The sequence below is a fragment of the Eumetopias jubatus genome, unplaced genomic scaffold (assembly GCF_037043125.1).
Source record: "Eumetopias jubatus isolate StellerSeaLion01/CBP00866 unplaced genomic scaffold, mEumJub1_p1.0 scaffold_2, whole genome shotgun sequence".
Taxonomy (NCBI): Eukaryota; Metazoa; Chordata; class Mammalia; order Carnivora; family Otariidae; genus Eumetopias; species Eumetopias jubatus.
In genome coordinates, this window is record NW_028274808.1 from 37,333,339 (window position 1) to 37,405,427 (window position 72,089).

At 37.5% G+C, this 72,089-nt stretch overlaps 2 long non-coding RNA genes across 2 annotated transcripts; both read left to right on the forward strand.

Moving 5' to 3' along the window:
• The first annotated feature begins 5,282 nt into the window (after positions 1–5,282).
• LOC148164817 (uncharacterized) lies at positions 5,283–37,202 on the forward strand. The gene is made up of 3 exons (XR_015767810.1): positions 5,283–5,528; positions 35,917–35,989; positions 36,841–37,202. It is a non-coding gene; the product is annotated as an uncharacterized LOC148164817 (long non-coding RNA).
• Positions 37,203–49,567: 12,365 nt separating this feature from the next.
• LOC148164818 (uncharacterized) lies at positions 49,568–53,288 on the forward strand. Its single transcript, XR_015767761.1, has 4 exons — positions 49,568–49,785; positions 50,585–50,817; positions 51,111–51,150; positions 53,070–53,288. It is a non-coding gene; the product is annotated as an uncharacterized LOC148164818 (long non-coding RNA).
• Positions 53,289–72,089: the final 18,801 nt, after the last annotated feature.

The window sequence follows — 72,089 nt, forward strand, 5'->3', positions numbered from 1 at the left end:
TTCCTCTTTCTTCTTTTATCAATTTCCTATTATAGTAGAGGAAGATTTAGCATTTTTATTCCATCTTTCTCTCAATCTTGCTCCTCTTATCCTAACATTTATATCACAATTTCCAGCTAAATCTTAATTCAATTTTTAACTTATGACCCTAAAATGTTATTTACTACTAATTCAACCAATGCATTATGATTATGCTTTGTTTCTTATATTTTTATTACCTTTTGGGGAGTGAATAATTCTCTAACATTTTCCACTATTTATCATATATCATATATAATAGACTATATATATAACATATTACAAGATTTCTTCCAACACATCTCTAATGTTCTCTCAAAATTATTTCTATGTGATAAAATGTGCCAGATAATCTAGCTATTTTTTTCTTTAGCCAGCTTGACTCCACACACTCCTCCCCCTGCATACACACACTACACCAGAGTAACCTGTTAATCAAGCAAGGATGTTTATTAAATCTCCTGCTGTAAGAAGAACACCATGAGGAAGAACACCACATTGTCAGTGTCACAATGATATTTTAGGCAAGAAAACTAAGGGGAGAATATTTCTAGGGCTTTGGAATTTCAGCTCAAATGGTTTAAGATTGGGAATTTACTGAGATTAGGTGATGTTAGTGAAAAAATAGGTCAGAACAGGGAGATAATGTTTTTGGAGTGAGTCTTGACATTTAAGTTCTCAAAAAAGAAAAAAAAAAAGAAAAGAAACAAGGGAAGAAGGAAGGAAAGAAAGAAGGAAGGAAGGAAGGAAGGAAGGAAGGAAAAGAGAGAAGGAGAAAAGATAAGAAAGAAATTAAACTTCTCTGCATTTTTTCCTCAGGAATTTGCTGGAGGATGTGCTCCACCAGAAGGAGGTAAAAGGAAGCCCCAGGAAACATTACGATCCAATACCAGACAATAACGAAAAGAAGCCCCAGAATGTCCACCACGCTGCAAGCTCAGAGAACTGTCAACCAGACAGGAGAAAGAGGAAGGAGGGCTCTAGGAGGGCAGTCTAAAGAAATAAAGGAAAAAGGGGAGGAAGACAAGAAGAAAAGAGAGAAGGAAGAGAGTAAGGGACAGAGGATGGGAGAGGGGAGGGAAGGAGGAAATATTGAGGCAATCTATGTCCATCCAGCTTAATTACCAAGACTAAGAACTGAGACCCTATCTGTCCAAATAACTTTGTCCAGGAAGATAATGCAAAAAAAAAAAAAAACAAAGCAAACCCTAATAAGTAATGTCACTGTTTACTTCTGGAAATTCCTGGAAACCAATTTGTCTATGCAAATACTTCTTTTCATCTGGGCAAATAGCTCTTCAGTCAAAAAAAAAAAAAAATAGAAAGAGAGAACCACTAATTTATCAAACATTTATCATTCTGGTGGAGCACATCCTCTAGCAAACTACTGAGGAAAAAAATACAGAGAAGTTTATTTCCCTTCTTATCTTTTCTCCTTCCCTCCCTCTTTTCTTTCTTTCCTTCCTTGTTTCTTTTCTTTTCTGTTTTTTTTTTAACTCAAATGCCAAAAAAATTATTCCATGTTTATGTTTGATTGTTATGTGGGCTGGATATATAATTCTAGAGTAAAACTATATCCTTCAGAATTTTCAAGTCAGTGTTCTATTGTCCTCTAGTTTCCAGTATTGCTTTTGAAAATCCCAATGCCCTTTGGCTTATCTCTTCATAATGATGAGCTCTAGATAGACCTCTTTTCGATCAGTAATCTGTAATATGGGCAATTAGTTAATCTTGTAGACCCTGATCTTTCAGTTCTTGGAAATATTCCTTAATTAATTCTTTATAATTTTCTCTTCTCCATTTTCTCTGTTCATTATTTCTGGAACACTCACTTACCTGATGCGTATTTTTTATCAATTGTCCCTAATTCTTACCTTTCCTTCTCTTATTTTCCATTTCTTGCCTCTTGATTGTTTTCTCAGAGGTTTTGTTGTTGTTTTGTTTTGTTTTGTTTTGTTTTTTTAACAAATGCTTCCTAGCTTTCAAATAATGGTTGGCATCACTATTATTCTGTTATAGATTAATAATCTTTGTAGATTATTTTCTCTTTCTCTTTGTAGATTAATAATCTTATTACTTTATTGAAATTTTAGTAGAAGTTCAAGGAAAGGAGATATAATAGGTTTTCAATTTGACATGCATAACCAGAAGTCTATTTACTACAAAATTTTGTATGTTTTTGTTTTTTCTCTATTTTTTTAAAGTTTAGATTATGATGTAATAAGGTCAAAATTTGCCTATTTTATTGATTTTTAAAATAAGTAAGTTTGAATCTCTCTCCATTTTATTGTTTTTCATTTTTCTAATTCATAATTTATATTAATTACTGAATTTCAGCCCCTTGCCTTCCCTAGAAATATAAAAATAAATTAATCCAACATTTAGAATAGATTCACTATTTTTCCACTTATTCTTGTTTACTAGTGACATATTTAGGACCTTAACGGCTCAGCTGAGCATAGTACTAGTAACTCACCATAAATTTGTATATATAATATCCTCATTATAACTATTTTCTAAAGAGTTTGCAATTGAAGAGTGTTCCTCTCTGACCAGAGATTTAATTAGGACAGTGTTTTAATTTTCAACTCTGGAAAGTTTTCTTTCTTTCTTTTGACATTTCATATTAACTAATATTTCGATGATATTGTATTGCAAAAATGTGTTTTGCATAATTTTTGCTTCTTAAAATTTAATGAGGTCTTTTTCTTGATCTCATAAGTCAGTGAACAATATTGGTTTTTTGACACAATTTCTTGTCCCTTCCCTTACCAATTCCAGCTGTGCGGTCCAGAAGACACTTTTCCAGAATGGCAGTCTGTTATGTTTCCTGCTAAGGGTTTTCCTTTCCCGAAACAAAGAAAATCCATCTCCTCCCCAACTCCTTTTTTATTTTTATTTATTTATTTATTTATTTATGCTCTGAATGTAGATGGTATGCTGATAGCAAGAGCAACCATATTACAACCCTGAAAGAAAGGCTAAGAAAATCACAGAAGAAATCTAGTGAAATCTTGAGATTTGAACCCGCATCGGTTACTTTTTTCATCTAGACTTCTTGTTATGTGAGGAAAAAGAAAAAACAAAAGACAAAAGCAACAAGAAACCCTTTGAGCCTTTATAGGCATATTTTAAGTTACTCGAAATAATTGTATACTAACGTATGATGACTCTTGATAAAGTGTTCCATTGGCACTTTTTTTAAACAGTTATTATCTGAAGTATTCAAAATGTTAACAGAATATTTTTTTCATCCTTTTGGTTTTCATCTTTATCTCAATTTTACTTTGGTTTATGTGTTGACTAGATAGTGCAAGTACCTGGTAGAAAATTCAAAAGGACCATAGCAGTACACCATGAAAAGTAGACCTCTTTTTAACTCTGTCTCCAGCCATGCATTGCACTGTAACAGTTTCTAATTAATATATAAATATTCCTAACTACATAAGAAAATGCATTATACATATAATATTTACAGAATGTTATCAAAATACACACACTGTTCTTTACCTTGCCTGTCAGTTGATCTTCTTTCCAAATGATATCTATTTCATTGTTTTAAAATAGCTACATACTCTTCTATTATATATGTCCATTACATTTTAACCAAAGCCCTATTAAGAGTATGTATGCTTTGTAGCTAGCATATAACTGGAGCTTGATTTTTGACTGTAGAGAGCAAACTAGACTTATAGTTTGAGTTTTGTTTTTGGCTCAAAGTAACAGGAATCTCTGGCTTTAAACATATGAACTTCCTTATCTCATGTATTTGGGAACTTAGGTGGGATAATCAAGGCTCAATTATGTCATCAAGGACCCATGACCTTCAATCTCCCCACTATTCCATCTTAGCAGTGATTTCATCCTAAATTTTATTCTCCTTATAGTTTTAAGATGACCTATAGCAAGACTATAATTTCTTCCCTTTGGTGGGATGGGCCCAACTTAGACCATATGCTTATGCGTGGACTAATAACAGCCCTCTAGGCTGTCCTAGTTGGTGTCTGATGTTTATTCACATTATCCACTAGGGGATAATGTGAATATCTTTAAAATAACTGGGTTCTGTTAGGAAAGAGAGAGTAATAAGTATTAGAAATGCAACCAGATGTCTATTATATTTTTTCAATTTAAAGTACTTTGACTTTAAACAGAAAAGTATGGGGCCACCTGGGTGGCTCATTTGGTTAAACATTGGACTCTTGATTTTGGCTCAGGTCATGATCTCACTGTTGTGAAATCAAGACCCATGTTGGGCTCTGCACTGAACGTGGAGCCTGCTTGAAATTCTCCCTCTCCCTCTGGCTCTCTCTCTCTTTCTTTTTCTCTCAAAAAAAAAAAGAAAGAAAAAAGAGAGAAAGAAAGAATAGAAAACTGTATTAGTTCACATGGTTGACCTTAAAAAAAAAGACAAAAGAGCCAGCTGTTTTACCAGCAAAATGAGTTTATTCAGGAGTTACAGAGAATTGCAACTGGGGACAAGCAAACTATGACAAACCATAGGCAGGTCTGGAGAACAGAGGAGAGGGTCTTGCTTTTATGCAGGAAAGGGTAAAGCTGGGAGGAGATGTTTCAAAGAGTTCAGGTGGTGGCTTCTCATTGGCTGAGTGTGGCAATTTCTCACTGGGTGGGCTAGCTGTAGATCCATTTTTAATGAGGTTTTCTTTATTTTCACAACACTAATTCTCATTCATTTCGTTTCTATCTCACTTTTTTGTTTTTATCCTTCTTATTCTTAGTGCTTTACCATTTAATTAATGAACTATATTGTCATTTTTTTCTATAAATATGAAAGACATATCTTTTCACTATTTTTCTTACTAGTTTCTTTCAAATAAAACATTAATCTATATGGTTCTAATAATATCTGACACTTCATTATATAAATGTTATATAAAAAATTTGTATTATATAAAGAAATTAGCAGGCTTTTACTTTTTCTCATGCTACTAACTTTCTAATTTTTTCCCACAAAGTGGGACTTTAGTCACTATTATTGATTATCTATATTGCATATGTTATATGTGAAGAACTATTATTTTTATATTTGCTTTTGTTATTGCTGCACAATTTAAAAAAATGATTTATGATTAATGCTATGTTGAACTAGTTTTGGTTCCTTTTATGCCACAGACTTTCCATTCATGAGTTCTGGTTTGACTGATCATGTGTTCAGTAAGAATCTATCTGAAACTTGTTTTTCTAGAAGAGTAGCTGGTTCAGCAAAACAACAACCTAACATCAGTTTGGTTCATTTTTTTTCTCTCCCTAGCAGGGGCTTGTACAATAGGTATATTTGCCCAGGATCTTGAATCATTAGTCAAAGATGCGAAGAAGCAAGGACTGTGAGGAACACTTTGTGTTTCCAGAGGCCAGAGAACCAGAGAACTGAGAGTAATGCCCATGGCTGGAAGCAGCTGTGGGACAAGCTGATGGGCCCCGTGTTGCAACTCCCAACCTGTTTCCTGCCTGCTTCATAATCCCAGCTTGTCAGCATTCCCGGTGATTCTGTGAGTGACCTAATATCTCACTAATTTTATATTTTGCTTAAATCATTCCTAGTTGGTGTCTGATGTTTAAAACCAAAGCTTCCTAAAGTGCTCTGCACTGATGGGGCTAAGCTTCCAACCCTCTGCTGTTTTTCTGTTTGCTTTGGCCTCTCAGTGAACCATAATTTTCACATGCTGCTCTTCTGCACTGGAAAATAAATATCTAACACTTTCCCCAGTGGTCTGATAGCCAGTCCTGAACCCCAGCCCTAGGCTCTTTAAATCAAAAGGTTTTAGAGGGATTTTTTGTCCAAGGGTTGCTCTGCATGTTTCCTATGGACATTTATTTTTATGCAGAGAGGTTGCTGGAAGCCAACCTTCACTGAACTACCTCAATTTCTCTCCATCAGCACTCTAGTGTAGAAATTTCTCAGAGATTCTCAGATTTCTCAGGATTCTCAGCAGAATCCTTCACCGGTTACCAACACTCACGTCAGTTTTTTTCCCCTCTATATTTTTATTCCATTGACTGTTTCATTGATGATCCAGATTGTGGACAATTCATCTTACTGTATCATCAGATTTTACTTCTCAGTCATTTAGTTGTGCTACATGAAGTAATGAGTAAAATAACGGTATGTTCCAGTTGCATCAATACCGAGCCTATAGAGGCTTGTACATCCTTTTAGACTGGGACACCTTCTGACGATGAACTCAAACTGCCTTTGCACTTGTTGATAAAAAAAGTATAAAGGGGTGATGTACATGTTGAAATGAAACCTGAACCCTGATTTTAATCCTTAGATTTCAAGATGATACATATTACAATCCTTGAAAATCGGAACCACCACTTTCTGTAGTTCGATGATTTTAACCAATGAATGTATTGTGACTTGCACAATGCTTTCCTCTTTGTTTGGAATTTTGTCTCACTTGCCTTCACTCTGCCCCCAGGAAATCTCTCAACCCCAAGATTCACTCTCCTCCCCATATCTCTACCCTAAGAACTTTTTAGCCTAGCCAATAAGCAATGAAACTCATACCCTCATTCTCCTCAACAAAATGTCACTTTAGAATTGTCTTTGTGGTATTTTCCCTTGCTGCAGTCTCCCGGGACTCTGCTGATTCATATCATCACAGGTTTCTTTATGGATAGAGAAGGCCTTCCATTCACCCCACACAAATACACAATATTTGGGAGCTAGAAAAGAATTTCTCTGTTACTTCAGATCATTTTCATTAATTCAAGATTTAAATTCTCATTTTAATATAAACTCAACGCTTCCTTTTAGTATTAATTTTCTCAGTTTCCTTAAGCCACTGACTGAGTCATAACTCATGCTCTCAATAGTATTCTCTTTGATTCCTTATTGACCTATTTCTGTCATTACTAACAAACACAAAGCTCTCTATTTTTATGGCAAATTTTTTTGCTAATAAATTTCAAGAGTTTCGCTTGTATGTCAACCTAGGAAAGAAAGACAGGAAGCAAAGCCAAGCAGGACAAAAATAAAGAAGGAAAATTGAAAGTCAATATTTCTGTAATCCTAGATGCAAATCCTTTCTTAAATTTTAACAAATTGGCTTCATAGCTTGGTAATTCAGGTAGCATATATGAGAGTACCAAAAAATTTCCTCTCAAAGATCTTCTCCACAGATCCTGTTAATTAAACAAAATGTATAAATGATTCAGTTTTGTATTTAAAAAAAAATATGTTCTTAGCCAATGCTTTTCTTATGCTCCTTATTCCATAGTTCATCATTCTCCTAAGCAATTTACATAATTCCTCAGAATGTGTTTTAGGGAATTTTTTAGTGTCTAGTGTCTTATTTATAATAACAGACAATTTGAAAGATAACTAATTTGTAAGTTGCCCCCTGTTTACCTATAATAAGGCCAGACACAAATCCTCCAAATTCCTATTCTCGGCCTTCTAAAGGGTTACCTGAACTACTTGTTCCCACTGATCAGTCAGAACAAAATGCTTGTGAACCATTTTGATTAAATGCTCTTCTTCTCCTAAGCCCCTGAAATTTGGCTCCCGCTCAGCCTGACCCAGCATACAGCCCCTCCTAAAGGATCCTCCCAGAAAATAGGCTGGCCTTAGGATAAAACATCTGCTGATCTAGGATCCCCATCACGCCACTCTCCTCCCATTAATTTTAGCCTTGTTTTCTCTTCTCTCTTAAAGAAAATTCTTGGGGCACCCAGGTGGCTAAGTTGGTTGAGCATCCAACTCCTGGTTTTGGCTCAGGTCATGATCTCAGGGTCATGATTTCAGGGTCGTGAGATGGAGCCCGGAGTCTGGCTCCATACTTAGCAGGGAGTCTGCTTGAGATTCTCTCCCCTGCTTGCTCTCTCTCTAAAATAAATAAATAAATCTTTAAAAGAAAATTCTTTTGCCTAGTCCTTGAGGTGCTAGTTGATCTTATGCCACAGCATTCTTCCTATTGCAATAAACCCTTTCCCCTGTAGTAGTGTCTCCCCCAACACTTTCTCTCTTGAGACATTCTTTCTGAATGAAGTCTCTCCTTAGTAAGTCTGTTTTTTTTTTTTTTTAATTTGGCAACATGTACTGTGAAACTCCTTTATAACAAGAACTAACATTTAATGGAACCAGCTCTGTTCCCTTGGCCCATCTCTAACAGAGCAGTGTGGGTGGCTAGGAAGGAAGTGAGGCTGGAAATGTAGGGGCCAGGTGGAGAAAAGGTGAAAACCCTAGTTTACAAACCAGGAGGTAGAGACTGGATCTGAACATTTCCAGATTTTCCCCTTCCCCTTATCAATGAAGTGTGTACCAGCTGACCTAGAGATTCCTCAAATTCTTCTTATAATCCTGGGAATTGATCTACAGGAAGTCCCAGGGACCCAGAACTGACTCCAGCAGTATTTAGAGTGGAGCAGACAAGAGCCACGGGATGGCGCCAAACACTACCTGGACAAGGACAGATTGGCGAATAGGGATGGCTCCTGGTACTGCAGCTTTTTAGCTAAACTGCCTCAGTTATTTCATTAACTTCCCAATGATGCTAATCTGCATTTTAATTGTTGGACTTCACTAATCATGTTATGGCCTTTATAAATTATATTTATGAGGTACCTTTTTAATGGAAAATTCAAATAAACATAAATAGGATATCTATTCTCAAACTGTTTATATTAGTTGGAGATCAAGGTATGAACCCATGAAAATAGCTGTGGAGTAACAGGGTAAAATCATGTATTTAGGGCCCAAGTGGGATACAATGCCCCCCCCCCCCCCGCTAGAAGTTGAGCTCCTTTGGGAGCTCCTCTCAGGAAAATCATTTGGATATTTTTGGTCATGCAAATGTGATGCAGAAAGTACAGAGATGGATGCCTGAGGAGCTGTGGCTCACAGAGCTGAATTGCTGGGAAGAATAACAATATAAAGGGTTGCCTTGGTTGTGGTGAAGGCTGTACATTTAGATGAGTTGTTTCGTGAAAACAACTTTTCCGAACATTTTAACAGATCTGCTCTGAGAAATATATTTTACATTCTACGTGTGATCCAGTACTAAACACACAGCTTTTTCACAAAATAATTTCAGTTATTGCACAGATATTTTTGAGAATTTCTATTGCTATTTTGTGTTTTGTTTTAATGCCTATAGTGAACTATTATATTGACTTAAAGCATACCACTGGGTGGTGAAGGACCAACCCAAAACAGACTACTTGCCAAAGGATTATTTTGGCAAAAAATTTGCCAAAGGGTTACTTGCAGAGGATTATTTTGAGCTGAAAGCAGTTAAGAAACTTCAAACACAGGAGGAGCTCTCTGTCCTTCCCCTTTCTGCCTAAAAGCAGGGCATAATTTTTTTTTTTGTAAAGGAAATTTCCATACAACTCATCATCTGAGACTGCATAACAAACCTTACCAATCAACTCTTATTTACCTTATTTACCATATATTTCATGTCATTTTCCCACAATTTACCCCATTCCAGAAGCCCAGACCCTTCTTTTCTTTTGTCTAGTCTCTTCTCCATACATTATCACCCTTTCTTAAAATGATATATAAATCCCATGATTAGCTACTTCTTTAGGGTTTTCAATTATTTTCTGTGAGGACTCCTGTGTGCATAAGAAATAAACTTTTCCTTCTATTAATCTGTCTTTTGTCAGTTTAATTAACAGGCCTCAGTGACTCAACCTAAGAGGGTAGGGGAAAAATTGTTTTCTTTCCCTACAGTTGTAATCTATAATCTTAAAACAGCAGCCTTAGAAGAAATGTTTCATTTCCAACTATAGATTAGAGTACAACTTATTTGTCATCCTTGTGGAGATGTATTTTTGTTCAAGGAGTTTCTCGTGGGAGATCTAGAAATGACTCAAAGATTGCAGGAAGGACATGCAGGCAAAATCTTTACCCTGCACTTCTTGTCCCACCATAGAGTACCCATTTTATGACATTCAACTTGGAATGTGCTCCTGGTGTTATTAAAAATAATCCAGAGCACACTAATGGTTGACTGGCTTCTTCTGCTTAACTTGTCTGTGTAGGTGTAAAGGAAATCTTGTTAATGTGGGAGTCACTGTAGAAGGCATCAACCCCAGAAGAGAAACAATGACCAGGAGAGAAACATTGACTTGAAAGAATGTGGAAAAGCAGTCGGGGCTTTTGGAGAGTGAGAGTAAACTGAGCACATATACACAGAGACTGTGGGCTACAATCTAAGAGTCCACAAGAAGAAGTCTGAACCTGTGCTTGCAGAGAGTAGCCATTTCCAAAAGCATTTTTAGTTTTCTTGGTGACACTTTCTTATTTACCTGAAATTTCCACGAAGTCTTGTAAGAACTTACAAACTGATCTTACTTCTGTGAGGAGAAGTTATTTTAAGGGTCTCTTGCATGCCTGGGATGGGGCAGAGTAGCCTGGAGCAGTGCCTTATCCCCTAAGACCAGAGGGACTGTAACAGTCGTGGATATTAACAAAGGCTGATGGGACCTGCTGGAGCAGTCATCTAATGCAGGTCAGGCCCCTGACTACAAGCCAGTGCCATGGTGGCTTGATAAGAAGCCAACAAGAGGATACCCAAGGCCTTGTTCCTCAGCACAAAAGGAACTCTGGGATATAACTTGGGCAGTGGGTTTCTGTGCTGAAAGGCAGGGCACTTGAATTACTGTAACTTATACAATAAAATTTAATGTTACTGTATAAGCTGGTGAAAAAGCATAAGTTCTATGTTTGTTTGTCTGTTTATTTTTTTCTTGGTGCCAAGTAAATAATGCAGCCATCAGTTGCTCTTTGAGCATAGAGGAGCATAACAGGACCAGCTTACTTCTCAGAATTTGGACTCTGACTACAGTAGGTGCCCTTTGATAGGGCAACATGGAGAAGAAATGCTTCACCAATGGACAGGTGTTGGCCATAATTTCAGAGGCAGGGTCTTATGATGACAAATGTGGTTGCTCAAGTTTACCAGTGCAGGCTGCATAGACTTGAGAACATCTACTACCATCACTATCATCATTAGCTCCGGCTAGTGCTGCAGGTCAGAACTAGAAACACAAACAGTGTAAACTCTCCCTGTCTTTTAGTTTCAGGTACTGAGCTTTGAAAGTAGAATCCAAGTCCCTAATAGATAAGTTTCCAATTTAAGCATTTGCGGTTTCAATTCACAATAGGTTACTAATTGAGCAAGGGGGAAAAAAATCAAGGCTTTCTCATTTTTACCAAAACTCCTAAATACAAAGTAAAGGGGAAAATACCAAAAGATGTACTGAAGATATTTCAAACTCTTTCCTAGTAATGTGGTCCAGATCATTTAGACTAATTTCCCCACTGAGAACAACTAAATGACATATTAAAAGATTTCTTACATCTTATAATTATTTAAGATGTGACACATACAAAGGATTGTCAGGATAAAATCAAAGAGAAAGAAGGAATCTGGAGAAGAGGACAGAAGCCATTTTTTTCCTGTGGAAGCATCTGTCTACCCAGGAACATTTGAATTTTCTACTGGAAAGTTTTATAACCCATGGAGAAGACAACCAAAGCCCAGAAATACCCTAGTTAGGGAGTCCAAGAAGTGACCTTTACATATTAAGTTGGGTCTGCAAAGACCCATCCTCTCAAATTAAGAATGAGCTAAAAATAAACCCACTTCTGCTGACAAACTCTATGGGGTTTCTAGAAAAGTTGCCTTCATCCTAATTAAGGGACAGAGAGGGAATCATGTCCTAGATAAGCTGTAAACCAAAGCTGACCCTTATTCAGATTTGAAACTAAATTCATATCACCTGAGTGACCAAACACAAACAAAGCCAAACATATACACACACAAAAAAACCTTTAGATCTTGAATTTAATTTAAAGTGATTAGAACTAATAGTTTCCTGAGGGGTCCTATGTAGAAATGGACTTTTATCCTTTATCTTAGGCCTTAAAGAACTCTCAGAAGTATTTTTTCAGACAATGTAACTAAGCACATAAGGAAAAAAGAAACCGTGAGCAAGAAGCATCAAAAACAAATATACAATCTGCAAACATTTCTTATGGTAGAAATATCAAACATAAATAAAACATAGATTATAAAAAGGTTATACTATGGGAAAAAAAAAAAAAAGAACTTGCAGTATCTTCCCAGAAAAGGAAGCTATAAAAAGTAATCTAGCATATTAGAAAAAATGCCAAATTGAAATTCTGGAAATGAAGATTAGATTACAATTTGAAATACAACAACTCAATAGATGGATTTATAAGCAAATATAACATAATGAAGAGCAAATAGTGGAAATAAGCCAGAGGAATAATGGAAAATAAGCCAGAGGAAATTGTACAAAAAACAGAATAGAGAAATGAAAAGATGGATCCATAGAAGTTAAGAGATATGAAAGATAAAATGAGAAAACAAAATATATATTTAATTTCAATTCCTTCATAAAGGAGAAAAAAGGGAAAGGCAGCATGTGAAGATGATGACAGAAAAATTTTCAGACATGATAAAAGACATTAAAAAATCCCAATGAATCTCCAGCAAGTAATTTTTAAAATTTTACATCTAAAGACATTATAACAAATGTACAGAACTCTAGAGACAAAACTAAAATCTTAAGCACAGTCAAAGAAATGAGAGATCATCTTCAAAGGCACAACAAAGGTAGATTATCATTGACTTCTCAGCAGCAACAATGAAAGTCAAGAGATAATGAAATGATATCTTTAATTTGCTGAAAGAAAAATACAGTTGACTCTTGAACAACATGGGTTTGAACTGTGCAGATGTATATGATTTTTTTTATACCTAGAGTACTGTAGATGTATTTTCTCTTATGATTTTCTTAATAACATTATCTCTTATCTCACTTTATTATATTAGAATACAGTTTATAGGGGCACCTGGGTGGCTCAGTCGGTTAAGTGTCTGCCTTTGGCTCAGGTCATGATCCCAGGGTCCTGGGATGGAGCCCCATGTTTGGCTCAGTGAGGAGCCTGCTTCTCCCTCTCCCTCTGCCTCTCTCCCTGCTCATGCTCTCTTTCTCTCTGTATCTCTGTGTCTCGAATGAATTAATAAAATCTTTAAAAAGAAAAGATACAGTATATAATACATATACAAAATATGTGTTAGTCAACTGTTTATGTTATCAGTAAGGTTTCAGGTCAACAGTAAGCTATTAGTAGTTAAATTTTGGGAAGTCAAAAGTTACATGTGGATTTTTGACTGTGTAGGGGTCAGTGTCCCTAGCTCCCACATCATTCCAGGGTCAACTATACTGCCAATTGGAAAATCTATGCCCAGAGAATGAACCAATTGAAAGGTTATTTTATTTTCAAATATTATTTATTAACTTTTTTGAGTTTGATTGTGGAAAATGGAAAGGAGGTTTAAATAACTAATACCAGGCATAGAAAGTGGATACAATAGACCAGAGGCCAGCAAACTAGGGCCCACTGGCTTGCTGCCAAGTTTTGTAATTAAAGACTTACTAGAACATAACTGTGTCCATTCATTTATATGTTGCGTATGTTGCTTTCATAAGACAGTGGCAGAACTGGTTAAAAGAGCTGTGACAGAGACCATATGACTCTCAAGCCTAGTATTTTTAATATCTTGCCCTTTAAGAAAAATAAGTAAATTTGGGGCACCTGGGTGGCTCAGTCCTTAAGCATCTGCCTTCAGCTCAGGTCATGGTCCCAGGGTCCTGGGATTGAGTCCCACATCAGGCTCTCTGCTCCACAGGAAGCCTGCTTCTCCCTCTCCCACTTCCCCTGCTTGGGTTCTCTCTCTTGCTGTGTCTTTCCCTGTCAAATAAATAAAATCTTAAAAAAAAAAGAAAAAGAAAAAGAAGCAAATTAAATGCATTACAATGAATCTCACAAAGAAAATGTGCAGAAATAGCAAGAGCCAAAACAATGCATAAAAACCCACTCCTTGATGGAAATTTCAAACTATGCATGTATTATATAAAGCTGCATATATAGGTGGTAAAACTATAAAGAAAATAAATAAAATAGCTATCACAAAAGTCAAAAGAGTCATTTTTGCTGGTGTGAGGAAGGACATTATGATCAGGGAAGAACTCAAGGGTTATGTGTGTGAGAAAAATGTTGTGATAATAGTGATGTTAAATTTCTTGGGTGGCAATTACAGGTAAGTTTGCATTATGATTTTTCATTAAACTAGACACATATGTCTTCTGGATTGTTATGGACTGAATTTTGTTCCCCCAAAATTCATATGTTGAAGCCCTAACACCCGTGAGAGTATACTTGGAGATAGGGCCTTTAAAGAAGTAATTAAAGGGGGCACCTGGGTGGCTCAGTTGGTTAAGCGACTGCCTTCAGCTCAGGTCACGATCCTGGAGGCCCGGGATCGAGTCCCGCATCGGGCTCCCTGCTCGGCGGGGAGTCTGCCTCTCCCTCGGACCCTCCTCCCTCTCGTGCTCTACCATCCCTCATTCTCTCTCTCAAATGAATAAATAAAAATAAAATCTAAAAAAAAAAAAGAAGTAATTAAGGTTACATTAAGTCATAAGGATGAGACCCTAATCCCACAGGACTGGGGTCTCTTCTAAGAGGCCGTGTGAGAATACAGCACCAAGGTGACCATCTGCAAGCCAAGGAGAGAGGTCTTAGGAGAAACTAACCCTGTCCAGGGACTTCCAGCCTCTAGAACTGTGAAAAAAATTAATTTCTGCTGTTTAAACCACCCAGTCTGTGCTATTTTGTTATTACACCCTAGGAGACTAATACATGCACTTTCTTGTTTATAAGTTAAATTTTACAATTTTAAAAATGCAGATTTTTATACAAATTTTATAGGCATTTCACACACACACACACACACACACACACACACACACAAATTTTAGAGTGTCATTTTCTAAATACTATTTTTCTAAACAGAGAAATATTTACCAATAAGCATTGGGAACCCTTGCTTGCTTGGCCCTGGGAGGTGTCCTAGCAATTTGTTCACACAGTCACATGTTTTTGGAAAACTTACAAACCTAATGTAACTGTAATGTAGTAAGATTGACCTACTTCATTCCTTCCCTTGTGTCAGTTGGGTTGCTTTGATGTGTCTGTGACATTTTTGTGATCTGGCTAGTCACAGTTAAATTTAGTTTGGGTTTATGGGACATATTTTTTTGGTTCCCAGTCACTTCTAGGTATAATCAAGTGATTTTTAGTCATCTGTGGGCATAGTTTGTATCATGATAAGGATGTTGGTATCATAATATGGAAGTGCCCACCAGAGGAGTTATGTAGATAGTGAAAGAGAAAAACAGTCTGAGATATATGAACTGCAAGCTACTGTGTGGGATTTTTTTTTTCTTAATCATTTCCTGTACACAGTTATAAGCAGAGGATTCTGTTCCACAGCATCTAGTAAAAAGAGTTGTCTCATGTCAAAAATATATTCATAAGCAGCACATACAATTGTAAAATTGTATTTTTTTTCTTTTTGATGGAAATTTTGCAAAACAGAACTTATCTGAATTCTGGTTTGTAGGGCTTAATCGATAGCAGTACTACAAACAGCATCCACATTTGTAACAGCTCATGTATAGACGCAACTTGAGAAAACATTCTCAAATTTCAGAACAACCCTAATAATTTATATGGCATTACCAACACCAAGGAAGCAGAGAGACTTTTCTAAGCTACCGATAACAAATATGTTTTGACTAATGATGCTAGAGGAAAAATCATTTATCTCTTTATAGAGAATGATATTTTAAAAAAATTTTTATCATATGGAAAGGTAATCAAATAATATGCAGCAAAAATGCAGAAAAAGTCATTATAGAGATGTGTTAAGCTGGATTATATCATATTTGTAACATTACACAAATTTGTACTTTGTGGTGATTTCTTCTCATTCTAAAGAAATACTCATTTTTGTCCTAAGTTTTTCATTCAGAGTGTTGTTTTAAAGAGCATCCTTCTAAATGATATAAGCATTAGCCCCCCAAAAAATCTGGGTCCACTCTAATCTAAACCATCATTCTGCTGCTTTTTCCTTTCTTCACTGATGGATGGTTCCATATTCTCTGTGCTGAGATACATTTTTTTCTGTAGCTCTATTTTGTCTTTACCCAGTAACCCTATTTATGAAATTACTGTTACGCATTGATTGGCTTTGGATTAGTTGGTGTTATCCTTTCCGTGCAAAGAGCTGTTTTCCACACATTGAATCTCAAGGATATGACCTTCAATTATGTCTCCCATGGCAAAGCAGTTCTAAGCTATCAGTAATACCAACCTCCTAAGTCTTTGACTTCACACTCTTGTGTTTTAATGGCTTTGGTGTCTTCTTATTCCATAACAAAAGAATCCTCTATGTCCTCATCTGTTTTTACTGCTATTTTAGTTCCCTTGCTACCTCCATCTAATCATCTAAATGAAATAATTTTTCAGTTTTTATTTCTGTCTCTTTTCATCATCTTCTTTACAAATATGTTATTTCCCATATTGAAGTTATTTAAAGGCCTTAATCCCAAGATTCCAGTTAAAAGCTTAGAGGTGGAAACAGGTAAAAAAGTAATCTCAATTTAGACCTGTCAGTCAAACACAATTTAATTTACTTTTCTTTGCATGCTTGAAATAATTTCATGGAAGATAAAGGAATTCTACCTGTTACTAGATGTTCTTACTTGAAAATAATGGGAAGTCTTCAAGATCACCCAGTAATGAAGTTAATCTACCATATACAGACATGCAATCAAACTCAAAAACTTGGCATCTACATTCCTTTCTGGTTTTCTAAGCACTTTGTGCCCAGTGCTGAGTTAGGTGCTACAGTAGATATTAAAGAGATGATAACGTGATCGTTGCTTTTAGCAGGTAATGGTCTAACTAGGGAAAGTGGTATGGACGCACGAAGTAACTAAGACAGGTGAAAGTCAGTATCAAGGTAAGCAGAAAGAAGACAAAGCTACCTCTGAACTGAGGCCTTAGAAATAATTTCAGAGTAATAAATTGGATTGGAAAGGATTTCACAAATAAACTTGAGTAAATAAAATAATAATATGATATACCTGGAGATCAAACTGAACAGTACTGACAACTTACTCACCTTTTCAGGTCCAATTCAAAAAGCACTTATACCCAGAAGCCTCCTTAAGCTCCCTAGTCAGAAGGAATAGCTCCATTTCCTATGTTTTCTTCCTTCCTTCCTTCCTTCCTTCCTTCCTTCCTTCCTTCCTTCCTTCCTTCCTTCCTTCCTTCCTTCCTTTCTTTCTTTCTTTCTTTCTTTCTTTCTTTCTTTCTTTCTTTCTTTCTTTCTTTCTTTCTTTCTTTCTTTCTCTTTCTCTTCTCTCTCTCTCTCTTTCTCTCTTTCATTTTTAGCTCTCTTTGTTTCTCTTGAAACACTTGCCAAACATAAACATATATGTCTATTATACAATGAGGCAGTCTTCTTCACATTGACTATGAACTCCAAAATGGCACAGATTGATTTTCATCTCTGGACTCCATACATAGCATTGCAGTAATAAGGTAAATAGTGAGTACATCAATATTGTGTAGTAAACAGACTCTTTTAATTACATGTGACTGAAACCCAATATAAAAAATTTTAATCTGAACTTGAATGTATTGGTCCATGTAACTGAGAAGTCCAAGAGTGGGTCTGGCTTTAAATATGTCTTGATCATTATGCGCAAACAATATTTGTGTTCTTTCTCCTCAACACTGAAAGGAATATGGTCAATTGCTTTATAGCTCATAATCTCTCTAGAAGACTAGTTTGTCTCTTACAAGTCCATAGCCATCTCATGGAGGGATTCTGATTGGCTCACCTTGGTCAGGTGACCACTCTTAATAGCTTCATGGGAATGAGCAAGATAGTGACTGGTCATGCCTGGCCCCTTGTTCCCACTGTGGCAAAGGATGGGGTGGAAAGGATAGTTCCTAGGACTGAAAAAACCTGCCTGGGTAAGAGCAGTGGGTAGACCACAATAAAAGATGTCTGCTATATAAAGTTATAGTAGGCTAATTGATTTCAGCTACAAATGAAGAGCTTGATATTTGTATGGTAGATAACAAACATGCAATAGTCTCTTAATACTGGGGAAGACCTATTGAAAATAAAATGGTGAAACAATTACAGTGGCTGTAATGAGCACTATGGATTAGCCAGTGAAGACAGAGATATCAGAATACTAATCCAAGTATAAGGATCTGAGAGGTTAGACTGTCCAGCAGTCAATGGAGATGGAGAGATGTCCATTTAGAAAGTGTGATAGAAAGATAATTAAGATTAAGTGACTAAATATATAAGTGATAAGAAGGGAAATAAGCCATGCTGATTTCAAATTTTTACATTTGACAGATATTTGGGAAGAGGGTAGAAGAATATGTTTTGTTTCTAATAAAATACCTTAATTAGATGAATGTTCAGATATCTCAAAGTATATGTTCTTTGAGCTGCTTGCAAGACAGAATTTCAGCTTGAGTAAAAGGTGAGAGGACAGAATAGAGGAGACATTATTGGTATTAATTCGGTAGTTGAAGCCAGGGTATTGAATGAAGGCACTTTCTGACAGAAGTTCAGGAGTATGAAAATTGAAAATTGTGGTTGGATTTCACCTGAGGGAGAAAAGTCCTGTAAAATATATGTATTTCTGTTCTATTGATCTTTGTGTCTCTCCTTTTGGCTGTAACACATTGTTTTGATAATTGTAGCTTTAAAGTAAGTCAGGGAGTGTGAGTTCTATAACATCATTCTCTTTAAAAATTGTTTTAGTGGGAGTGCCTGGGTGGCTCAGTTGGTTAAGCGACTGCCTTCGGCTCAGGTCATGATCCTGGAGTCCCGGGATCGAGTCCCACATCGGGCTCCCTGCTCAGCAGGGAGTCTGCTTCTCCCTCTGACCCTCTTCCCTCTCATGCTCTCTATCTCTCATTCTCTCTCAAATAAATAAATAAAATCTTAAAAAAAATTGTTTTAGTTATTCTAAACATGGGCTTTCTATGGGTTTTCCATGTGAATTTTAGATTCAGCTTTTTAATTTCTACAAAACGAAAGCCTGCTTGAACTTTGGAATTGTATTGAATCTATAAATAAGTTAGGAGGGAATTGACATATTAGCAATATTCAGTCTTCTAACCTATTAGCACAGTATAGCTCTCCATTAATTTAGGTGTTTTGTTTTGTTTTGTTTTTTTGTATTTCTCTCATCAGGGCTGTGTAGTTTTTAATCTACAAAATCTATCACATATTTTGTTACATTTATCCTTAACTCTCTCATATTTTGGTGCAATTGTAAATGACAGCATTAAAATTTCAATTTCTAATTGTTTATTGCTAATATATAGAAATACAATTGATTTTTGTATATTGTCTTTGTATCTTAAATTCTTACTAAACCCAATTATTAGTTATAACAGTTTTATTGAAGATTCTTTGCCCTTGTAATTTTGTACGGAGATAATTATGCCATCTGTGAATAAAGACATTTTTACTTCTCCAACTATATATGCCTTTCTTTTCTTTCTTTTTTTGCTTTATTACACAGGCTAGGTCCTCTATTACAAGTTGAAAAAGGATAGTGAGAATGAATATTCTCACCTCATTTCTGATCTCAAGAGTAAACATCCAGTCTTTAATCATTAAGTATGGAAGATACTTGTAAACTTTTCACGATGTTCTGGTTTTTGTTTGTTTTTTAGATTTTATTTATTTATTTATTTGACACACAGAGAGAAAGCACAAGCAGGGAGAGCTACAGACAGAGGAAAGACTCCCATTGAGCAGTGGAGTGGGAGTCTCAGCATCTCCTGCTGAGCAGGAAGACTGATGCAGGGCTTGATCCCAGACCCTGGTATCATGACCTGAACCAAAGGCAGACACTTAACTGACTGGAGCCACCCAGGTGCCCCTTCATGATGCTCTTTATAAAGTTGAGGATATATTGTTAAAATCGCATATGTAATTTAAAATTTTCTTGTAGCCACATCAAAAAAAAAACAGAAATGAGCAAAATTATTTTTTAAAATACATTTTATATAAGATAAAAACAGAGAGGGAGGCAAACCATAGGAGACTCTTAACTCTAGGAAACAAACTGAAGGTTGCTGGAGGGGAGGTGGGTGGGGGGATGGGATAACTGGGTGATGGGCATAAAGGAGGATATGTGATATAATGAGCACTGGGTGTTACATGCAACTGATAAATCACTAAATTCTACCCCTGAAACTAATAGTACACTATATATTAACTAAACTGAATTTAAATAAAAAATTTAAAAAATACATTTTATTTAATCCACATAGTATTGGTTCAGCATCCAATCAACATGCACATAATCATATATTTTGTACTCATCTTTTTTTTCACACTAAGTCTTTGAAATCTGGTGATTACTTTATACTTGTCACACAGCTTTGGACAGGCACAGTTCAAGCAGACAATAGACACACATGGTCATTGGTCACCATATTGTATAGTGTAGGCCTATAGTTTTCTTTTCTTGAATGTCTTTGTCTCATTTTGGTACCAGGGTAATGTTGGCCTCATAGATAAATTGAAAAATGCTCCCTCCTCATCTATTTTTCTGGAAGAATTTCTGTAGAATTGGTATTATTTCATCCATAAATGTTTTATAAAAGTTGCCTATTAAGCCACCCAGGCCTGTAATTTCTTTGTTGGAAAGTATTCAATCTCTTTAATAAATATCGGACTTTCCAGTTATCTATTTCTCCTCTAGTGAGCTTCGTTAGGAATTCAAGGAATTTTTTCATTTCATATAAGTATCAACAAATTTGTTGGCAATATTTGTTCATCACGTTCCCATATTTTTTTTAATATCTGTAGAACTTATAATAATGTCCCTTTTTTTCTTATATTGGTGATTTGTGTCTTCTCCCCTTTTCTTTTGATCTATCTAGCTAATGCTTGATCAGTTGTTGTTTTTATTTGTTTCATTTTTTTCTTTTTTAAGGATTTATTTATTTACTTGAAAGAGAGTGAGAGCTTGAGGGGGGGTGGTAATGCGGGAGGGACAGAGGAAAAGGGAGAGAGAGAATCTTAAGCAGACTCCACACTGAGCACAGAGCCTCATGTGGGGCTTGATCTCACGACCCTGAGATCACTACCTGAGCTGAAGCTAAGAGTCCAACTGCACCACCCAGGCACCTCTAATGCTTAATCAATTGAATTGCTCTTTTCAAAGTATCAGCTTTTGGTTGATTGATTCCCTCCATTGTTTTTCTGTTTTCAATTTTAATAATTTTTGCCCCATGATTTCTTTTCTCCTGTTTGCTTTGTCTTTAATTCTCTACTCCCTTCCCACACCCTCCCTGTTTCTTACAGTAGGAGCTTTGATCATTGATTTGAACTGTTTCTTCTCTTCTAAAAAAAAAAAACTTTAAAGCTATAAATTTCCCCCTAAGCACTGCTTTAGCTGTATCCCACAAATTTTGATATGGATAATACTGTGTTTTCATTTTTATACCATTCAAAATATTTTCCAGTATTGCTTGTGAGTTCCTCTCTGACACATGTGATAATTAGTAATGTGTAGTTTTATTTTCAAATAGTGGTGTTTTCCAGATATCTTTCTGCTATTGATTTCTATCTGTTGTGTCAGAGAGCATACTCTGTATGATTTCAGTTATTATGAATTTATTAAGGTTATTAACTGCCTTAGTGAATATTCCACATGCACTTGAAAAGAATGTGTATTTTGCTGCTGTTGAGTCCATGGACTTATTTATCAATGTCACTTAGCTCATGTTGGTTTTATAGGGTTGTTCAGGTCTTCTTTATTTATACTTACTGATTTTTTTTGTCTACTCATTACATCAGTTATTGAGAAAAATGTTGAATTCTCTAACTATAATTGTGAATTTTTCTATTCTTTCCTTTCAATTCTATCAGTTTTTGTTTCATATATTTTGCAGCTTTTTTGTTAGGTTGCTACCACTTAAAACTGGCATGTCATCTTGGTGAATTGACCCCTTTATCAGTATAAAGTGTTGGTCAAAATGCTATAAAATTCATAAACTTTTAGGTAGTTTGTATAATAAAATCAATTATATACTGACCCCAAAGTTGATTTATTTCAGGGATTATTTATTTCTCATGCATGATTTAGTGGATGAGTTTATTGATTACAAAAGCAAAACATTTTTTAAAAGCTGCTGGAATTTTAGATCACTTATATATTTAAAATATATGAAACTTAATTTTAACAGGCATAAGTATAAAATTCAAACTTAGAATTCAGACGTGGGAAATGGACAAGTTATGTTCTCGTTATACTCCTCAGTGGCCTATAGAACCTTGTACTTATCTCCCAATTCTCTGTTTGCTGATTTCTCTCTTATTATACATAATCTGGGGCAATGAGTCTGAATCTCTAGTGTCCAGCCCAATAGATCAGAAGGCACTTAATAAGGTGTAACTTCATCAGGCTTTCTTCACTTTGCAAAAGATTTTCATTTTCAATACTGAGCTATCTTAAGATATCTCTTTGAGTCTTATGCTACAGAGTAACAACCATCCTGGTTGGTTTGTCCACGTTTCGGCATTGTCTACCTCCTCCAAACCCCTCAGTTCTGGGATCATTGGTCACCCTATAGCTTCTCAGGTTGCATCTGAATGTTAAAAATGGAAACAAAATGATGTGACTCAAGAAATACTTGTTAAGTTATAAGGCTGATGCTGGTTAAAATTATGCAAATGATAATAATTGAGTCAGGAAGTTCATTAACATGTTTTTTTTAACTGGGACGTAGAGGTCTTCAAAAATTACAATTTGGGGCACCTGGGTGGCTCAGTTGGTTAAGCGACTGCCTTCGGCTCAGGTCATGATCCTGGAGTCCCAGGATGGAGTCCCACATCGGGCTCCCTGCTCAGCGGGGAGTCTGCTTCTCCCTCTGACCCTCTTCCCTCTCGTGCTGTCTGTCTCTCATTCCCTCTCTCTCAAATAAATAAATAAAATCTTTAAAAAAATTACAATTTGAATAAATGATGATTATAAACTTCATTTTTATTTTCCTGTGGAAACTTGTCTCTCCTTTGTGAAAATAGTGTTTTCTATGACTTGTTTTGGTTGACTTTTGATTCACAGGATGTAGAAAAAGCAAAATTGAATTTTAAAATGCTGTTTCTCCTTGGCTTTACACCCAACCAGGTGAAAAGTGGAACACAAAGTTAAGAAGCCAGTTGGGTGTCTGATTAATGCCATACAGCACATATTTGACAGATTTGTTTCCATTATGTGTTAACCACTTCCAAGAGAAAATAGGCTTAATTTTGTTGGAGCAAACTGATAGAATAAGCTGTTTTCTTTGACAGTGATTATTCATGACCTTACTTTCCCTTCTATAAACCTCAATTTCAGTACTTTCCTTTGTTTTTCAGCAAAGTGTTTTTTTTTAAATATTGTAACAGGAATTATGCAAATGTAAATCACATCAGATCAGAATTTTTCCTTAACAGCAAGAACAATGTTCTTGCTAGCAAGATAAGTGTTGATGTCTTTAATTATCCTTTACTACATAGCAGCCTGAGAACAAAGTATCAGGCTGCAAATAGAAACAATCAACTAGACCAGATACGTTGAGGACTAGATTATTAATTCAATTCATGGAGGAAAAAGCAGTTAATTACCTTATAAAACCAACTTTGTCGGTCCCTTATGATTTCAGATGTATTTGAGATATGTAAGCTGATATAATCATCATCTGTATCTTTCACAAAACTACTAGATTCCAACAAAGGTATGGCTCTGGCATAATTGAGAAACAATTCCAAGATGGAGAAGTCAGAAGTTGCTGCTGTAGAGAGAGACACTAAGAACACAAATGAAGAATGACTGAATTTTCACAGCCATTTGTTTTTTTCTCCTTCTCATTTTTAAACCAAAAGATAGATGATAAATAATAATGCTCAGTTTCAAAATGTTTAAGGAGTTAATTGAAATATGCTTATTAAGTCCTAATTTCTTCATGAGCATGTCAGTTTAAGAGGGTTTAGAAATCAAAGGAAAATCAGGTATTAAGAAAGCTCTATGTTCAGGCATCTTGCCCACCTTTCCACTGTAATAGGTATTGTATTCTCTTTTTTCAGGTACAAATGAAGAGATTTTACAGACTCTTCAAAAATAGCCAAAGATATTTCCTTTTTCCTAAAATTACTGACAGCAATAGTTAATATATATTGAGTGCTTGGTATATGCAAGATTAAACATGCCTATGAGGGACTTACTATTATTAAACCAAATTTTTAAATTAAAAAAAATGTCTTAGAGACTGTACAAGGACCCATAACTAGTAAATGGAAGAACCAGTTGGAAGCTCAGGGTGCCTGAACAAAGCCAGTGTGTTCTACCAAGCCCTCTCCACAAGGAAGGACTTCACATGCATGTACGGAAAACTGTGTGTCTACATTTTATGCTCACATGGATCCCAAAATTGGGATATTCATTCAATTTATGAGCAGACTTCTGGGTTTATTTTTAAGTCTTAACATTATCCCTAAATATTTAGTATTAAATTGTTGTGTCTTATGCATGAGATAAATTTATACCAAATTTCCAGCTTAGAAAACAGACACAGGAAATACACAAGTTATATTTTCCCTGTATTCCTCTATGTCCCATAGCATTCATCACACATAATTAACCAGTCTTTCACAAAACATGTGTAGGCAGTTTATTATGAAATGAAGGACTTTGAGATAGTGACCATCAAAAACCAAATGGCTATAGACAACCATTTGCCATTGATACCTAATACATCCTAACCTATAGATCATGAGCTGCACTCCTTATTTTGTATCCAATCTCACTAGCTACTGTACTGATTCTTCACAGAACTTACTGCCTTACATGCACTGTTGCTTCTTCTGGATTTATTTATAGGCACATAACATCCCTGCAGTCATTTCAGTTAAGTAGTATCTATAAAAAATAAGTTGTGTTGAATTGCTCCAGTAAACCTCAGCTACCTTGTGATAGAACTTTTGGCTTCATAGGTTGGTCAAATTAATGACTTAAGAAAATTATTTGAATATGTGTTACTTTTGAAGATACTCTCTTCTCTAAATCTTATCTAGGATGATCTGAGGAGGCTTAAGGTAGGATCACACACCTGCAGATAAGACTTGAGGTTTAGTCTATAAAGAATATAATCTGTGCCTCAATGTTTTCATTTCCTTAACTCTTACTGTAAATGGTGTGGGTAGTTATTTACTTAATGCTTGGCAAAATCTGAATTAAGATCAACATCCAAACAAACATCAGACATATAGGAGAGACAAAAGTAAAGCATTCATTCTAATGGAAAGAAGAAAATCAAACACACAATTATAAATGAAAAAGGAAAGGTATAATGTAGGCCTGCACTCTTCAACATGGTAGCCAGTGGCTGTAGGTGGCTATTGAGTACCTGAAATATGGAGAATTTTCATTAAGATGTGCTATAATATAAAATACATGCTAGATTTAGAAGACTTGATATAAGGAAAAAATTCTAAAATATCTCATAATCAACTTCTCAATAATTTTTGTATTGATTTTATGGTGAAATGATATTTGGGACAATTTTATTGAATGTTTTGAATATTTTTTTAGTGTGACTACTAGAAAAGAGAAAAGAGATCTATTTTTCAACCACAATGACCAGAGGAATCTTAACAGAGGAAAGGCTGGAGAAGGAGACTGTATAAGATTCTAGGAATGTATATAGAAAGGGAAACTCCACTTCTGAGGACCCTACACTGTCTTGGAAAAACATACCTAAGCAAATGATCATTATGTGGCTCATCCCTGTTTAGAATTGGTATGTGGAGCTGTGCAAATAGACTGGTGGAGGAATAAATGATGATGGACAGAGAGTCCTGATAACAGTAATGATAGGAGATATTTGAAGGGGAATATGCCCAACTCGCATAATGCACTTCAGATACTGTGACAGAGTATCTTATTTGTTCATAAAATGTCATTTTCTCTCCAGTTTGGTGTGGTTTCCAAGGTGATAATGTATACTTCCTTACCCCAGTAACTTTGGGTTTGGCCATGTGACTTGCTTCAACCAATCTAACATGTACCAGTTCTGAGTGGGGATTTCAAAATGCATTACCTAGTTCTGCTTGTGCTTTTATAGTACTATCACCCACATGAGATGACCAGACTCCTTCAGCCTGGATTCAGAATGAGAGACACAGAAAACAAATTTGAACCCAAGCCAATCCAGCCTGGTTGAGCCAGAGCCCACACACAAAACATGAATAGGAAAGAAATATGTGTTCCTATAAGCCAGTGGGATTTGAAAGTTATTTGTAAAGCAGCATTATTTCAGCAGAACCTAGCTAACACATATGCATAATATGGTTATCTTCACAATGATTCTATAAGGAAGATACTGCTAGCTACCACACAGAGATTAAATGCCAAAGTCACACAACTAATAAATGTTGGGAACCGGATTTCTGGAATTCGAGAGGTTTTGACTTCAAACTTAGGCTATATTGATACTTGAGGAAAACTACTCTTATTTTACACATAATGAATATGAGAATTTTAGTATTAGTATTATAATTTAATATTATATAGAATACTTTTTTAGAATTTGCATATATGCTTTGTACTGCTGGTTATAGATTCTCCTCAAAGTGTATGTTTCTTAAAACTTGGATCTTTGCCTTATGCCTCTTTGTATTCATCACAATATTGAACTTAGCACTTGGTATATGTACACTGATATGTTTATGTATACTGATAGGAAAAATTTATAGACTGACAGATTGATGTATTGACATTTTTCATGTATTCACTGATCATATAACATGACAGAGGCTATTATCACCAAGCAAATTAGTCTTTGTGTCTATTCTTAAGGGCTCAATAAAAGTAAGAATAACTGTTAGTCCTGAGACCTACTCTCCCTCATGGGTAGGCCTAAGCTTTTGGCTGATGGCTTGTGATTTTGTGTAAGGAAGAGTAACAGACAACAAGGACACAGCAACAGAAAGCTACACTTTTAAAGAAACACAGATTCAGAATCCATTTATCTATAAATTCTAAGTAAATACAGTAAATAATGTGATGAAAAATGAGACTTTCTATATCTGATACCCTGCTTCCTTATAAATTTTGTTTCCAAAACATCAAAATCTTTTATATGAAGAATTATTTTTTTTAAAGATTTTATTCATTCATTTGAGAGAGAGAGAGTGCACAAGAGTGGGTAGGGTCAGAGGGAGAAACACACTCCCCACTGAGCAGGGAGTCCGATGTGGGACTTGATCCTGGGACTCCAGGATCATGACCTGAGCTGAAGGCAGTCACTTAAACAACTGAGCCATCCAGGTGCCCATATGAAGAATTATTTTAAATGTAGTACATTTTTTCTCTTAAAATTAAAGAATTCCCCATTAAAATTTTTGCCAAAATTGAAGTGACAGGTCAACAATCTATATTCCAAAGGAAAACTATTTCCAGATAATTTTCCCTTTATTTTTTAAATTGTGAAAACTGTGTATTTATCTTTACTATTATTCTACAGTTACTGTCTAGTGTCCTTTCATTTTAGTCTGAAGGACTCTCTTTAACATTTCTACTAGCTACAAACTCCCACAGGTTTTCTTTATCTGGGAATGGCTTTATTCCTCCTCCTCCCCCCCCCTTTTTTTTTTTTTTTTTCTTTGAAGGATAGTTTTGCTGGATATAGAATGCTTGATTAAGACTTTTTTTTTTTCTTCTTTTGGCACCTTAACTATATCATGTCTGGCCTTTATGATGAGAAATTGGTTGGTAATCTTATTGAGTAGATAATATTTTTATTGATACACTTCAGACAGATTGTCCTATTAAAAATGTATTAAGATAAAGGAGATAAAAATGAGTTACTGATTAAAAAATCAGTCTTTCATTGGATAGAATTTCTAGGCTAAAAGGAACATTACAGGTCCTTTTTCCAATCATTTCGGCTAACAGTATGTGAATATTTTATTCAAGGACTTTAGTGATATAATAGAAATTTTTAAGATTTTGAATGCAAAATCAGAATCAGTTACATGCCAGGAAGATTGTGTACTATCAGGATTTGATTACTGCTGCTTTGTAGGTTAAGCCTAATTTATTTAAGGGCAGCTAATTAGAGTCTACAAGTCAGAAAAGACCCCTGGTCTTTCTTACCTACCCTGAGCTATAGCAGATATCAATCATGGCATTTTCCTACAGAGGTCATATTCAGCTTTAGAATATTTCTCAAAACATAGTCTTTACCCTCCTATATTATTCCTAAGAGTTTATCTTTAGAGTGAAGAGTGAAAGTTTCTATGACCATCTGAGATCTCTCTATCACTGCTAGCCTCATATACATTTACCCTACTGGTTACTCAAGAGATCAGATTGTGATGTTGGGTTCTGAATCCACCTGATTAGGCCCAAGCCCCCTTCCTTCCTCATTTTATACCTTCATTTACCAAACAACAAGAACTAATTCAAAACAGCACAGAAGTCAATAGAAGAGTTATCATAGATTTTCTATTTACTCCTTTTATTAATCAGTCTCTGCTTACCCTAAGAATGTAAGGGAAATAAAAAAAAAAAAACAAGGAGGCAATATACAGATAGTTAAACTATGTGATTTGACATCATATGCTCTTTCCTATTTGTTTCTTTTGTTTTTATTTCAGGTGTGGTATTTAGTGTAACACCTTTGGTTATAAAAAAAAAAGATATGGCATTTTCATGTCTTCAGGCATCTGTTTGAACTTCAGGAGATGCCATGGGGGACTGACAGCTCCATATTTCCAACTTTAGGCAAGTGTAGACAGAGACAGACCCGAGGCGAGAAATAGGTAAACAGGGGATGTAGAAAAACAGGTGCTGAATTTGTTTTCAACCTAGCCAGCATCAAATGTAAAGAACAAAGATTCCTGACCTGAATGAAGATGTTGGTACCTTCAGTATCTATGATTACAAAGCAGAAAAGGACAGCATAGAGGGTATGATGAGAAGAGGGTGGAAGGAGAGGAATTACACAGAAAATAGTTTTCTTGAATTTCTATCCCACTTTTTTGTTGGTGGGATGCAAAAGGAAGGACATACGACTAAACACAGTATTCAATTTGTTTCCCTAAGATCCCAAACTTTTCTAGAACAACCTTCTATAGGGCTTATTTTCTTTCATAGCTATAAGGTATTTTAGAATTAGTCTGAAGCAATCCATTTGGTTTTTTTGTTTGTTTGTTTTTTGTTTTGTTTTCTTTTTAAGATAAGGACACCAAGGTTACTGAATTAAAAGATTTACCTCAGGTCATGAGACTGCTCACAGGCTCGGCTGGAACTGACTCCCAAGTAGTCCTTCTCACCTGGGACTCATCTGAACCACAGAGAGGATAAAAAACTGTGTGTGACTATTTACTCAGTTCTCTAAGGAATAGTACATAACGAGTATCATTATAGAGTAATAAGAGAGAAGTCAATTCATAACATTCAATGGATGGCTTAGGACATTTAGGGCTTAATTCTCTTGAGGAATTGAAAAAGACTGTAATAGGACACTATCACCATTTGGCTTCCCCCAGTCACAAACTATTTGAGAGCTGATTCACAAATTGTTTGGGGGTTGATCCATAATATGGAAGCCACAGTGTGTTTATAAGAGTTATAAAATTAAAGTATAAACTTTACAGGTTAAGGCTGCTAGAAGATTCCAGACTATAAACACAGGCTGTTTTATCTGTGGCCTTGAGTTGTGATTAATTTTAGATAAGCAGTGGATAATACATTTAAGGAAAATCACCTTTGCTCCACCTTGAAACAGAAGCATAAATTTTGCTTGTGTTCTAGTTTTTGTAATAATAGATTTGCCATAAAATGTCTCCTAAATAGCTCAACACTGGAAAGGCTGGCTAATAAAGCATTTTGTGTGATTATCAGAAAAGACGAAAATGCCACAAAACTGAACAATTACTTGCAAATAATTGTCAGAAACTTTTTTTCCTAAAGGAATTGACTCTTTTCCTAGGTAGGGCATCCAGAACCAAAGGTGTAGGGAAGCAGCTATCTCTCCCTGTCAGGACATGCTGATGACACTCAAGGAACAATCAAAGGTAAACATAATCAGGAACAAGAGGCAGAATTCAGCAGTGGACAGGGCCGAGAAGAAATTCAGGTGCATCACTCTTGTGCCAAAGGATCACTTATTTTTCTCTTAGTTTGTCCATGGATAATTAAGAATTTGCAAGGGGAAGAAATAGTAACACTCACTGAAGTGAATCCATCTTTATGTATGATTCCCTTTTAATGGAGGAGACCATCTTAATTATTCGGATGCCCTCACCAAAGCAAGTTTTTTATTTAATCTCTGTAATAACCACTTATTTTAATTTAAATGGCATCGCGTGTCAAAGGGGAGATCAGATTGTTTTTGAAAATATGCTAGTGTGGGGTTTGATGGAGTCTGAGGCCAGTTAGCATTAAAAATGCTGAGTCACAAAGCAAAGGTGGTATGAGTTGTCTGAAATGAGAAAGCGAAATCAGGATTGAGGATGAGGGGTCCAGAATTGGTCACTGTGGCATAAAAATTATTTTGAGCTGAGGCTATTTGAGTTCCTAAAATTCCTAATCTGCCTGAAGGCAGAGCTTCTCAAAAGGACTCAGTCATCATAAATTGTCTCCTTGAGAACAACTGTAATCTTATCTTCTGCAAGATGTGAAGTGGGCACTGCACCCAAATTAATATTGTCACAGACTATTCTATCTCCCATCTATTCCCCTAAGGGTCTATTTATCTATCTTTCAAAAAAGTCATTTTTTTTTTCTATATGTGCCCTTCTCCCCCTTCTAAAAAAAGTCATTTCACCTTCCAGAAGTGTCTGTATGCACCTCCCCATCTCCTGTTAAGATGGTATAAAAGCCCCAAATTTTAACTGTCTCCTTAACTGTTTCCACATTTTTCTATAAATTCCCATGTACAGGTATGTGAATAAAACTTTTCTCTTGCTAATATGGCTTTTGTCAATTTAACTTGCAATGCCCCCATCAGATAACTTCAGAGGGTATCGAAAAAAATTTTTCCCCCTGATCAAGGGCACAAAATCAGATCATAATTCTGCATAATGTGGTGGCAGTCACTCCTTTGTCAGCTTCTACAATAAAGATGGAGAAAACCATCACTGTGGTCCCCTTGTCAGTTGACTTTACAGTAAGGGGTGATCATGTAGCATTGTCCTGACCAGCGAGATGAAAGGATACATTTTCTGGAATTCTTGGTTTTTGCTTTCCCAATCAAAGTGGCCAAGGCACCTGGGCATCCCCACCCTGTCTCCTCTTTCTCCCTGGAATGTGGATGCAATGTTTGGAGAAGCAACAGCCATCTATTATCCATGAAGGGACACACATGATGACAAAGGCAAATTTCTAAAGATAAAACAAGAAACTAAGAAGAGAGTTTGAGTCTAGGGCCCTGATGACATCACTAAACAGGTAACCAACACTATCAACTGTCTGCTTCAGGACTTTATGTTAGGAGACAAAAATTCATCTCCATATGTTTAAGCCACTAGAGTAGCATATACTGTTAGGTTCAGGCAATGGAAATCCTAACCAACGAAAAGTTAAGACACAAACCGGACCCCAGGGACCAGAATCAGGAAGGATAGGGAGAGTCTGGGGACCTTCAGTAGTTCATTGCTCTTGCTGGTTTCTTCTGTCCCTCCAGTATTTTACCAACTCTGCATCTTTGCTCCCCTTTAGGAGCCTGATATAAGAGAAGGGAATAGCGTTAAGCAAAGTGCAGTGGCTGAGTCTCTCCAGATTCTTCTGACTGCGGCTAGTGACTGGGCAGAGAAAAACATCCTCCTGACCAGTCCTCTCCTTACCTGCTTCAGAAGAGCCTTTGAAATCCTGTAACAGCATGTGAGTAAGTGAAGTGGGTAATTACACTGCTTGCTTTTACTTAGAGCCAAGAGGGCCATTTATACTTCTTATCGGACCTTAAGAGTGGCTCTTCTGCTGAATGCTGGAAGCCTAGAAGGAAAGGAAATTATATGGAAATACATATAAAATATTTCCTCAGGACGACTCTGCAAAGTGTGTGGTAAATAGAAAATAAGCAACCTATATAAAAATACACTTATGCTGTTATTCCCACCCTGGCAAGAAGCAGCTCAGGGGAGAGACTGGCTCCCCACTAGGCATGCAGGTGTACTCCAGGTGACACTTTGTAAGACACTGAAGATTCCTGAATTGTCAACATAATAAAGTGAAATAAAAATTAGAAGTGCTATAGGGGAGGAAAACATTTCCCTTCCTCACTTCTAGTTTCTTTGGCTGATCTGATAATTAAATTGACATAAGACAGACTAACAGGAGAAAACCAAATTTAATTTTGTACATTTGGGAGCCCATAAAAATATGAGACTCAAAGAAGTGACTAAAGCAGGCAGCTTTTCTACCTTTTAGACAAGGAAACAATAAATCTGTGAAGCACTGGCAAATGGGGTTTGGGCTTGGGGTAGCAAATTAGTGAAGTAGTAACAGGTTTTGTTTATACAGCCTTCTTGTCCTTAAATTCCTTATCTCTGGCGGTCCCTCCTGGTTACAGGAAAGGTTAACTTTCACGTGGGAGATTTATTTCCTTCTCTCAGAGGGACAAATGAGGTCAGAGTATCCTTCTTGCACTGGCTGTTTCTTAAGTAACATTAATTCAAAATAATCAATATGCCAAAGTGGCATATTTGGGGTGGTATATTCTGCTCCCCTTCAGTGCACATAATTTCTCACACTCAAATAAAAGAAACACAAAGCCCTTCTTTCTTTAAGTCATAAATCTGTGACTTGAACATACCCTTCTTCCCTCCTCCACCAAAATCTAGGTTTCTCTGTGACTGAAATGCAATATTTGGTTAACTTTCTTTTTTCTTCCCTTCCTTCTCCCTTCCTTTTCTTTCTTTCTTTCTTTTCTTTCTTTCTTTCTTTCTTTCTTTCTTTCTTTCTTTCTTTCTTTCTTTCTTTCTTTCTTTCTTTCTTTCTTTCTTTATTTCTTTCATTGAAGTACAGGTGACATACAACATTATATTGGTTTTAGGTGCACAGTGTAGTGATTTGACAAGTCTACACCTTATGTTATGCTAACCATAAGTGCAGCGACCATCTGTCACCATGCATGATTACAATATCACTGACTATATTCCCTAGGCTGTGCTTTTTATCTTCTTGTGGGTAACTTCTTTTTGTATTCGTGATTGCCTTCTCTGGGTATCCTCTCTTAGGATCACAAGATCCTTGGAGATCTTAGTTAAATTAACATTTATGGAATGCCTACAGTGAACTAGATTAAGGTACTGTATTAATAGCCTTATTAAACTATTGTTAAAGAAACATGACAACAGGCCTAAAATAGGCTTATTCTTTCTTTCTCTTTTTTTTTTAAGATTTTATTTATTTACTTGAGAGAGTGAGCAAGAGAGAGAGAAAGCATGGGGGTAGGTGGTGGGTGAGGAGAGGGAGAAGCAGACTCCCTGCTGAACAGGGAGCCCAATGCTGGGCTTGATCCCGGGACCCTGAGATCATGACCTGAGCCGAAAGCAGCCACTGAACTGACTGAGCCACCCAGGTGCCCCAAAATAGGTTAATTCTAAGCCCCATGTCACCAAACCCAGACTTTAACAATTACAGTTTTGCCTCTCTCAGAAATGGAATCTTAAACCAGTTAAGCAGGAATCACCTGATCAGCACTAATTAGGTTATCTGCCAGGGGTCTGCCATTCCCTAAAGGGAAGTAACCTTGCAGGAACCAACCCACTTTTTTGTCCAGTGTAACTCATGTGTTCCTGCTGCCTTCTGCCTCTAAGTCTTTCATTTGGTATAGGTCCTTGGAGCTTCTATCTGTTAGGTTGGATGTTGCCCAATTCAAATCTATTTGTTTTCAAATAAACTTCAAAATTTTAATATGCTTGAGTTTATCTTTTAACTCTCTATACTGGGCATGGTGTAGTGGAAAGATGTTGGGGGTGTAGTGTATTTGGTGGGAAATGTGGGCTAGGGAGGATGTGAGGCAGGGGATCTGGGTGGGAGAAGAGACAATAGGAGGAAATAGGGTGGAGGAGTGGGTAGAGTGTGTGGGGCAGTGGGTATAAGGACATGTAAGTCAGCAGAAGACACTGCATCTAGCACCACACTGGAACAGGTAGGTGGGATCCCAGTTCTCTGGGGAAAGAGTCATTGATTGAATAGCAAGGAACCTAAAAGAAAGTGTGAAAAGTGAGAATGGGTCAAAAACATACACAAATGTTGGCACTTCCAATTTTACATATTACCCAGGGGAAGGCTTTGTTGAGTTCCATGACTGGAATCCAAAACCCTCTCTCCAAACACTTCCAGCATCTCCCTTCCTCCCTTCTTTCTTTCTTTCTCTTTCTTTCTCTTTTTCTTTCTTTCTTTCTTTCTTTCTTTCTTTCTTTCTTTCTTTCTTTCTTTCTTTCTTTCTTTCTTTCTTTCTTTCTTTCTTTCTTTCTTTCTTTCTTTCTTTCTTTCTTTCTTTCTTTCTTTCTTTCTTTCTTTCTTTCTTTCTTTCTTTCTTTCTTTCTTTCTTTCTTTCTTTCTTTCTTTCTTTCTTTCTTTCTTTCTTTCTTTCTTTCTTTCTTTCTTTTTCTTCCTTTTCTTTCTTTTCTTCTTCTTTCCCCTTCCTTCCTTCCTTCTTTCTGATTTTATTTATTTGAGGGGGAAGGGGTAGAGGGGGAGGGAGAAGAAGGACAAGCAGCACCAATGCAGGGCTTGATCTCAAGACCCTGAGATCACGACCTGAGCTGAAACCATGAGTCGGAAGCTTAACTGACTGAACCACCCAGGTCCCCAAACACCTCCAACATTTTTAAAAGAAAAAAAGAAACAAAAACACAGTAATTTGCCTGGGAGCTCATCACATCAGCGTGGCAGCAACTAACCTAGCCACACTCCCAAAGGGCCATGCTGTTGAAGATATTTAGCTAAGGAAACCAATCACTGTAGAATAGTTTCTGCTCAATGAAAAATAGTCATCATGGGCAAGATCAGTGCTTATGGTGAAAAGGCTTGAAAAATATCTTTACCTAAATTTTACTCCATGCTGACTTCACACTTACCCCACCCCTAAAAAGTTTATGGAAGTAATTTCACTAACACTCTACCAAGGAAACTAAAATTATAATAGACAAATGGCTTTAGAAGAAAAATAAAAGCACAGAGGATTTGAATGAATGGCCCAAATATCTTCCTTTCTGCCTAATGAAATTCTTAATATCAAACCATAAGAAATGCAAATGTAAGGTCTGAAGGGGTTATAGGTCATAGCTGGGGCTACCTGATACTGCTAACTCTGAGGAATTCATAAAACCTTTTATGACCTGAATGGAGCTTGTGAAGCCTTTTGTTTGTACCACCACAACTGTGTTTTGAAATGAATTAACCCTGGAAAGGGTAAGTCGTAGTAGGCGTGGTACTACAAATCTAATCAGGAAAATATTTAACCCTTTCTCCTTGGTAGGGTAGAAAAAATAATTTTTCCTCTACCTTTCTGAGTTCTTGGCAGAGACACAGGTAATAAAAGAGAGATTAATTTTATTACAGGTAATAAAAGACAGATTACTAAGAGAAAAACAAACAGAAGTTTATTAACATTTATACCCCAAGTGCATGAGAGGTTAACCAGGGAAAATGAGTGACTCTCACTGATAACCTAAGCCACCACCTTAAATACCATCTTCAACTAAAGGCAAAAGAAAGAAAAGCATGGGGGAGGGGTGGAGAACGAGTTCTGGGAGGTTATCAGGAAAAGCACAGTAAACAATGGTAAGGGTAGTTATGCAGATTTAAATTGCTGCTTTCTCCACCGATAAAATTCTCTGGAGATTTAGTCATCCTTCTCTTCCCGATAACAGAGAGGGAGACACCCTTACGCCCAGAGATTCCTTTCACAAATACAAATTTCTCTTACAGAAGGATAACTTCTCTTGCCATCAGAGCTTCTCCTGTGTCTGCTGTTTCTCAAAGTCATCCTTAAGCCAAGGAGGTACGTTTTGGAAGGGCATATGCTGCTCCCCTTCAGCCCCAGGATAAAATATGAAGCTATGTTTTGATGTCATGGAAGCAATAATAATTGCAAAGCATGGACGGAATATTTGTACTCCTTCATTTTTGGTGGGGTACAGTAGCACAGTTTTAGGAATCTGGTAAGGACAGAAGTAGGAAGAATGGAACCTTGGATATTTTTCAACATTCCTGTTTTTTCTTAGCTGTTCCCTGATTCTTCAAGAGGTTTGTGCTCTACATTATATGTTAATACATAGAAAAAATCATGTAGAACAAATGTAAGACTTGCAATACAAAAATGATTTACAGAGAAGAAGTACATCTCTAGGAAACCATTTTCTCAGCTTTCCCCAAAGTTTCTGGGAATTTATGAAATGATTTTGCTGATGAACCTTATTTTTAGCTATACCCTATGGCAGTCTCCTTGCAAAAGAAATGGGAATTCTGTTTATGCTACAGAATTTGAAGTTCTGCACAGCAGTCAATAGAAAATAATGGATATCAGTTACACAGCGGGAACTGCTGACTTGATCAGATTTTATAACCCTCTTCTCTGGGGGTCTTTTTAATAAGTCCATGGAGAGTAGTGTCATGTGTTTTATGGGAATGCTCCAACGTTTTATTCTATACATAGAAACAAGTAACTAAAGGCAGTTTGACCGCCTGACAGTAACTCAAATTCCTAAATACATAAAAATTAATGAAAAACAGACACAGAATGTTAGATCTTTTATTAGGTCTGGAAGGAGTTGTTACCGTTGGTTTCTGGGACTTAAAAGGTACTTTGATTTCCTTTTTTTTTTTTTTAATTTTGTTCATCTCTCTACTCAGAGGGAAATTAGGAGACATGCTGCTTTGGACAAGGCCCGACAGTCTTTCCGCCTCCTCTCTGATTTGTCTTCTCCTTGACCACTCCTTGCACTGGAAAGGATCTGACTTCTAATCTGATTTTATCTGTAAATCTCATCTAATTTTCTCTCTGTAAATTGAAGGTAATAAAAGCATCTACTTACAGGTAAGGTTGCCCTAGGATGAAATGAGATACTACATGGAAAGAATTCAGAGCAGTGCCTCCTGCATTGCAAGTTCTTAAAAATGTTGATGAGTCATCAGTTCAAGCCCTGCTGATTCTGTCACCATTTCTGATCAATTTCGAGAATGATCTTAGCAAAAACAACAATTATCAAAGTGTACATTCCTCATTTCTTCATTGTGAAATCCTGAGAAGAGGAGACTTTGCTCTTCTTTTCCATTTCTTTTTATTAAATTTTCAGGTTTCTCTTGGAGTGCTTCTTTAATTTTGCATATATGAGAATTGCCTGGGGACAGGGAGGGTGGTGAAAATGCAGATTATCAAAACCTGTCCCCATTCTCAAGCAGTTTTTTTTCAGTAGACTTGGATGGGGGCCCAGGAATTTGTGTTATTTTTTTTTTTTAAAGATTTTTATTTATTTATTTATTTATTTATTTATTTGAGAGAGAGAATGAGAGATAGAGAGCACGAGAGGGAAGAGGGTCAGAGGGAGAAGCAGACTCCCTGCTGAGCAGGGAGCCCGATGTGGGACTCGATCCTGACACTCCAGGATCATGACCTGAGCCGAAGGCAGTTGCTTAACCAACTGAGCCACCTAGGCGCCCCCCAGGAATTTGTGTTATTAACAACCTCCTCCAACCGCCATTCTCAATCAGGTGATCCACAGAACTCTCTTAAGGAAGCACAGCCTCAGAATCTATAGTTCACCTTTGAACAACCTGGCTTTCAACTGCATAGGTCCACTTATATGCAGATTTTTTACAGTACAGGACTGTAAATTATTTTCTCTTTCTTATGATTTTCTTAATAACATTCTTTCCTCTAGCTTACTTTATTGTAAGAACACAGTATGTAGGACAAAGAACATACAAAATACGTGTTAATCAGCTGTTTATGTTATTGGTAAGGCTTCTGATCAACTGTAGGCTAATAGTTAAGTTTTGGGGGAGTCAAAAGTTACATGCAGATTTTCGACTTCACAGGGTTTGATGCCCATAACCCCCGTGTTGTTCAAGGGTCACCTGTTCTTTAGGGCCTGACAATAGGATCGTTGAATTTATTGAACTGCTACTAAATTTGATTTTCTCAGTTCATTGATGTGTTGAGAACTCTTTGTACTTTCCAAGCTCTTTAAAGAGATTTTAAAAACCTCTACCTTTGCTTGGGTAGTTCTCAACTCTGCCTAGCTTTCCTGGAAGATTCCCAGTGGAATACTCAAACCATCATTTCAGAATCCATGGGTCATCTTCCAAAGTGCTCAGGAGGAGTTAACAGCTTTCCAGGATCTTCCAGTCAGAGCCTTGCCACCTGCTGGGTTTGGATGCTGGAATGACTCAGTCCTGTAGAAAGCACCTGTGTGCTGGAAGTTGACGCTTGGCTCCCACTGCAGGTGTAGACAGGATTGCCGAGTTTCTAGCCATATTTTCCTGTGAAAAGCATAGAAATGACTCAGAAAATACTCCTTCTACACGCTCTCCTTTGTCTCTGTTAAAGTTTTAGCCTCTTTCTATGATAACAGGTTAAAAAAAAAATGCTTAGGTCTCTTGAGTCTTCAGTTTCTGTAGTGTTGGGGAAAATAGTAACTATAACGTATTATCAGTTTTCTTGGTCATAGAGACCATCTGCTACATCTTGAGTTTTTGGTGGAGCCTCTACATTTTTTTTCATAGTAGATATAAAATTGCCTTTTCTTCTCATTCAACTAAAAGTAGAATCAATTAAAAAATCTTGGAGATATGCTGCCTGCTCACAAAATCTAAAACGTGGCATATTACCCTCCTTTCCATATGCATTCAACTCCCCTAAACGTTAAAGGCACTTAGACACTTGCACGACAAGAGAACAACACCGTATGTATTTAAACTACATGAAAAAAAGGAGAGAAATAGCTGCTGTGGTCTTCTCAAAGTTTTATTTTTTGTGCATTTTTTATTTATTCATGTCACCAGACAGATTTCTAAATACAGAAGCAGCCCGTCTCCTATGTGTCATCCTCCCCATGGTATATCTAATTAAACTGCCATCAAAGTCTGTGTTCACTCTATTATGCCAAGGTTACCACTGCAGGTACTACATGTTGACAGTATCTTTCTTTGCCCACTGCCAGGCATTTGGGGAGGAACCGGCAACAGTAATCATTTAGAAATAGATTTTCATGACTATTATTTCCTTATTTTTTTATAATCAGTATTTGCTGATTTTGAAAATATCACTGTCAGCAAAGATAAATGAATAAACACTTGAAAAAAGTAATATATTTAGAGGTGACTGGGTGACTCAGTTGGTTAAGGGGGTCTGCCTCTTGATTTCGGCTCAGGTCATGATCTCAGGGTCATGAAATCGAGCCCCATGTCAGGTTCTGCACTGGGTTTGGAGACTGCTTGGGATTTTCTCTTTCCCTCTCCCATTGCCCCTCCCCTGCTGAAAAAAAATTAAAAAAAATATATTCAGGAAATTTTCTTGTATATAATAGAGTTTGATAGACAGTTAAAATCAACATTTGCATATTTCTCTGGCTTTGGATCAAGTGCCCAGCTTGTGTTCTAAAGGTGTCCATGTCTGAACACCTACCTTTCCAGTCTGTTTGCCTGATGCTAATATATTTACTGTTGTTGACTTCTGAATACGGCAAGTATTTTGTAACCCTAATGTTTTTCTTCATGCTAATTTTCAGTTTTAATTTTTTTAAGTCTAAATCCCACCTATCTTTAGGACTCAGTTTGAAATAAAGTTTATCTTAGACCTCAGCAGGCCAAAGTGATTTCTCCTTCCCCTTGATTCAGCTGACAAGCCCGTATAACCCTTATCATAGATCATCTTGCTTTGTTACTCATCATCTGCTCATCAAAAGCATTTTCTGTGCCACCAACCTGAGGAAGAAGAAAGGTACTCAGTAATTCTGTGCATATACTTTCTCCATGGCAAGGGCTCACTGTCTGCTCCTCAGCCTCTGGGCATTTTACTGGAGAGGGGGCAGAATGCTCTTAACTCTCACAGGGAACAAGCAGGCTGGGTTGGGAGTTTCAGAAGCAGGGCTCCTTATCTGGTCATTCTTTGTAAATTTTCTTTTTCTTTTTTTTTTTTTTTTTTGCCTTCACTGTTACCTCTCTATTACTGCCATACTGGAGCTCTATTTACATTTGCTGCTCTGGGCAAGCAGGCTGTCTGTCCCCATTCTCCACCTACACACCATGCCGCAGACTCTCCTTACTGCTCTGGCACAGCTCCTGGCCCGGCTGGTAGTTCCACACCTTTGGGGATGCAGGGCACACTGGGTTCTGTGGCTCACCTGGGGTCTCTACCAGGTTTGTCCATATCCCTGCTCCTACTTTTCCAGGTAGTAAGGCACTGCTGGGGTCCCGCCCCACTCCTTGCCTTGAGTAACCTGGGTGCCTGCTGCGCTACACTGGGCATGCGGGTTTCTTCCTCTGCCATCATCGCCCTTCCCTTCCCTTCCCTTCTCTTTGCTTTCTTATCTATCTTCATTCCACTACCAGATTTCCTTCCACCTGGACTTGTAGATCCATGCATACGTCTGTAGACGCAGAGATGGACACTCACCCTTTGGGAGGAAGAGGTGTATGGATGAACATCTATCTCAGTAACTAGAGTCCCCACTTTGCTCTCTGTAAGTCCCTGTGCCTGGTGGACTCTAAATAAATAGGAGTTGAGGTCAATCATTTCAAAGCTCTCTCAAAACCCTCACAGCAATTAGAGCTCCTATTTATTCAGCTTCTATTAGGCTGCCATGTTCTTTACTTGAATTATCTCATTAAATACTTAGAGCATTACCATGGGGCAGAGATTCCTTTTTTCTATTTTATATGTAAGGAAACAGACTCAGAAATTAATTAACTTGCCCCAGGCCACACAGTTAATAAGACTCAGAGAAGAGATTCAAACTCAAGTCTTCTGACTCTGTGGTATGTGCTCCATTTCTGTTCTGACAGGCTGTTCCCAGATGAGGAGCAAAATTCCCAGGGAGGTTTAAATGTGTAATTCTCAGTTTATAAGGTCACAGGTTTAGCTCCAGAAGGGTAAAGTCTCAATGTTGGACAGAAGCTACCCAGTTATCTGCACACTTGGACCAAAACTGTTAAAATTTATAAGAAGAAGTGCTTTATTGTTGATTAGCACATTTAATTTTTGTAGAATTACCTGTTTTTGGAAACCTTAAACCACGTTGAGATATTTTCTTCTCGCAGTCCCAGAGCTGTGTTTTCATCCATGGATTTGGCTTTTGACCCAAATACACAGAGTATACCATCCCGTCTAGCAGTTTAAATGGAAATATAACTCTCAGGTAGGTAATTTGTCAGTTGAAGGTTAATGATAGCGAAAATGCTAATGATCAAATGGCAATTAACTGTATCATATTTTTAAACCAAACTCCCTTAAGAAGTATTACTATATAATTCCGATCTAGGAAACCTTCATCATCTGCTAAATCTGTCAGGGAGACCTTCTTTCTTAGCAGCAACATGTTTGTCTTCTATCTTTTCTCTGTTTGATTTCATGCAAGCTTCATAAATCATTTAGCAGCTGCAATTGTTGTCAAAATGTTTTCGTTTTGAATGTAAATATTTATAACTATTGTTTTATTTTCCAAAACAAAGAAAGAGAACTGTATTGAAAACAGCAACTAGGACTGCCAGTGCTTTGAACTCAGCCAGAGACGGAGCCCCCACTGTGGGACCAGGATCCCCCAGAGGCCCTTTCCCATGTTCTTGCTTCTGCTAGGTCAGAAGCTCGAGTACCAAAAAATTGAGTTCAAGGATTCCTCAACCTAACTGAATTGAATGAACTCAGTCCAGACCTGGCTTTGCCCTGGATAGGTGGTCTTCCTGCCAGATGAGCACATGGGCATTTTTTTCAAGGCATTTCGTAGCATTTCAAAGACCTTGAGAATTGATATCATTCCAATTTTTATAAGAGAATATGGTTCATATGGGAAGACAGTTAAACAGGGTCATACTAGACCCTCCTTTCCACTGTCCTCCCAATCTCTCTCTTCTCATTGGGACACTTGTGCCCTATGAGCCAGGCAGGCTGTGGCAGTTGTTGGCTCTCAGCAGCCAGGCACTCTTGTCTTCCTCCTAGGAATCAATGCCCTAAGAAGGATTCATTCATCAGATTTGTCTACAAAGTTTGTTTTCAAAAAGAATCCAACGTGACTTACAATGGAAGTATACAAACTGCAATGATCATAAAATAATGAAAACTTACAAATGGGGAGGAGAAAACTAGATACATGTAGTTCATATAATAGAGATACTGCAGGTGAGCATCAAAGTTTCCGAGCTTCCAGAAGCTCAGAAGGAGAATCACTATGTCGTGCCCAGCATTCATATTGTCACTTTCTAATAGTAAAAGCAACAAGTTTTTTAAAATAAATTTTGAAGCTGAGGAAAGCATAATTCTCCAGATTGTCAAAGTTATTTTTCCTTTTTTTTTTTGCATATTCCATTTCAGTCTTTATTCTTGTGGAAATAGCCTTATATTGCTCCATTCATAGTATTTGTAAAATTTCATGTTTTCCTTCTCCCCTCTTCAACACCCATGTAACTATATGTCAGATGAATTTTGACAGAAACTAGATGACCAGCAATTCAAAAGCAAGCCCCCAGGAGCACCTGGGGTGTTATGTTCAGGCTGTTGCTGGAGCAGAAACAGAGGCAAAGGCAGGGCTTGGCTCTCTGCTTGGAGCAATAGTTGCCAACCTTGAAGGGTCAGTAAGCCCTGTGTAGCTTAGGAAAGCTAGGGAAATTCTCCTTAGAAAATACGCAACCACACAATTACAGATTTCTTTTCATGTAATTTTAGGAAGTTGTAGAGCCTAGATTGAAGATATCTGATACAGAATTAATTGCAGTGGAGCCTGCAAACAGAAATGAGCTTTTCTCAAGGCAAAGCTGGAAAATAATAGGCAAGGCCAGAGATAGCCCTTGGAATAGCAAGTAAGGGGGAGTGTCTCAGAACCTATGTTTTGTGTGTCCGATGTAATGGCTACAGGCAATCTTGAACTGTGGCTCCTAACACTTTGATTTCAGGACCCCTTTTAGGTGCTTTAAAATTTTTGAGAACCCCCCCAGAAGTTTTTTTTTTTTTTTTAATGTAGGCTGTAACTATCGATATTTACCATATTGGAAATTAAAACTGAGAAATTAAAAATATATGTTTTACCCTTTCATTTAACAACAATAATAAATTTATTACATGTTAACATAAATAACATAGTTTTTAAAAAGTCGCTATATTTAAAAAAATAGTGAGAAAATGCCATTGTTTTCCATTTTTGCCAAGCTCTTTAATGCCTGTGTTAACAGAAGACAGCTGGTGTTCATGTCTGCTTCTGCATTCAATCTGTGGTGTTACGTTGCTTTGGTTGAAGAAAATGAAGAAAATCCAGCCTCATGCTGACATATAGATCGAAAAAAGAGGAGTATATTAGCCATCTTTTCAGTTAATTGTGAATATTCTTTGATACTATGCCCAAAACTTGACAAGTGATAGTTTCTTAAAAGAAAGTCCCCGCTGGATACACAAACTGAAATAATCCTATGTATTTTTTTTCCCCATGGTTACATTAAAATCCAACCATCTACCTTTCAGTTTAAATGTTAATTTTACTCTTGAATGCTTTGGACCCCTCATACCCCCTGAGGGAGTCCCTGAGACCCAAGTTCACATAGGTACAGTCCTGAAGCGCTCCTTCTCAGTCTGCACACACTGCTGGGCCAACAAGTTCTCCTTTTGTGGTTTTCTTCCCCTGTTCCAGGCAGCACACTGGCCTTTTCATCCACAGTTAGCTAACAGTTAAATATAGAGTATGTGCAACCACGGAGTGACCGTGATCATGCTCTTGGAATCCATAGAAACTCCAGCACAAGGCTCCAGGGAGAGACGTGTTCTGATATAAAGGAAGAGAAAAGACCAGAAGGCAGAGGAAGGCAGACCCCAGAAGCAACCACACTGGGAAGGACTCTGCCTTAAACGTGTGTGATGGTGCACGCAGTCCTGAGGACTGGGGTGCAGACAACTGGGGTACAGAGGCTGAGGTAAATGTGCTTAAACACAAGCTTTGCCTAATGCTCCACGGAGTTAAGAATGCTTATAACTTTTTTACCTCCCAGTTATTTGCAAAGCAGTTAGGATAATTATTAAAATACTACTACTAGATAAGTGTTTAGCAAAGCTGTTGAATAGACCACGTGTAGATTTTTTCTATCATTAAAATTTCTTATAGTCTAAAACTTTTTTAAATTAGTAATTACATTGATTTCCTTTATTGAAGACAAAGTTAATCCCTATTTTAAACAAACGAATTCAGCACTAGTATTTTCTCTTTCCTAGACTGGAAAGTTCCAATACTGGATTTTCAAATCTGAGTTTATAAAATCTGGAAGGTCTTCATCTCCCTGCACTTAATAATAGTCTCTAATAAAATGTGAGAAAGCTGGAGCCATTCATGCTTATCATTTCTTCGGGAGAGTCTTGCCTTCCGGTCTCAGAAGACCGTCAGGACTGACCTCTCCAGAGACCAAGGCCCAGGTGGACTGGTAATAACCGATGCAAAGTTCGTCTTCCAGATGTGTTCCTTTGCGGCCACAACATTTCATTCCAAGAAATAGACCCTTCTGACCAAGGACTGGGCTCAGCCGAGGTCCCTGGGTTTGCAGTGGCTTTGTTACTTGTTGTAAGATTCTTGTGTAATCTTTGCCAAAGTCTTCAGACACCGAGACATTTATTCGCCTGAAAGTCTGCAAAGAAAAACAACCTGTTCTGCGATTGTAACCTCAGCCAGGTCCGGGGAGCAGACAGCCTTGGCGCACGCGGCACAGGTGGTGCCCTGGCGGGGCGCACCGCGCAATTGCGCCCAAGTGCAGGAGGCAGGGCTCCGTGGCAGAGACCAGGGCAGGCTCGCAGTCCGATTGGTGGGAAAGTGGAACACCCGGTCTCTGAGATTACAGCACCCTGCTCGCAGAGCTTATTATTTCTTTGCTTTTCAAGCAAATGGATACCACTTGCTACTGACACGTTATATCTAAGTACCTTCCGTATCCCTGTTATGCAACTAATTTCCCCAAAGGAAACATAGTTTGAAGTGTCTGGGGCAGCTGGAGGAACGAGGCAAAAAAGCACACTCTGTGTGAAAGCCAAGCTGGCTTCGGTGCAAGCAGCACCCAGGCACGGGGAAAACTTGTGTTTCTTCCAGATGGTTCCAGGCTCCAGGGACACGGTTTTGGTCTCTGTCAAGTTCTGTATTTTCACTGTTAATGACTCCAAGGTGGGTAGGGGTGATGTGTCGGCAAAAACCACGATGATAAGTCCTGTTGAGGCACCTTTTCTGGAAAGATCAGGCAGCTGCCTTCTGCTTCATATGCCGGGCGTATCTGGTTACCTGTGTGCTTCCCCATTCCCCAGGCCCCCGGTGGGGAGGAGCTGGAGTACGCACAGTTCCCAAACACCTTAATGAGAATGCCAGTGTGGGGCCGTCATTACTGTGAACATCTGTGAGCTGTAGAGTTTAATTGAGCTACAGCTAATGTTTATCGTGTGTGGAAAGAGTAGCGGATTAACGGTTGTTTGATTGTCTTTACATGGTTTCTTATTATCTTTCCCTTTCTCTTGTGATGTTTTGGCAGAAGGTACAAAAAGGAACAGAAGCCCCAAGATCAGGCATCTAAGTTATCTAATTTGGGTTTGCAAACAAAGCAGCATGGGAGGTTGTTCTTACAGGCTTCCTTAGGAATATATCATATAAAATTTAGGCGGAGGTGGAAAAGCAGTTAATCAGTGAGGAAATGTTAGCTCCTTCCCCCCATAGCAAAAAAAGATTTTCTAGAAAATTCATCATAATTTCCCAAGTGGTATCAACTTTGCATTCTCATTTCCAAATATGCTTCTCTTGAATAAACTGCTGTCGAGCCAAAGAAATGAATGTACATGAATTTTTTGTATTAAACTAAAGGGCTCCGAATTTTGTTTTAGACAAAAAAGGTAAATTATCTTTTCTTTCTTTTTTGTTCCTTGACAAAGCTGAGTACAAATAAAATTTTCATGATCTTAGCTTCCCTATAGTGGCCATTTCTTTGTTTGCAGAATGCTATATGCCATATCCTGTATTCCATTCTTGACAAATATTCTAAGGCTTAAGTCACAAAACAGGCCCTTTTCTTTTCTTTTTTCTTTCTTTTCTCCTTCCTTCCTTCCTTCCTTCTTTCCTTCCTTTCTTCCGCTTTTCTTTTTTCTTTCTTTTCTCAGTGTGACTTGAATCTGGAGGCAATTTCCAAGTTGTTTTTCAGTAAGAACATTCCATGTGTCGAAATTTTAATTCCATTTTCATAAGAAATTTGGGTGCATGTAAGTATTCCAACTTTAGACTTCAGGCTCTTCTTTTGTGCTATAAACCTGTGCTCATAGCTGCAAAGAAAGAAATTTCAGCATTTTTGGTAATCTTCAAAGAGCATTCTTTTGAAAGAACTCTGTGGAAGACATGCATACAGATGTGTGCGTTCAACTTTTTTTGTTGAGTGAAAAATACCCTACAAGTGGTATGCCAAGGTAAACAGATCTACATAGGGCCTAAACTTCTTCCTCTCATCCATAGTCAGAGCAGTGGCCTCTACCCATACCAGCCTTGGCAGCCTAACCAGTCTGCCCTCCCACCACCCCGCCGCCCCACACACACCCAGTTCCTCGTCCAGGTGCATCCCTCCCCTCCCCCAGCACAGAGCAGAAGTAGCATCTTTCGGCAAGAGGCCAGGTGATGCCTTTCTATTTCTCCTCAGTCAGATGACAACAAAACCGAAAGCAAACACAAACAATCAGATAAAAGAAGGAAAAAAAACCCTTTAGAATAAAATTCCTTTGGTCCAGGTAGGTATTTTTCCCTTTTATTCTAGCTAGCAATTTTCCTAGAGAAACCTGAAAAAAAGAGAAGAAAATGCTGAAAAAGACATATGTGATTGAAATTAGCTGTTATCTTCAGGATGCCACTGGATTGCACATGAAATAATGAATTAAATGAAGTAGAAACCATGGCCCGACCTGAAAATGTGTTTTATGCCTAATGTAATTAATCTCTATTGAAACAGCTAAGCCATTTAATTTGTGTTGCATGAATAATGAAATGAAAGGGGCACGTATGAATTGACTTTTTAACCAGCAGAGAAGATGCAACCTCCAGGCTTAAATATTGATTCGGATTTTCCTGACGACTCTTTAGATTTATGGATCTCAGACCCAGTTTCTTTCTCTCATTGGTCAGTCACAGATTGGGCTTGCTTTCTAGCCATTTCTAGTCCATCCAGATTTATTGGAAACAAAATCACAAGGATGTTTTTGGACAGTGACTCAAAGCCTGGTGGCTAGCTCAGATAGCTGTTCGCTGCATAGCCTTTCCCTGCAAAGCATTTAGCTTTCGCCTTTCAAGATTTCCTTCCTCTTAATATTTGAAGAGAGCAGGAAGGAAAGTTATCCCACAGGGATTGTCATTTGATCTGTCCCTCTCAGACCACCATGCTCCTTTGCCAAGGCTGGTTTGGCCACATTGGCCTCAGAGGAAGAGGAGTGCCAAAAAGTCCTCAGCATTTAACACCGTTTTACTGAAGACTTAGTAACAGCACATGATGACTATTAATAAAAGACAAGCTTAGTGCTACATATCCTAGAATCTGGCTACTGTGTGTTTCTTCTGGCTTCCCCTTCTCCTTAGCCCACCACCTGTTACAGGCACTGGTCTCATCATACCCCGTGTCCAAAAATTGGGGCAGACATAAGAGAGTGAGGGGTTGAATAATATTTCTCAAAAACAAATAAGAATTTTCTGGAACAGTCCAATCTGGATTCCCATTTCAAAATGCAGGAGAAAGGTCATTTGAAAGGGCACTGATTTTTGGGAATGTCTGTTACATCTAGAAATGTGCCTCTTTAGAAAACCTTTCTTTCCCTTTGCCAGCCATCTCCTTCCTCAGTTTGGGCTCCCATCATGACTGGAACAAACATAGGCATTCACTGCTGAGTCAGTGAACAGGGCTGACGATCATAGTCTAGAAAAAAATATAGTGTTCAGGTGGAAACAATAGTAGAGGCCAGAGGCAAGGAAAACCAGGGATCAGGGGAGCGATGTGGTGGTGTGTAAGCTCCTGTAAAAGCACTCTAAGTATAGGCTGATCGCACAGTTACTGAGTGGATTTAGCTCCCTAGAAAAAGCAGCCTTTAAAAGTATAATTTGAAAGCATCCAAGTCAGGCATCTGCATTCCAGCCTTAAGTCTTTCAGTATAACAGTTACAGCAAAGGACAAGGTGATCACCCTGCTGACTCTGGGCCAGAATAGCAGGCCAGGGTTCCAAGGGTCCACAGAGTTCCTGCACACCTCTTTTTTATCATCGAGGCAGCTTCAGAGGTGGAAAACCACCTTAGCACTCTCTGTTCCACCTTCCTTTTTCGTTCCCTTCTCAGCTCCTGGATATTGCTCCTAGGAGGCCAAAGTGCCCTAATGCTTTTCTTAAACAACCCTCCAAGACCCACGTTTTCTCCTCAGTGGCATCCACTTCCTCATCAGACAAGCTTGCTTTGTACCTTTCCTTTCAACTAGCTACTGGACAGAATAAGACCTAAATAAATATATCAACACAAGGGGTTAGTCCATTTTCAAGGTAATTTTCCTTAGTTGGAAGAAATAAGTCTTCAAATGTAGCAGATTAGGCATTAAGATTGGTTGATATTGCAGAGAACAGGGAAGAGCTTTGTATCCTCTCCCATGCTCAAGCAGGAATCACCAGTCTTGGGCATACCATTCCCATCAGAAAATGACCCGTGAAGAAGCCTCTGGTCTGTCCAACACACTTAGCTTTACCTCACTCATCATCACATGTGTGACTTTACGGGAAGAGTTCAGGTAAGAAATTGCAGCCCCCTGCTTGCTGTCTGGCTTGGATCACTCCCTCTGAAGAAAGCTAGCTACCATGTTGTGAAGGCGCTCACGCCGTCCCGTGGAGAGGTTTATGATTAAGGAACTGAGCACTCCTGCCAACAGCCATGTGAGTGAACCATTTTGAAAACAAATCCTTAGGGGTGCCTGGCTGGCTCAGTCAGTAGAGCATGTGACTCTTGATCTCGGGGTTGTGAGTTCAAGCCCAATGTTGGGCTGAGAGCTTACTTTAAAACAAAACAAAACAAAACAACAACAAACAAGAAGAAGAAAACAAGTCTTCAAGAGCTAGTGAAGTCTTCAGAGGAATACAGCCCTAGCTGACATCTTGTTAACAACTTCATGAGAGCACCTGAGCCAGAACCACCCTTATTTTTGACCCACAAAAATTGTGAGAATATAAATGTTTGTCATAGTAAGTTGTTAAGTTTTAGGGCAATTTGTTGCATAGCACTGGCTAACAAACTTTTAAAGAATATATATTATATAAAAATACATAAGTACAAATCTTCTTCCCAGTTCCAAAAGGATTTGAGGCAACATTATGAGTTTTATTTGCTCAAGGAATGACCAAATTTTGTACAGTCCTTTATATATTTATTTATTTTCATTTTTTGAAGATTTTATTTATTTGACACAGAGAGAGAAAGAGAGAGAGAGCGCACAAGCAGGCAAAGCAGCAGGAAGAGGGAGAAGCAAACTCCCCACTGAGCAGGGAGCCCAATGCGGGGCTCAATCCCAGGACCCTGGGATCATGACCTGAACCAACAGCAGATGCTTAATGACTGAGCAACCCAGCCACCCCAGGTATGTTAGTTTAAACAAGATATTTACATGCCTCTTTTATATCACATTGTGCTACAATGAAATTTGAATTTTCTTTAAAGAATGCAAATTATATTTTTACCTTCACATTTTTGCCTGTTGCTTGGAAACTAGAAAAAGCTGTCATACTATATTGAAACAGAACTTACTAATAACATATAAAATTAGACAGGTTGTAGTAAATTACACGTGGTTAAAGTTTAATTAAGAAGGTGTATTCTTCTTTACTTTTTTGGTTTCTTTTGTGAAATAGGTGTTTTCTGTAGCTATTCAGAAAAATAGAAGGCATTTATAGTGGTTTGGCTTCATCTGAGTGGTGAAGATTTGCTTAAATTAAAACAAACAGATTTTCCACCTTTCAATTATGGTGTGTTTCCTGATTTGAACCAAATAATCTAATTATCCTTAATTTTATCCCTCATTTGTAGAAAATGAGAAATCTGCAGCAGAAAAAGTCAAGTGAGGTCAAGAGCAAATGGTATACAAAGATGTCCTGCTTACGTCAGAAAGGACACACTGGAGCAAATGAATACCATTCTTTTCTTGGCTGGTCCACTAGCAGCTATTCTGTCTCAAGCAAAAGAAATTGGAAAGTTTCTTCCTAAACAGCATATTCCAAGTATTTTATTCTTTAAATAACCTGATTAATTCATTTCTTCTTTTTAATCTTGGAATCATGTAATTTGTAGCAATTGGAAAAGAATAGGTGTACTTGTTATTGATCCACAACTTAATGGTTTAAATAATAATAAAATTTTATTATCCCACACAATTTCTGCAGGTCAAAAAGTTGCAAACAGTTCAGCAAGGTGTTTCTGGCTCCAGGTCTTTCATGAGGTTGCAGCCAAGATGTCAGCTGGGGCAACAATTATCTAAAGGCTTGACTGGGATTGGAGGATACACTTTCAAGATGGCTCCCTCACATGGCAGTTAGCAGGAGATCTCTTCCTCATCACTTGGACCTCCATAGGGTGGATTGCTTATCTCACGACCAGGCAACTGGCTTTCCACTGAGTGAGTAATATAAGAAAGAGGAAAGCAGAGTAGTAATGTTTCTTATAACCTATTCTTGGAAGTCACAAACCATCTTTTCTGCAATATCTTAATGGTTGCATAGGTCATCCCTAGTGAATGTAGCTTTGAGAAGGACACCGTGTATATGTACTCTATAGTTTATAACTGCCCCAAAGGGACCTGGGGGAAGTGCTCATCCTCAAACCCATTAAATTTGTTTTTCTGTAAAATATATGAGTATTTTTATTAGTTCATTTTTTTAACTTAAATTAACCTACACTAATTTTTTCCAGGATTCTTTGGATTTGAGGATTGTGGAGAAGCTATTACAAGGTGGTACAATTTACCTTCCTTTTGTTTTGGTTTTTTTTTTTTTTTTACTTGTATGCAGGTCTACAGCTAAGTTATCAAACCACTATTTTAATCCAAGTCATTTAGACAAAGTACACTCTATTTCTAATGAGCAGTCTGCTATAGAGAGTTTTTATGTAGAATGGTTTTATTGCATAGATATTAGACATAATTTAAAAGTACTACCTTTAGTAAATCTTAGATGTTTTACTAAGCATTATAAAAGCATTCAAGATACAAAAATGTTTAATTATAAAAAAGTCCTTGAAAAAGCTAGAACTCTTTGTCTTGAAATTTTCCAGGTTATCACACCTTTATTTACAGTCCAAAGATGTATATCACTAGCCATAGCTACTCGCAGTGAAAACAAAGAAAATATGCAGTAGACTTGGAAGCAGTGAAAGCCACTTATTTCATTTACAATTAGGAATGATTCAGGAAACGATCGGGAATGTCAAAGCGTGCTGTGAAATTCTTTCTTTCTTTTTTTTTTTTTAAGTACAAGCTTTTAGTAGAATGATTCTGTGTCTTGAACTCAAATGGCTGTTTTGAATCCTTACTTGTGTTTGACCTTGGGCAAGTGACTTAAACTCCTTGAGCTTTAGCTATAGATGGGAGGTGATACCTATCTTGCAGGTTAATTAAAAGGATTAGAAGGAATTTTAGTAACGTTACTAATACAGGTCCTATCAGCTTGTGGGGGCTCAAAAAGTTAGCATTTATTGTTAGGTAATACCATCTCTGAAAATTTGGGAATAAAGTTTCTAGATATTGAATCATATTTAAAATACACTTGGGAATTTGCCTGTAATAGAATCATATATTTATTTATTTTTTAAAGAGAACAATCTTTCTGTAAGGAAACTATGACTTTCAAATGATCAATAAGTTGGTCTAGATATTTAAAGATTAAGTTAACCTTGACTGGGGTATAACACACCCATGCCAGCACCCGGTACCCGCAGCTCTACTGAAAGAGAAGGAAAGTTTTCCTGGTCTTTTTCTCTGTCTCTCTGAATTCACTTACAGAGAAAGGAGAAGCTGGGCTGGTGCCAGGGACAATAAACCTGCATTTCTCCTTAGATACAAGTGCAGTGTTTACAAGGTTAGATATCTAGTACAAGACTTTGACATTATGTAGTACAACTTTTGTTGTGTTAATGTACCTCATTCACATGCTGATAAGACTCCTCTTGCTGGTGGCAAAGGGTTGCCTTTAAATTAATATAAAGGGCAGCTGTAAGTTTTAATTTACTACAACCTGATCAGCCCAATGGATGTGGTATTCTCATCATAAATTTAACTATGGTTACATTGCTTGGGCAGATAATTAGAAAGCACACCATTACTCCTACACTGAGTACAATATGCATTTTGATTTTTAGCCATAGTTATTTTAACAGTTTAAAGAGTAAATTAAATTTACAATGCAGTTCTCATCAAGGTGCATGCAGTGATACTCCATCATAGCGACAAAGGACAGGGGAGATAATCTGGCTCAACCCCTTCATTTTATCAATGAGGAAATTGCTCTTAGAAGGGAAGGGATTTCCTTGAGGTCACACAGCTGAGAAGCAAAGCTGATGTTGTTCTCGTCTTCCCATCTAATTCTCTTTCCTCTCTTACATCAATACAGAGTGAAATATGGTTAACATTCTAATGGGAGAGCCTGGGTTTCTTTATCTCATCCATTCACACTTTCTTTAAATAAATTAAAACATTCTGCCAACTTTTCTGTGTAGTTTATCTGCGGAGTAACCATAGCATTTATTGAAGGGCTTTTGGATAGCAGTTTCTTCCTTTCATTTTGTGTCCTCTAGACCAAATCCATATTATCTCATGCAAAGACCATGACAATGAACTCATTTTCCTATTTCTGCTATCTCTCTACTCCATTCCAGCATGAAAAATACCCCTGGTAAACTCATTCATTCCCTTCCATTACAAGTGTCCTTCGAAGTGTTGGGCATGCTGCAATGAATAACAAAGAAACCAAGACCTATGTCCTCTTCACAGAATCCTGAGAACTCTATTGACATTCCCCACACAAAACTATTCTGTGCCTTCTATTGTTTGCTTCATGGAGCTCTGCCTGACCACAGTAGCCCGTGGAATCTTCAGTACAGTCCCCTTCCGCACTGCAATCATTGAAGTGCTGGTTATAAATAAATAAATAAATAAATAAATAAATAAATAAATAAAAGGCTTCTGGACTCCATCTCAGATCACTGAAGCAAATTGCTGGGTTAAAAATCTGCTTTTTTAACAAGCACCCCAAGTGATTCTTAGGCACGTCAAAATTTGAAACCCACACGTCTACAAAAATGAATGTTGGCTCCATTCACTGGGCCTGTAGCATATGGCTATTTGTCATTTCAAAAGTGAATAAAATATTTTGTCTATTGTATGATTGGCTTCTTAATCATAGTGGCTTTAAAAGTGCATTTTTTCTGTACATCTCACAGTGCCTAGCACCATTTATTGAATATATTAGCTATTCAATTTATTAAATGATTCTATAATTACATGTGAAGTGACATTATTCATTCTTGGTACACATTTCTCCTCAGGAAAGCAGCACAGAAATTTTAATTTTTGTTCTTGAAATGTCAATTTTTCCAAAGTTGCCAAAACTGAATAGAAGCTCTGTGGCGACACTAACATGACTGTAGTGGTTGTTACCTCTGGTGGTGGCCCTCTTCTCTTCGTGCCCACCCTGGACTTACTGGATGTCTCCGGTACTTGCTCTCAGCTCATGGGCTTTGTCTTTGGAAGCTTCTGCATATGGAAGAGAAAGCATGTAACCTTGGTGGCCATCTTGCCACCTTGACAGCAACCAACCTTATCATACGGCAGATGCTGCAGAAGGCAGAGATGGAAAGAAACAGAGTCCCCAGTGATCACAGTGGGTTGTTGAATCAAACCACCCCTAAAGCTGGCTTTGCCTTCAGTTTTCCAGTTATGTAAGGCAACAATTCCTTTTTATTCTTTAAGTCACTTGGAGCTGGGCGTTCTGTTACATGGAACCAAAAGCATTCTGAGTGACACAGGTAAGGACCATGTTTATCTTTTTCACCACTGCATCTCCAAGACCTGACACAGTATGCAATACAAAGTAGACAAAACTAAGATATATTTTTGAGTGAATAAGCAAACTTCAATTGCACACTCTTGTTTTCCTAGCAGACTAAATAATCACAGCACATTCAAGAAACTGTCATGGTTTGTTAGAGAACATGGCTCATATCGTTCAGTATGCTAAGCTACACATCCATGTGTTGAATCTATACTGTATTCCAAGTGCTGTTAGCTTCTGGGGATATGGAGGTTTTTAACAGGGAAGATGAAATGAATTAATGTTTCCTGACTCCCTGAAATTGTCCGGGCACTGGGCAGAGTGCATTTACATAGATTTTTTCAATTAACCCTCACATAAGCCTTATGAGATATATACCATTGTTCTTATCTTTTTAAACAAACAAAATGATCTCGCGGTGAGTAAGTGATTAGACGAAAATCACATAGCTAATGTGTGGGGAAATTGACATTCAAACTCAGGTTTCACGCTTCCTCCTATGCCACAGTTTGGTGCCTGAGCCCAAGAACCTCAGAGCCTTTCCACCCTGGCTGGAGGCCTGGAGGGAACAGGGCCGTGGCAGAAAAGTCTGAAGTTTCACAGTTGATCCTCTGCAGAGGGAACTCAGTAACTCATTGTTCCAAGGTCATCGAAGGGAAAAATAGAAGCCTTTGCCTCAGAGAAATAATCATGTTTGTTACTCACAATGGTTTTTGTCTTATTTTAAAATTTAATTGGAGCTCGTTTTTAGCTTTTGTGACTGCCAAATGACCAAGAGGTCAGTTGCCCTGCTGTGGGGTTTTTAGCCAATTCATAAGAGCTATTTTACTTGACAAGGGTCCTGTTTTAATGGGAAGGGTTGTCACATCCTATTCATATCCTGTTTTTGATTGCACTGCAGCCAATTTGGTTAAACTATTCCCCTGCCCTCAATATTGTCCCTTCCCAGATTTTTCTTTTAGCTGCCCCACTTTGATATGCAGGGAGAACTGGTCCTGGTCAAGCTGTTTCCTGCTTTTTTGGATTTCCCCCAACACCTGAGTGTGCTCTTCGGCGTCCAGCAGTGTGGAGCGTGCCAGACTCCACGGCAGCTGTGCAGCCAGCTGCTTTGGGATTGCAGGCAATATGGGTGAAGACCTTATCAGCCCTGGCTTCCCAGCCGCCACCATCAAACCCCCTCCCCCATTCAACAAGACCATTATGTGCTGTGCTGTATTTAGCAGTAGCTTCAATTTCTTCTCAGCAGCAGATGCCATTGTTCTATGGCAGACAAACGTCTTGAAACCAGTCTCTGGGCAGCCCTGCTCTTGAGTGCAGAGGCACATCAGCTTGGTGTTCCTTCTCGGAGGGGTGGGAGCCCAAGCTCGATGACTGCATTAACACCAAGAGACAACCACAGAGCATGGGACATCAGAAGTCAGACGAAGACATGGACAAAGGAGAAGGATGAATGGGAGAGGCGATGTGAAGAAAGGAAGGAGAGAAGGAAGGAAGGAAAAGAAGGCATGCAGCTTGTTGAGGTGTAGGAGGAGCATGATCTTGAGGAAAGGGGTCTCTTATCCTCCCTCTCAGTGCCATCAGTCAGGGCCTTTTTCACTCAGGTTTACTGGCTGAACCCATTTCCTGGTCTATCGCAGGCCTTGAAGTACAATAGACATCTCATGATGATTGCAGCTGATGTCTGGAATTAGTCTCAATTTGGTGGCACCATGTTCCTACGGTGAGCCTGGGGATGGCCTGATACCTTTTGATCTGCCACTTCCCCCATAGCCTCAGCAAGTTGACCCAGGTAATATGAAGAGGTTTCTGCGTGCTGTCCCTTTTTTGTCTTCAGCTGCTTAATGGGACTGGTGTCTTATGCAGATTTCCAGGCCAGTGGTGCCCACAGAACTGCCACAGAACTTCGTGTGAATCAGGCCTCTTGGGGTTGTGCATGCACAACCTTCTGTATATGACCTGTGAGAGTCCTGTTTCCATACCCCAGCACCCTTATGGTGGGTGGAGGGGTTGGTCTCTTAATCCTAGGTCTTGGCTAACTTCTTTCCTCAACAAACCATTATGTCTGCCTCATCTTATTCAAAAAAAGTGTTCGTTATGTGGTGCACATCTAGGATACTGGGTTTGGACTGAATCATCAGGCAAAATCCTCTAATACCGCTGCTTCCCACACCTCAACTTCCCATCAGGAACAGCTTTATACAGTAGCTGAGTCAGTTCTCCTCCTGGTCTGGCCCATATCCAATCCCTGAGTCTCTCCTGTCCCACAGGGGGGCCCCGGAGGTCGCAGTGGGACTGAGAGTCCAGCTACCTGTGCTGTTCTTCCCACCCATGGCCCCACAGAGGGCAGAATGATCTTTCAAAGCACAAACCTCTGCTGGTGGCTCTCCTGCTTAAAACTCTTCAGTGGCCTCCTAATGCCCTCAGAAGGAGAAAGAATCAAAAAGGTGAAATCAGAGAAAATTTAAAAAATAATCCATTTTGATGAAAAGTCAATGTCCTATCACATAAAAATAACAAATCTCTGGCTAATTTAATTTAAAAAAATAAGAAAAGAGATAAATATAGAACTATTATAAAATATATTTACATAATGTTTATATAAATATATACACACATACATATGTATACAGTTTTATATATACATGCATAGTTATGTGTACATAAAATATTTTCTATATATATATATAATCTCAGTACTCAATTTAGACATCTTAATAAAATTTAACTATATTTAAGCCTTTTCATATGACGCAAGTATAGGAAGAAAATTGGAATACACCAACACTGTGAAAGAAATTTTTGAAGCTTATGAAAGAATAACCTCTCAGAAAGTTATCAGTGGGCTGTATAAGACAGTTAAATGTTCAGGAAATAGACAGTCCCTACCATTACCTGTTACCATTTAAATAGTTCCTAAAAGGGTACCTGGGTGGCTCAATCGGTTAAGCATTTGTCTTTGGCTCAGGGCATGATCTTGAGGTCCTGGGATTGAGCCTCCTGTCGGGCTCCCTGCTCAGCAGGGAGTCTGCTTCTCCCTCTCTGCTCCTCCCTGCTGCTCTGCTTCCCCCACCCCACACTCAAATAAATAAATAATCTTAAAAAAATTTGTAAAAAATGGTTCCTAAAGATTCAAAAGAAAGATTTTAAATTTCATTTTAGTATGGTTCTGATATTAAAATCTGATTAAGTTGTTTTAAACATAGAACACTTACGTTACTTATGTCACTTATCTAGATGCCAAATATACTAAAAAATAATAGCTTATTAAATTTCTCAGTATATTATAATATATTAACATACCAGGAAATCGATGTATTAGAAGAATAATATACTTTGTCCAGTAAGATTTAATATAAGAACATATGTTTATTTAAATATTAGAATACCTATGAACATAATTTATAATATTAGTCGATCAAAGGAAAAGTATGTACTTGATAGAGTTCGAATTTTATTCCAATTTTTTTTAAATAGTAAAACAGGAGTAGCGAAATATATCCTTAATATGATAAAAAAATCACAAAACAATAGCAAGCATCTCACCTCCTAAGAATATTAATGGTATTGTTCCTAAGTCAGACATAAAACGAAGAAAGCTTCTTTTACTAGTACTATTATTATTGTGAACATTTTACCCACTGTTCTGAAAATTTTAATCACTATAATAAGATAAATTGATTCTAGATTAAAAAAAGGAGAGCTACACAACCACATTTGTCAATTATTTCTCACTAAAACTGGGACAAGAAAGGGACAGCAGATATTAGCAATTCTTGCAAAGAGCTTTCTAGACAGTAAGAAATCAGGCACTTTTATAACCTGGTAATAAGAATGTGATAAAGCATTTCAAAAGGATAATTTGGTAATGGGTAAATCAAAAATCTTGACTATGTATATGAAATTCTTGGATCTCAGACAAGCAAAAATGGATATATGCTTACTTAATGCAGTGTTTTCAGTACTTATATAGGCAGAAAGTGAGATGATGGAGATTTGTATGTGAAATATATATTATATAGATAGATCTACAGACAGAATAAGAGACAGCAACATGTTAATAGTGGCTCTGGGTAGTGGAATTGCTAAAGTAGGATTTTCAACAAGGTAAAATTCATGACTCATAAAAATATAAAATGAACACACGAACAACATTTTGTTCAATTTATGAAGTAATGAGAGAACCAGTAAGATATTAAGACTGGTTCAAAGAATGTTTAAGAAGAATGTTTAAGATATTTATAGGCAGGGCGCCTGGGTGGCTCAGTCATGATCCTGGAGTCCTGGGATCGAGTCCTACATCGGGCTCCCTGCTCAGCGAGGGGCCTGCTTCTCCCTCTAACCCTCCCCCCTCTCATGTACTCTCTCTCTCATTCTCACTCTCTCAAAATAAATAAATAAATCTTTAAAAAAAAAAGATATTTATAGGCAATTTAACAAAAGAACGTAGGATATAATCGCCTGGCTCGAGAAAAAACCGGTTAAAATTCTACAGCACAATATGGCTGGTGATGTTATCTTAGTCCTACGGGACAGAAATTATTTGCATCTCTACTGGACAAAAATCTACAAGTTAGCTTGTGATTTCACTAAGACTGGGAACTTTAACCAAAGTAAACAGTGAGTCGAACAAAGTAACTTTCCCTTGATCTATGCTGTCCAATATGGTGGCCACTAGTCACATGTGGCTTTTGAACACTTAAAATAAGCCAGCCCAAATTGAGATGTGCTGCAAGCACAAAATACATGCCAGGTTTCAAAGAGTTAGTACAATAAAGTAATATAAAATATCTCATTAACAATTTTTATATGGATTACACATAAAATTGATAATATTTTGGATATATTGGGTTAAATAAATTTTACCTGTTTGTTTTTAGTTTTTTAATATGGGTATTAGAAAGTGAAATTATATAGTACTTCACATTATATTTTTATTGGTTCTAGAGAATCCTTCGGTGGGCCATTGCCCTCATCTGATGTGCCACCCATATTTATGTCTCATTTCCAAATTTTGAATAATTTCTATTAGTAGAAAAGGAGGTCATTTAATTTTTCTTCATTTTTTGGTAATTTTACAAACTATCTAAAATAGATAAATATTGATTTTATATTATGAGAAAAGATTGTTTCTTTACATCCCTCTGAATATAAGGTGTAAAACACCTAAGTCAGGTTGGAAAATAAAAAGCACACAGAGAAGGATTTTGAATAGGGTTCTAATGGCATGTTCAGCTATGTTAGTTCTAAAGTCCTCCTGTGAGTTATTCTCACTAATGATTTTAAGCAGCCAAGCATCTCTTAAAGTCTATTTCAGAGAAAATGAGAGCAGCCCCAGGTGTAAGCTAAAGCCTCATCTGGATGAGAAGGTGCCTCACTGTACATTACTCTGAGTAACACACTTTCTCGAGTAGCTATCAATCCAGACGGCACAGGACTAATCGCACAGGTAATTCAGGTGCTGATGTGAGTTTGAGTTGCAGAGTTTGGCTGGTGGAAGAGCAGGGGAGATCAAGATGTATTACACTTGGTTCCTAGAAACTTCGGATTGGAGACTACCAGACAGTGGAAGATGGCCACAACCTTAGAGAGTGAGAAATCCCAAGGATCCTTAGCTCCTAAGTCTACTGAATCTTTATCCTGCTTGCTAGTCTGCATATGGCAGCCCTTATAGGTACTAATCAATGTCAACGGGTAACTCCTAGCCCTGAGGTAGACTCTTAAGAGTTAGCTTTCATTTTGTTGGTGTTTTATAGTATCTTCCTATCTTTGGGTAAAATTTAGGGACAGAAAAGCCAAGGCACTGGGATTTGTGTTCTAGTCTACTATTATGCTGCCCAATGGTCAACAGTACAAACCTCTAAATACATGATGATGATTATACATTTAGAAATCAAGGTGACTTGCAATCTTGAATCTAATATCATAAGTTTTCCAAACTATAAGCATTTTCTCTGAAGTATATAAAATAAAAATTACTAATAGTATTCCTAGTCCCTTGGGTATTGGAGGAGAGTGTAATTCATATAGAAAAATATCATTTATTATAAAACTGAGGTGGCAGTCTGCTTTAAAAATAACAAAAATAGAGGTGCCTGGGTGGTTCAGTTGGTTAAACATCCAACTGTTGATTTTAGTTAAGGTCATGATCTCAGGATCATGAGATCGAGCTCTGAGTGGGGCTCCATGATCAGCGTGGAGTTTGCTTGAGATTCTCTCTCTCCCTCTCTTTCTGCCCCTCCCCCGACTCATGCACTCGCTCTCTCTCTCAATAAAGAAATAAATCTTAAAAAATAACAAAAATAATACATTATATCTTCCTCTTTTTTTAAAAAAAGAGTGAATTTTTTTCAGTTAAACATAATGGCAGAAGAGAAATCTCTTCTTTGAATTTGAATTTTGAATTTGAATCAATTGCCCAGATTTTCAAGTTCACTTAGCAAAATGTAGACCAGTCGAAGTAGAGACTGCTTCACAGGGGCTGGTTCACTAAAGCAAGCTAAAAGGACAGTGTCCTTTCTGTATACACCTCTGCTTTAAGGGACAAAATAAAGCAGATAAGGCAGCAGTTTCTGAATTGGATGAGCTCTGCTTCATGTAGCCTGGTAGAACCCACTTTGCTTACACCTACTTCCAGACATCCACTGGCATAATTCCATTTTCTAGTATGCCCCTCCATGTCCCCTAACCTCTTACCTAACCCCTGTCTTCCAGTCTTCTAATATAATGGTTCTCAAAATATGGTCCAAAGACTCTTATGGTTCCCGTGATCCTTTCAAGGTCATCTGAGAGGTCAAAACTGTTTTTATAATAATGTTAAGATCTTATTTACATTTTGCACTGTGTTAAAATTTTCACTGATGGTGCAAAAGCAATGGTGGGTAAAACTGCCTAACGTTAATCAGGACAGTGGTCCCGAACCATACCATTTGCATTGTCTCACCATTGTGTATTGTTTCACTTAAGGAATGCCCTGAGTAAAATGGTAAACATCATTAATTTGATTAATTTTTACACTTAAGTACATTTCTTTCTTTTTATTATTCTATGTAAAGGAATAGGAAGTACATGAAAAGGTCTTCTGCTTGAGGAAAACCCCTTGTGCAATGACGTTCTGGTACTGGTACATTAAAATCCATTAGCGCATATAGACTAGAATCCAGTAGTCTATATTCATACTGTTACATTAAAATCCATTAGTCTGCTTTGAATGGATCTTTTACCTATGATCTGGTTGTAGCAGCATGCATTGGTCACCTGAAAAATATTCATTCACTGAGTTATCCAATTCTTCCAAATGTTGACTCATTAGATAATTCACAAATTTAAGAAACGACTGCTTAGAGAATTTTATAGGGGAAAGAACAAAAGAGAATATCCACAGTTATCTGAAAAGAGTATTAAAATACTCCTACCTTTCCAAGCTACACCTTTGTAGGAAGCCAGATTTTCTTCATATACTTCAACCAAAATAACATAGTACAACAGATTGAATGTTGAAGCACATATGAAAATCCAGTTGTCTTTTATTATTAGACACTAAACAGATAAGCAAAACATTAAATAAAGGTCTCTGGTTTCTCAATAATTTTTTAAGACTGTAAAGGGGTTCTGAGACCAAAAAGTTTAAAAACTTATGATCTTATCCATCTTGTCTCATCCTGGAAGCTTCTGTTCTTCTCCAGTACGCATTGTTCGCTCCTCCTCTGATATCTTCTAACATGATCCTCAAACTTTAATATGCATGCAGATCACCTGGGGAAAGTGCCCTATAAAACTCAGATGCTGTTGTGTCTGGAGTGGGCGTGAGCTTGGGTCCCAGAATATGCCAGTGTTTCTTATCCATACAGAGCACCCTTAAGCAGCAAGAGTCTGACCCATACTAGCTGCGCTATTCACATGATCCTCATCACTTGCTGCATTGTGACATCTGAGTTTTTGGTTCATTTCCAATATTATTATTATTACCATTTTTATTATTGTTTGTGCATGTTTTATCAACTCAGTGCTGGACACTAAGTTGTAAAGCCAAGAACTTTACATGCATTATCTCATTTAACGCTTGCAGCATTCTTATGAGGTAGATTCCATTACTGTTCCTAATCCACAGTTGAGAAGACTGAGGGTTAAGTCATTTGCCAAGATCATGAAGAACTAGGAAGAGCCAGGATTTGGTGTCACGTCCGTTTCACTCCATGGCCAGTGCTACTAATTACTGTATTATATGGACTTATAGCATTGTAATTCTCATAATATAATTTGTTTTCACTTGTATGTGCTTTGTCTTTCTATTTAAATTATATGTTACTTAAAACTCAGGGGTTATCTCACTCCCCTCTACATTTTGCCCACCACTCTTTTCAGAAATCTATAGTGACCCAATACGTATTATATTTGTGGAATAAATGAATCAACACTGTTACAAAAAAAACCCTGGCCCAAGTGGAGTCACTTATGTTAAGGTGACTTAACAGCAAACCCAAACTTAACACCTAACTGTAGTTTCAACCCCCACAGGATTGTAACCTTTAAGCAGCCAGCCTGGAATTTCCTGGTCAGCACTAGGAAATTTATGGACAGACCCTTTTCATTCCCCTTAGGCGGGCCACCTTGCCTAAAACAATGCATTCTTTGCGATCATTTCCCTTTTTTCACTCCCTCTCTACTTTTAAAAACCTTTCCTTTTCTGCAGCTCAAAGGAGCTTCTTCCTATTTGCTAAATGGGATGCTGCCTAATTCGTGAATTGATTAATAAAGCCAGTTAGATCTTTAAAATTTACGCAGGTGAATTTTTGTTGTTTAACAACGTAAATGTGCACATAAGATAATAACAAGTAACCCTGAAAGCCCAAAGCTGCTGTTCTTCCCATACCTTCAGTAAGACATATACTGTGAATTCTTTTCATATCTGGTAGTGAGGCTGGATCTGGACTGATGAATTTCTATTCTTTATCTCTAGTTCTGACCAAAACATAGGTCCATGATGTCTTACAAATGTATTTTCTCTTGTTCCAGCATTGTTAGATCTTTACCTCTTTTTCTTGTTCATCAACTAACAAATATTTAAAAATCAAGGAATTTCACAAAAAAACCCAAATCCCCTGCTCTGGCTGTAATGGAGCCTCCATTCCACATGAGCCTAATTGTATGAAAGGAAGTAGCAGCATGGTTTACATTCTGCAGGTCAGCAGTGGAGGGCCCAGCATCCCCAATCCTGCCCCATCACTCGGGTTCTTACCCGCTACCTTCAGTCATTTTCCTGTGTGTCCCCAATTTTAAGATAGTGGTATGCTTTTATTTATTTTTTATTTTTATTTTTTAATTTTATTTGTTCGAGAGAGAGAGAGAGCACAAGCAGGAGGAGGGGCAGAGGGAGAGAGAAAAGCAGGCTCGTCCCGAGGCGGGGCCAATCCCAGGACCCTGGCATCATGACCTGAGTCCAAGGCAGAAGCTTAACTGACTGAGCCACCTAGGTGCCCCAAGTATGTTTTTAGAAATGACATTCTGTTACCACCAAACAAGATGTATGTCAAAGAAGCATGTTAAATTACAGACCATTCTACAACATAATTGTTGATAACTTTGTCTTAAATATCAGCTCAAATCTTTTCTTGATAGAATTTCATAATTGTCATGTTTTTGGAAGGCCCTGCTGAGGATGTCTTAGCTAGCCAGTTCTCTTGGAGGTTTTGGATTGGGAGAAGGAGGAAAAAGAGAGGAAGCAAATTCCCACCAGGAAGAGGTGAAAACAAGGGGCTAAACTCTGGAAACAGCATGGGATGCCTATGAGACCTGAAGGAAGGAGGATAGACAGAGTATTCAAATTGGGTAACTTTGAAAGTTATCCATTCTTTTTTTCCCTTAAAGTTCAAATCATAGTTTAAAGACTCTAAAAGGGCATTTGTTTGAAAGCTCAGGGTCAATTTTGCCTTTCTCTGAAAAGCTTCATCAAGAAGGCCAACTGTACTCTTAAGAGAGAAGAAAATAGCTACAATTAGCATTTGTATGGGCCTCTTAAAGTTTATAGAGCTCCTTTGCTTACATTAACTCAATTGATCTTCCCTGCAATCTAGTGAGGTAGGGATTATTACCTTCCTATTAAAGATGAAGCCACCAAGTCTCAAAACACCTTCCCAGGTGCTCAAGGTCACTTATCTAATAAGTAGGTAGAACAATATCCCATGCTCCCGCCCTTCTCTGCAGTAGCATTATAAAGGGCATAAGAACCTTATAAAAATATACAGTTAAGTTGCATATTGAACTGGAGCTCATTGAAAGTAAGAATTATAACTTTTGTCTCTGAACCTCTATAAACACAATTAAGCAAATATTTGATTACTTTAACCTATTACATTTAACATGATTTTTTGGTCACTACACTTACCTGTATTTAGAAAGGCTGCTTTCCATTCTCTGCCCTTCTTTGCCTTGAAGTTTAGTTTATTGCTTTTTAGGTGTTCATTGTTAGAGAAAAACAAAACAAAACAAAACACCCAAAAACTATTCTGAGTCTTGTTAAAAGAGTAAGGCAGACTTTATTCAGAACTATTGTGATAGGTACAGGGACCACTGCAATGCGGTTTTGCACTAAGGAGATTGGGCTCAACTCTGAATATAACAAGGAAAAGTGGGAATTTAAAGCCAAGGAGCAGAATTAGGCAGGGGGTTGGAGTATGTGGAAGGAGGTAGGGAGTCTGGAAATGGAAAATTACTGAAGAGGGCAAGGTAATTCCTTACCAAACTATCCTAATAGGATTCTTGCTGAAGGCAGGCCAAAGTGCTCAGACATCACTTGGCGGATGGAGAAGGATGAAACGTTTGGTCAGATTATCGAGAGTGATCAGATTGAGGACGAAAGAGTCTGGCTAAACCAGCATGACAGGATTCTTGCTAAAACTGGGCTCTTGAGGACATACCCAAGCACAGGAACTAATTGAAAAAGGGGCTCAGGTGAGACTGACTAGAGTTTGGTCAAGGAGAGATACTTTGTCATCATATTTATGAAATGAATAGTATTTGAATGGAGAATCAATGGAAACACTGTTGCCTTCTGGTTTTTAGTCCTATTTCTAATGAGTGTGTGTGTGTGTGTGTGTGTGTGTGTGTGTGTCTGTGTGTCTGTGTCTGTGTGTCTGTGATTGTATGCATATGTTTTGGGAGACTGAAACCAAACACCAGGTTTTATAGACATTTATCCCTTTACCCTGATTAACATTTGGCCAATAGTTTTTGTTTTCCATGCTGTTGTCTTTAACCATAAAAGGAGACAACTGGCTGAGATTTCTAATGTCCCAACTAGCATAAAACTCTTATGAGTCAAAATTTTGCCTTCATACTTTGTTTGCTATGACAGCAGTGGGGGCTTCACAAAATGTGGTGAGGATGGAACTTTGTCTCCCTACCCCTCCCACTCTATAAGTCTTCCATTCCTTGAAAAGCACAACTGACATTTATAAAACGTTCATAAACTTATGTACAAACTGAATTTCAAGGCAGGTTCTTAGGTCCCCATTGTCAACTAAATTACCAACATTGAGGCTCTTCTATAGAAGTTCTGGGGTCACTATGTTCTGTAGTCCCCAAAAGGAAGCTCAGAGACATGTGACTGTGCATCTCTCCATAGCTGCCACCATGGGTCCTAAGAACATCAGTCTCCTTATATGATTGTGTTGAGGACTTCTTCACAAAATCACGTTTGGATCTGAGAGTATCCCCAGATGTCCAGAGTTTGCCAAAATCACAATGTTTCTGTATTGCTCTTTGGGCTAAAATTCTCATCCCTTTCCTCACGTTTCAATGATAAAATTGGGTACCATTTAGCAAATGTTTGCCATGTGCCAAACATTTTGCATATATTATCTCTAATCCTCATAAAACCCATGCCAGTTAAAATTATCCCCAAGTAACTAATGTCAGAATTTGGATTCAGAAAAGATGGATAGTCAGATCACAACTGGGTTTGACTCCAGGTCCGTTCATTTCCAAATCATGTGTTTTTCTGACTATATCACGCAATCACAGTGTTCTGGCCTTTTTGTGGCTACAATTAACATCTGGGGATCCAAAGCAATTCATCTCTAATATAAAACAGAGAAATCAGCAAATATCTCTTCTCTAGCATTGGGGCTTATTTATTCTGCTTACTGACTGTCCAGACTCAGACTTCACTGCCCCTCTCTGCTTCATCTGAAGGGGCTTAACCTCTTTGTGGCCAGGATGCTCAGGATCTCTCAGATTGCCTCAGAAGAGCTGGAATTCACTTTAACTGTCATTGGTTCATCCTTAACTCATTTTGCATAATGATCACTAGCCAGCAATAAAGCAGTAAAAGGAACTTCTTAGGAGACTCCAGTTCACTCATGTTTCATCCAACAGGTCCTCACATGGGAAGATTCCTATCCGTTTCCATGTAATTCAAGATTTTTGAACAGGAACAGACCCTAAAGATGATTTCTTCTATTCCTTCACTTTGGGGATGATTAAACCAAGGCTTAGTGCAGTGAGATGATTTTATTTACATGTTCCAAATAGATGGTGAAGGAGGACTGGATCGCAGATTTCCTGACCCACCACACAGACCTTTACCACAACACCACACTGAAACCCGAAGACTCCCCTGCAACTCATAACCCCGGTGAGTCACTTTTGCCTCTCTCCAACTCCAGCTGAACCAACAGCCAATGTGACCATGAGATTTTTTCAATCTGAGAGGAAAGCCTGACAAATGATAAGCCTTGATCTAGAGCCCATTGTCCTTGATCAAACTGAAAAGCACCCTGCTGTCAGACAACCTGGTTAGAAATCCAAACAACACAAGGCAGCCAGTCCTGTCAGCTAGAGACAGGCATCCTGCTGGCAAGCTAAATGCTATGAGGCAGTTACACTTTAACTTGTCTTAAAAACAAATGCTCTGAAGCCAAAAATTTATTGAACCACACAGAAAACAGTGCAGGGGTGTAGTCTACATATTTCCTTCTTTTGTCATTGGGAAATTTGAAGTTTTGAAGTTGAGGGAGAATAAGTGACTATAGCTGGGACCCCACGTGAAGGGAAAGTTGGACGGGAGAAGCTGCCCAGCGGCAGACTTGATCTTCACTGGTCCCTGGGGACTTGGGTTGCACTCAGGTAGAACTCTTTTTAATTGGAGATGTTGGAGAAGTCATTTTACCAGCTTAGGACTTAACTTCCTCATTGATAAACTGAATAACTTAGGCCAAGTCATCATTGAGATCTTTTCAGTCCTTCAAAACTAAACCAGAGAAATTTAAAATTTAACCATTATCTTCCAACTGTATTTCATCTTCATTCCCACCTTGCATGCTCTTTGCCCCCTATAACCTCCAGTCTTTGCTCCCCTCTCATCATGTAAAGATGTGTGTAATTCCTCTTCTAGCCTGACCAGCCTAAACTGCTCATCAGTATTCTCAGTGCCCTTACCTCTTTGTCCTTCTGCCCTGCCAACTTTGTTAATTGCTATTATTTGACCAGCTCAGTCTTCTATTCCCGAGAAGCTAAGTGTTCATGGGGAAAAAAAAGATTTAGCTCTACTAATTGGACCTATTCCAAATTTATGATTTTCTTCACAAGAAGATTCTCTGTGCTCCTCAGAAGTTCTCTTAATCATTTCTAGGTGGTTTCCTCTGACATTCCCTACAATAGTAATATTTATTATTTTTATCAATATCTTGCTTCCACTCATGATTATAAATTAGATGGCATTTTCTCCAAATACATTTTCTCCAAATACACAAATACACAAGAAATTTTACTGCACAAAGTCAACAACTATGAATTAAACACTTAGTATTACCAGGTACTGTTCCAGGTAGCAAGGGTAAAATGAAATATTTGTGTTCTTAGATTCTAGTAGGAAGAATGGAAACAGACAAACAAATGAATAAATAAAACTACAAAGAAGTTTCATTGTCTTGGTTGAATTCTAAATTACTCAAGTATAGGGCCTGGTTCCATGATGTTGAGCACAGAATAAATATTGGGAAACTATAAGCCAAGTAAAAGTTCCAGAGCTTGTTTAGGACTGGGGATTTTTGGAGTGTATTAAGTATTGTTAAGTGCTATAGAGAAAATAAAGCAGGTAAGGGAGAATAGAAAGTGATGGGAGGTGGCAAGGTATATACTGTATATGGGATCATGAAGAAAAGCTATATTTGCAGGTGAATTTGAGGCAAATACTTGGAAGCAGTGAGGATATAAATCATGTAGATAACAAGGGAAAGAACATTTAGAGATAACTATAAGTAAACATGCTGAGAAATAAAGTTAGTGTGTTTGCAGAAGATCAAGAAGGCCAACACATTTGGTTTGAGGGAATGAGAGCTAGAATAAGATGTGAATTCAGAGAAATAACAGTGGGTTAGATGATTCAGGACCTTATAAGGGGCTTGAGAGGGACTTATACTTTTATACTGAGTAAGATAGGGAATCTCTAAAGAGTTTTGAAATAAAATAAAGGAATAATAAGAAGATAATACATTAATTTTATTTATTTTTTTAATATGCTGGACTTCTGTTTCTGATTATTACAGGGTAATTGGCACCAAACCAGCCCTCCCACCATAAGTACTCTAAAAATTAACCAAATCTATGGAACAGCTATTTTCAGATTTTAGAAAACAGATAGCATGGGACTTGGATCCTGGAAAGAAAAGAAAAGAATTAAGTGAGCCAAATAATTGTTCTGAATTTCTGCCCAGAGGCCCTTTCTCAATAACAGCTCTGGACTTTGGAGTCCATAGAAATTTGGATTCCATATAGGTCCATACTATCATACAGACTGTGACGGTCTTGTAGGATTAAGAACACATAAGTCAAAGTTTGGGATAGCTGAGGTAAATGGAATTTATAAGACAGATTATCAGAGAGGAAGGAACTTTGCAGAGAAGAACCTGAGGAAACTGATTTGGTGCCGCTTTACTCTTGGATGAATACTAAGCTTTACATGTGTAGTGCAAGATTTTATAGTCTTGGGTAAATAGTAGGTATAGGGAAGCTATGAGCCAAGTAAGGATTCTAGGAGATGTTGGAGTTCTGACCGGCTTAAGTAGAGAGAGTTGCTGAATTACACAGGCATTTAGTAGATATTTGAGAAAGGTTGCACCCCTGGAATAGGGCTACTGTACTCCAATAGGTGTTCTAGATTCTTCCATACAAAGCTTTGACAAATTCAGTATAATCAAAATAATCCATAAAAATCCAACTCTCAACAAAGGAGGACAACAATACCTTAACACTCAACAATTGAGTATTTACAATGTCCAAAGAACAATTAACAATGCTAAGATTGCATTCATTTTTATGGTTGAGTAATGTTCAATTATATATATAATCTTCTTTATCCATTCATTTATGGAGGGACACTTGGGTTGCTTCCATATCTTGGCTATTGTAAATAATGCTTAAATAAACATGAGGTGCAAACAACATGGATGAACCCAGAGGGTATAATGCTACGTAAAATAAGTCAGACACAGAAAGATAAATACCATAAGATTTCACTCACATGTGGAATTTAAGAAACAAAACAAATAAAGAAAAAAGAGACAAACAAAGAAACAGCAGTCTCTTAAATATAGATAACAAATTAGTAGTTGCCAGAGGGGAGGTGGTTGGGGAATGGGTGACATAGATAAAGGGAACTGAGAGATGAGCACTGAGTACCGTACAGTTGTTGAATCAGGCAGAACAAAGAAGACAGAAGTTTATTGAATACACTGCAAGGGAGCAGTGTGCAGGACAGGAAACGAGAGACTGGGACAAGTTGGGGTTGAGGGGCCATAGTTATAGGGTGGAGTGAGGAGTTATGGTAATGTATGGAATTTTTCCTTTTTTGGTAATCTTAGGAAATGTGCCTAGTTGTAATTGGGTCAATTATGGCCTATGGCTATTTCAAGGTGGGTCACTTAATGATCCTATTTGCATTCAGCCCAAGCTGAATGGGTCCTGTGGGTCCTTTTGCCTTATTCAAACTTCCATTACTCAAGTCTGTTGCCTAAAAGCAGCCTCTACAATATTCAAACTGCTAAAAACAAATAAAAAGCAGAAAATCTTAAAAGCATCAGAGAAAAAGGATACACACAAAACAAGAATAAGAATATCCACTTACTTTTCAATAGAAAAAAATGCAAACAGAGAATGAGGTGCTATCATTAAAGGAATGAAAGAATAATTTTTAAAAATCCATCAACCTGGAGTTCTCTAACTAGACAAAATAATCTTCCAAAATCAAAGTGAAGTTACAATTTCAGACAAAAGTTGAGAAAGTTTGTCACTATAGACTTTCACTGCAAGAAACATTAAAGGAAAATTTTCAATTGACAATGAATTTGACACTTATAGAACATTACCCACACAGGAACTGAACCACTACCTCAACTCATATACAAAAACTAACTCAAATGGATTAAATCCCTAAGTGTAAGAGTTCAATCTATAAAATTCTTAGTAGAAAATTTAGGTGCAAATCTTCATAATCTTCAATTAGATAATGTCTTCCTAGGTATGATACTGAAAATACAAATAAAAAAAGAGAAAAAATAGATAAATTGAAATACATCAAATTTCTTTAAAAAAAACATTTGTGCTTTAAAGAATACAATTAAGAAACTTAAAAGATAACCTAGGAAATGGAAGAAAATATTTCAAATCATATATTTGATAAAAATCCCGTATCCAAATACCTAAGGAAATGTTATAGTTCATCAATAAAAAGAACACTAACCCAAATAAAAAATGGACAAATCATGTGAATGGACCTCCAAAAAAAACTTACAAATGACCAATAAGTATATGAAAAGATGCTCAGCATTAGTCATTAGGGAAATGCAAATCAAACCCCAATGAGATACCACTTTATACCCGCTAGAATAATTAAAATTTAGAAAGATAGGCAATAACAAGCACTGACAAAGATCTGAACAATTGGGAAGCCTCATAAATTGCTGGTTGGAAAGTAGGATGGTATAGCCACTTTAGAAAACAATCTGGAAATTCCTAAAAGTGCTAAATGTAGAATGACCATATTCATTCCACTGCTAGATATATGCCTAAGAGAAATGAAATCATATTTCCATACCAAAACTTGAACATGAATGTTTCTGACAGCATTACTCATAATAGACAAAAAGTAAAAATAACCCAAATATTCATCAACTGATGAATGGATAACATATGGCATATCCATACAATAGAACATTATTTAGCTAATAAAAGGAATGAGTATTGCTACATGCTACAACATGAATAAACCTTGTAAACTTTAAGCCAGTCACAAAAGACACATTTTTTAAGATTCCATTTACATTAAATATCCAGAATAGGCAAATCTATAGAGACAGAAAGTAAATCAGTGTTTGCCTAGGAATGGAGTTAGGAATGCAAGAATGGGAATTGACTGCTAACAGGTACAGACTTTCTTTTGGCGGTGAAGAAAAAGTTATAAAATTAGATTCTGGTGATTGTTGTACAACTCTGTGAATATGCCAAAAACCACTGAACTGTATACTTTATATGGATATATGGTATGATATGTGAATTATATCTCAATAAGGTGTTAAAAAATTTGTGGATACTGCTAAAGCATGTTTAAAGAGAAACTTACAGTTTTAGATTCTTATATTATAAAAAGGGAATTTAAAGTCAATGACCTTAGAGTCCACCTAAAAAGCTAAGAAAAGAAGAGCAAATTAAACTCCAAACAAGTAAAAGGAAAGGAAAAAATTAGGACTAGATCAAATATTAATAAAATAGAAAGTGGATAAAAATTAGAGAAAATTAATGAAACAAAAATTACTTTATTGAAATAATAATTCAATGGATAAATTCCTATTTA